This window comes from Gossypium hirsutum, chromosome D04 (genome assembly GCF_007990345.1).
Source record: "Gossypium hirsutum isolate 1008001.06 chromosome D04, Gossypium_hirsutum_v2.1, whole genome shotgun sequence".
Lineage (NCBI taxonomy): Eukaryota > Viridiplantae > Streptophyta > Magnoliopsida > Malvales > Malvaceae > Gossypium > Gossypium hirsutum.
In genome coordinates, this window is record NC_053440.1 from 42497611 (window position 1) to 42569699 (window position 72089).

A 72089-nucleotide genomic window follows, 5' to 3' on the forward strand; every position below is an offset into this window, starting at 1 on the left:
CAACTTTTACTAGTGAGGTTTAATAAATCTTCTTTCAGAAGAATGAGCACTTGATAAACGAAGAATCTTCAAGTTCTTTAATGAATATTCATGTAAATTCTTATTTTGTTGCATCATTATTGATCAAGATGGTCTAGTCGATCATGCAAACTAATTAGTATATTTGAACTAGTAAACTTCTGGTTTATTATGCACATGATTCAACAATAATAATATAAACTTCCAGTTTATGTGATTTAACCATATTAATATATAGTACCAACTAGCGAAAAATGCATCCAATTTTCTAATACAAAATTCTTACCAAAATCTAATATATAGAAATTAATCTTCTCCTCACCCATAATCTCAATATGATATTCGTTGTAACAAATATCTTTTTAAAAGATAATAATTTCTTTGAGAACGACTAGAACGTAATGTATTACTTATCACTTTGTTTGTTCGAATAACAATGTATTAACTATTCTGGAACTTTGAATTAATTTTATACTTATGAAAGGATAACATATTTCATTACGAAACAAGAAGAATATTTTTTTTATCCCTAATGATAGTATACACTGTTGTATTGTCTACGAGACATATATTTTCTTCTTTTTAAGGAATATTAATTGAATAATAAGATATTCATGTGTATGAAAATTACATAACCAACAACTTTTTTTAAGTTGTCTCTCTTCTTTGAAGGGTTATATTGTGAACTCTTATTGTTCTCTTATTTATCTCTATGTTTCCACTTCTAGTGATTAAAAGTAATTACTACTAATAAGATATCCAAGAATCAAGTAACGAGTGCCACAATTCACAAAAAAGATGCAACTCATACATTTAGAGATTTCATCTTTAACTAAATACATACAATCCTAAGGAATATGATCATAAGATTGCATATAAATATCAAAATAAAATCATATACTTACAATTTAGTAATGAATAGCAAATAATTGCAACAACAAGCTCCTCAAGATGGATTATAGAAATCCTAAAAAATGACATGCTAGCATTTAAAATGGTAGCATCATAAAGATAACATTAATATCCCTTTACTATTTAGGTTCATCATGATTACCAATATGGTATGCCAAATCTGATTTAACATCATTCTTATTGTTCATTTCCACAGTGTCTCCCTTTCGTTTAATAGAAACTTGATAGAGTTTAACCAAATGTTTAGGCGTTTGACAAGTACACAACCAAATACCTTTAATACCACGTTGATAACATAATTTATTTCTTCCCTTGAAGGGTTCTCTTCGGAATTATTGTTCTTCTCCTGCTTATCTTTATTTTTTTCACTTCTGGATTATTATAGTTCAACCTACTACAATTACATCTTTCAGATTTATTATGTATATATTCACTTCAGGAAATGGAGCAGATCCAGTAAGATAGGCTTTGTGATTTTCATTAAAAGCTCGTTATTTTGTTCAATCACAAGTAAATATGATATTAACTTAGAATTTTTTTTAAAATTTCTCAATATTGCTACTATAGGACCATATTTGAAGCATGAAAATTTGAAAACTTTTCTCTAACAAGTTCTTATCAGTAATATTCTCTCGTATAATTTTAATTGAGAACTTATCCTAATTACTTCAGAGTTATACCCACTCACAATTTTAAAATCTTGCTACTTCACATGCATTTGATGATAACGAGCTTTAGATAAGAGATCATGCAACTTCGGGTGCATAAAATTATCATAGTCTGATGGCCATATCTTTCAGAGTTAAACATTTGCATGGATAAAGTTCACATCTCAAACATAAAAATATTTTTTTCATAACCCCTATCGGAAATATGCATGAATTTCAGTTCAATTCAAAATCTATTTGTCCATGAATCTAGCATGATTAATCTCAAATTATAATAAACACATGCTATAATAAAATAAATCATAGTAAAATATACTTGAAGATTTTTAACATCATCATCTTTACCCTGGCTATTATCATGAGCACTATTACAATTACTAAAACAACTTTACTTTCATAATAACATTTAAGTACTAATAGTAAAAACATTTATAAAACAATCCATTTTTTTATGTACAATGTTTAAAGTTATTCGATACACATTGCTCCAAATTTTAATATCATATATGTTATAAAATCAATCCAATCATTCAACAATGGTAGGTTAATAAGAATCAATAGATCCTATCGAATTTTCTTTTAATCAACAACAACATGTTAATAATACTCTCCATTACAATTTTAATTAAATTTCAAGTATATTTAATAGTAATAATTTAATCTTCAATTCTTTTCTTTATTCAAATATCATGTGTAATATAATTCAAAACCTCCCTAATTTAAAAAAAAACTTGAAATAAATTTTTTTTCCTTTCATAAGAAAGATTAAAGAACAATTTTATCAAAAAAATAGTAGAAAAACATACAAAATAAAATTATATAAATTTCTTGATAAAAAGCTTAAAGATCATAAAATACCTAAATGGTTAAAGGAAATCTTAAGTACCAATGAGTGTTTGGTTCAAATCTTGTGGATGTTTTCTTGGACGGAAATTACTTTTATTATCAATGGAAATGATTTACAATACTTCTTCAAAGTTTATATTTATAGATATAATAAATATATATGATATGAAATTCTATTTCTAATGACTATTAGAGTCCTAAAATACATCAAACTTATTTCGATTTTTATGAATATCTACTTGATAGTAAAATATTAATAAAAAATAATTATCATGAATTGTTATTTTTTTAAATTAAACTTACAACTAATGATGCCTTAGCTTAATGGAAGTTAAGGTCTTGGAACTTTTAAGATCTTATGTTTGAGTCTCACTTAGCGTATACTATATATGGATTCTCAGCCCCACCATATATAAACTCTATATAGATTTATTTTAAGTTTGCATATATTCTAATTATCATTTTTTATAATGGCTAATTTTGGTTACATTTATTTGGATGTATTTTTTATAATTGCAAATGTGATTATACCTGTAATTTTAAACATATATTAATGGGTTGACGTGTAAATTTGCCACTTTACTTTTAGTGATTATTGAAATTTATTTCTATAATTTTTATGTTAATATTTGTCATTGTACTTATGAACTAAAACTTGAATTATATATTGAATCTTATCATGTTTGATTGAATTTTATAACTAAAGTTTGATTTTTTAATGATTTTTTCTATGCAATTTTAATCTAACTAAAATGATTTGAGAGAAGATTTAATAAAAATATTTTTAATATTTTATTTTAATACATAACAACAATAAGTTAATTAATGTAATATTAAAAATTAATAAAACAAGTATTTTATAAAAAGATTACTTTTTTATTTTTATATATATTTAAAATTTCAAGGCTTTATAGCATTAAATAAAAATTTTAAGTTAATTTATTAATTTTTAAAAATTTAAATTATTGTTAACTATTAAAATAAAATACTTAATCAATATTAAATAGTTAATTTTAATTATTGTTAATTTTGTTTTTAATTTGTTATCGAAATTTATTGAATGATATATATTTTTATTTTGAACATATTAATTCTTCAGCGATGATATTTTCGAGATTTTATTTTTTTTCTAGATTTTCTATATAAAATGAAGGTAAAATTGATAAAATAAATATAAAAGTTGAAAACAACGGGAAAATTACATATAAAAGCCATTTTTTTAAAATTTACCGAAATGGGTCCGATAAATCATTATTTACCGGAATGGCCCTATTTTTTCGAAAGCGCATCCACGTCAGCGCGATGTCAGGGGACATGGCAGAAAAACGCATCCCTGAGGAAGCGTTTTGCCTACGTGGATAGAAATCGCTCCCTCAAGGGTGCACTTTATGTCCAAGTAGGCAAAACGCTTCCCCAGGGACGCGTTTTGCCAATGTATCCTGCGACTAGGGTTTTGGGTTATTGGGTTAGGGTTAGGGTTAAGGTTTTGGTGTTTTTAAGTTTGGGGTTTTAGAGAAAAAATTAAATAAATAAAGGAGTAAGGTTTAGGGTTTGTCAATTAAATTAATTATAAATTTTTCAAAATTGGATTAGGTTTCGTGTTTATTATTTTTTAATAAAAAATTAATTAAATTAGGGTTTAAGGTTACTTGAGTAATTTAATTAAAAATTATTTAAAAGTCAGATAAGGGTTTAGAGTTAAGGGTTTTTAAGGAAAAATTAAATAAATTAGGGTTTAGGGTTACTTGAGTAAATTAATTGTAAATTTTTATAAAATTTGATTAGGGTTTAGTGTTTAGGGTTTTTAAGTAAAAACTCAAATAAATTAGGATTTGGGGTTTAGGGTTACTTAATTAAATTATTTGTTAATTTAAAAAAGCTCCCACGTGGACGCTCTTTTGCTACAATAGCTCCTGAAAAAATAATTTCGAGTAGACGTTTCTGAGCAAATAGTGTCAAAAACGCTTTAAGCAGGATGCTTTGTCAACAGAAGTCCTGAAAAAAGCTCCCACGTGGACGCGCTTTTGCTACAGTAGCTCTTGAAAAAATAATTTCGAGTAGACGTTTCTAAGAAAATAGTGTCAAAAATGCTTTAAGCAAGATATTTTGTCAGCAAAAGTACTGAAAGAAGCTCCCACGTGGACACGCTTTTGCTACAGTGGCGCATGTTTGGCTGAGGCTATAAATGATACAAAATTTTTTCTCAGATTGTATAACTTACAGTAAAAAAAATTTAGAGAGGCTAAAAATGATAGAAATTGAAGATGAGTGAACGTATTAGTGCTGTTATTTACTATAATGGTGAGGTTTGCCACACCGAGAACGGTGTTGTTTTTTTATCGGAGAATACAGTACGACTGATTTTTAACCAGAACATAGATTTGACAGAACTTCGTAAAAGAATTAGGCGTATAATATTTGGAACGACGCCAATGAAAGTTCTGTCTATTACGTATCGATTTTGTTCTTCTATTGATCTGGTGATATATAACTCGTTCGACATAAAATGTGCTCGTAGCTTGGAGGCAATGGTGTAGACTCATCTCACTAGTGGAGCACCCTATATTGAGTTATATGTACAATTTACATCACCAAATGATGCACTTGCGACTGGTGTTCGAGAGGTATACACGACCCTTGCCCGACACTCGGTTAGTGGGTTACAAAACACGGAACAGCCCATGTTTGGTAACGGTGTGGAATACACAACCCCTGCACGACACTCTGTCGGTGGATGAGACATGCACCTCGGTGGGTCGATGTTTGATGCTAGAAATACATACTGGGGAACGGCATCAACTTCTAGTGGTTGGCAATCTACATCCAATTGGAGACGTTATGAAACACCCAGAAGAAGGGATGATGTACTCCTTACGACGTCCACCGGTGAGGGGACCTCGTACATTGCCGATGATGGTGGGTTAGAAGATGACTCCGATGTGGATCCACCTCGAGAGCTTGGGCCCGATGGTGCAGAAGTTGTATTATTCTCTGAACCGAAGCCTATTCTAACCGAACCTGAAGATGTTGAAAGGGGTTCAGATGAAGAAGAAGATCTACGATTCAGGGCATACTCACCTCCAGCTCATATGCATAATATCGATCTGTCTGTAGATGATGCGTTGGTGTTTCCAGATCTACCATACCGGTTGCGTGATCGTACAAGTTCGGTACTGAATTTTGGTGAATTTGAAGTTGGTAATCAGTTTTCCAACAAGGATAGTTTTATTGGTACTTTGAAACAACATAGCATCAATAGCGGCGTTAACTACTACGTCGTTAAGTCCAAAGCTGATAAGTTTGAGGCGAAGAGTGCAGTGCAAGACGGTACATGTTCCTGGAAAATCTACACCTCGTTGAGGAAAAGGATAGGGTTGTGGGAGATTAAAAAGTACAAAGGTCCACATACATATGCTGCAGGTACAGTATTTAGGGTTTCTAAATAATACTATTTTTATGTAATGTTGCATTATTTAATGTACTCCGTTTATAGATATTTCACAAGATCATCCCAAGATTGATTCAGCTATGTTAGCTAGCTTGATACTACCCACGGTGAAGGCAGATCCCAAGACTTCAGTGTCGGTATTAATTGCCAATATTCGTAGCCAAATGGGGTACATGCTATCTTACCGCAATGCTTGGATAGCTAAGCAGAAGGCATTGGAGAAGATGCATAGTGGGTGGGACGCTTCATATAATGAAATATGACAATGGTGTCAAGTGCTAGAGAGATACGTCACAGGTTGCATAATATACCTTCAAATGGAACATGCGTACTACAATGACCGATTGCTACCTGGATGCCAAGTGTTCAAATGCTTGTTTTGGACCTTTAAGCAATACCGAGATGTATTTCCATACTGCAAGCCATTGGTACAAATTGACGGTACCTTTATGTTTGGTAGATATACCCATCGGCTATTGGTAGCAGTGGCACAGGATGGCAGTGGGAGAATTCTTCCACTTGCGTTTGCAATAACACCGGGGGAGTCAGCTGATGACTGAGATTTCTTTCTATCTAGGTTAAGGAGGCATGTGTGCCCCCAACCTGATATCTGTGTTATTTCAGATCGAGGCACCGGCATACTAGCTGCAATTGATCGACAGGAAAGCTTATGTCAGCGCACACACCATCGGTATTGCCTAAGGCACGTTGCTTCCAACTACTACAGGCAATATCCATCCAAGAGTGAACAACGACAAGTGACCAACATCGGTATTTAGTCTCTATTAATATAATTTCGTTTGTCATTTTAGATTTATTCTAATTAAAAAAGTGGTATGTAATATTCGCTATGAACTTATATTGGTAGGGTATGAAATAAATAAAGATCGTTTTCATGAGATGTTGGCAGTTTTGCGTTCAATTAATGGCGAAGGCGCGGACTACCTTTGTAACATACCTTTCGAACAGTGGGCACAAGCATACGACGGCGGCCTACTATATGGTCATATGACCTCAAACCTGGCTGAATGCATAAATTCTATTCTAAAAGGAACGCGCCATCTACCGATAACATCGATAGTGCGAGAGACATATTTTTGTTTGGCGGTGCTATCTCCAAAGCGAGCAACGAGTTATGCAGGTCAAATGCAGGGAGGCCATGTATGGTGCAGTAAGGTAGTACAAGAAATTAACAAGTCTAAGGCGCAGGAGAACACCATGCACACAGTGTGTCACGATCGAGACAACTTATTGTTTCGCATGACAGAGTTTGACAGATCGCACCAAGGTGTTATTGGCGGGCAATATCGTGTACACTTGCGAAATAGGACTTGCGACTGGGGGATGTTTGACGCACTTCATTATCCATGTGCTCATGTAATTGCAACTTGTCAGAATCTCCGTCTGGATCCGATGAGCTATGCCGACGAAGTGTACAAATTAGAAAACATGTACAACGTCTGGAGACACGTATTCCCACCGGTCCCAGATGAACGTAAGTGGCCATCTGTATCGCTTGCTCCCTTTAAGCTGTTACCGATAAAGAATTACATCGCAAACCAAAGGGTCGACCTTGCTCGACTAGAATACGTAACAATATGGATATCCGAGAAATAGCCAGTCAACAGAAATTGTGCGGATGGTGTAGGAACCGAGGCCATACAAGCCGATCATGCCCAAATCACAATAGTTGAACGTTATTGTAAAAAACTTTGTATTATTTATATTTTTTTAAATAAAAAATTGGTACAAATATTTAGAATATTGACTTATTTAAAAGAAAATTTATTTTACTAAAAATATTAAAGTAAATTGTAATTACTTTATTCAAAACAACGTTTTATTTTATTAAATGAAATAATATAGAAATATTCAACATATTACAATATGTAAAAGAATTTCTATTATATTAAAAATGTATAAATAAATTTCTATTTTAGTATATGAGATAATATAGAAGAATTTCTATTTTATTACATCAAATAATATCAAAATATTCAAAATGTTTGTACAATTAAAAATCAATCTCCGTGCCCGCCGGATTCAGTGCCACATGGCAGTCGTCGACAGTTACGCGCTGGATTCCTCCTTTGTCCAGCTTCTGGCAGGGGTTGTGGTTGCTCCGCCGGGGATTCTGGTTCCTCCGGTAGGGGATCTGGTTGTCAATGTTAGGACGATGAGCCACCTTGATAGAATAGTGAATGTGGAGGTGTTTGCATCACCAACGGCGAAACTGTTTGAAACCCATACGGTAATGGGGTTTGGTAAAAAAAAGAGCTCCCCAACAGCCCCTCTTGCGATCCCTCGTGCGACGCTGGCCTATACATCGGTGGTCTACTCGGCGTAATCGAAAATGGAGATGAACCGGGCCATTGACTTCAACTTGCCATAGGACTAGAAAAAGGAAACATATAAGGGTTAGGATACATAAAAGGGCTAGGATACGCACCTGGCATCATATGAAAAGGCTGTGTCGCGGGTATCGTCGGTTGAACTGCTTGGTCGGATGACTGTGTCGGTGCTATTGCTGGGCTTGGTGATTGTATGGGCGTTGATGATGGGCCGGGTAAATGTCTGGGCCTCGTTGATAGGCTTGCGTCGTCGTCCCTTCTTCTTGGATTTAAAGGTCCACGTCGTTCCCTTTGGACACGCAATTGCCGCTGCCTCTCCTCTGCCGACAGTAAATACAACTTGTCATGGATCCTAAACCATGGCATGTATTTCGGCACGCACGCTAACTCTGAAACGATAATTGGTTCCCGAGTTGGTATATAATCATACCGATCTTCCCACATTTGGATGTAGTATGACCAAAATCTCGGCCAATCCGTATGCAATTGACGTAGGTCGATTTTGTGATGGTCATCCCACACCTCAGGTGCCACGGGAATCGATTGTCAGAATCCAAATTGCCGTAATACTCTGTCCGACTGGTGCATCTCCACAGTCGCAAAGTTGACCAATCGGACTTTTACATGCCAAGCGTTTGGATTTTGGAAGTACTCATCCGGAATTACTGCCCGAATTGACAGATCCTCGTATGGTGTCCATTGAAACTATATGACCATGATGGAAATATTAGTTATATACTAAATACGAGTTATACCAATCGACTATCTCATGATGATTTGTGCTTCCGACCGTTGGTCCAATAGAAGCCGTATATATTCAAGAAAGGTAGGTAATCGAGCATTACTTGCCGGATGGTTCCACCTAATTAAATAATTTTTTAGCATTCGATTATATTTTAAATCTACGTAATAATTGTAAAATCTAATATAAAATTTACCTCATTATGAGTGGGAATGTATACGGATGGTCCACTTGAGGACGTAAAAATAGAAAGCGAAATTGTGCCCATGACTGCAGTAGTGACAAACAACCTCCGATTTTCGCTTTATTCGGTCGCGTCGCCCCGTACATCTCCCTGTACAATGTTGTCAACACAGCAGACCCCCAACTAAATTCACCAGCTGCTCGAAAATCAACGAGTTTCAGCAGCTATCTTAGATGTACGAGGTTCTGTGACAAGTCCAGCATCAGATAACCTGCAATTATCTGAAGAATATATGCCCGAGCATATCAGATTCTTTCTAGTTCGGTTGAATCATCGTCCGGATTTGGGAATGTGTCTCGTAACCAGCCCATCTCGATCTGACCTCCGTTAATATTCTCCGGAATAGCGCCCAAAAGCTCGTAGCATACCGCTCCCCAATCACCAGATTGAACAGACTCGGTGACTGCATACCCGTCCATCGGCAATCCCAATTGCAAATTGACATCTTCCAAAGTGATAGTGCACTCTCCACATGGAAGATGGAATGTGTGCGTCTCGGGTCTCCACCTCTCAACCAACACACTGATAAGTTTCGGGTCCAACTTGTATCCCCAGCCTATCGTCACCACGTGCCAAAAACCCGCCTCCCGCAGGTAATTTTCTACCAACGGTGATGGAGGACCATGCATATTACGGATATAACATTGCAATATCCGATCTACAGACTTTTATAACAAATAATAAAATAATAATTATTTAAAATTGCATAAATAAAAAAATCTTAAATAATATTTAAAAATTAAATTTAACACTTACCATTTTCTTTTGTTCGACGGATATATGCTTGTCATCAAGACGAATCAATTCTTCGGCCATTGCTAAATTGGTACAAATTTTTACGATTTAAAAAAAATTCAAAAAAATAAAATTTAAAACTTTTTTAAAAATAATTAAAAAATTAAAGCTCTTTTAAATAGAAATCTGAGAGGAATTTGAGAGGAATTTGAGAGAAAATTGAGAGAAATTTGAGAGAATATTAGAGAGAAATTGAGAAAAAGGATTTAGTTGTGAAAAAAAATGAAGGGGGTTTTTATAGTTTATTTTTTGACCATTGGAGGGTCACCAACGGTCAAAAAAGTAGCTGTTGCTACTGTTCACGCGCGGACAAACGCGTCCCCAAGGGAGCGCTTACGTGGCAGGAAAACGCACCCTTGAGGGAGCGATTTCTGTCCACGTAGGCAAAACACTTTCTCAGAGACGCGTTTTTCTGCCACATCCCCTGATATTGCGCTGACGTAGACGCGCTTTTGGAGAATTGGACCATTCCGGTAAATAATTATCTACCGGGCCCATTTCGATAAATTTTAAAAAAAATTATATGTAATTTGCCCGAAAACAACTATCTCAATTAAGTTTTAATTTTGTTTATTTATTGTTAAGAGTTACTAATGATGTATAAAAAAAACAAGAACAAAACACTGAAACCCACAACTAAAACGATATCTGTTGCAGAAGTGAAGAGTAAATATTTGTTCAAAAAAAGTGATATAAAGTTAAGCATTGTACAGCAGATAAAAGTGCTTTACTTTATAACCCCATCTGCATTGCAATTTGCAGGTCCAAAAAGAAAGCATTTATGCCCTTTGAATTTTGACCTTCTTTTTTCTAAAGAGATCAAATCAATGGTGGTTTCGTCTTGATGGTAGGTTAAGATTAGGCCCCACTCATGAAACTAAGGGCCCAGATTCAAACTTTGTAACTAAAGTGGGTGAATGAGAGCTGAGTAGCTCTGCAGACACGGGGGAAGGGAACTCAACCCCAGACTTCCCCCCCCCCCTTCACTTTGTAAGCAAAGTTAATGAAAAATTAGATCTTTTTTTTTTTTCAGTTCTATAAAAATCCCTGACTTTCCCATAAAGAGGAAGGGAAGCAATGAACGTGAGCCGTCCGGCGGTTCACCCGGTGGAGGCTCCACCGATGACGGAGGCGGCGGTCCACGGTCCTAGAGTAAGGATGAAGGACATCCAAGGCATGCCTGGGACTAAAGGTGGCCTCTTTCTTCGTCTTTCTCAGTTCATTTTCTCCATCATTTCTGTCTCTGTCATGGCCACCACCAATGACTTCCGCTCTGCCACAGCTTTTTGGTGATTACCCCCTTTTTCATTTCATTTCCTTTTCTTTTTTTATTTATGTTTCAATCTTTATACAAACACCCAATAGATTGTAAACTTTAGCTATTGAAATGACATCCAATTTGTTGGTCTCGATCATCACCATCCACCAAACTATTCTAATTTTTGTTTGAGTTTTAAAATCGACTACAAGCTTCTTTCAAGTTCTTCTTTAGAACTCGCATCTTTCAACCTGACATGTGGGGAAACGGTTTCTATGTTTATACGACATTTTATATAATAAATGCATTTGAGATATGTCAAGACTTCGATGAAGGAATGCCTCTTTTTCTTTTTTTTTTCTTTGTAATTGAATTAAACTGTTCTGAGCATATAGTGTTATATGATGAGCTCGGCTCGAGTGATCTATGTTACTGGGGAGTGACGAGTGAGTGTCAGATACGGGTACGGGTACTTTGAATATTGAAGTTTTTTCGAGGACTCTTGGAGGGTTATATATCCTCTTACCATGTCCGAATATGCGTTGGACATGGTCGAAGTTGCATAGGGAAACATACTATTTGGCCCTACAGAATTGAAAACAACATTTATCTGTTCACAAGCTACATTAAAGTGGTTCCATATTTTCTTTAATAGTGTGTTAAACTATCCTACGAATGTTTGTCTCCGGCAGAGGATAGCTTCTCTTTGGTGATAGGAACCCTGAATTTCTAGTTCCATATCAGTTATTTGCTTTCATGGGTGTATGTTTAGTTTCAGTTTATCGGTGTAAGGTTTTAAATTCACCTATGTGTAAAATTGCAACAAGCCCAAGCGAGTTTTTTGTTTTATAAGCCGAGATTATGAAACAGTTTCAACAGTGTTTGTCTTTTTAGACATATGATGATGGTGATGATGATGATGACTTCATGGGTTTCATCTTAATGGTAACATGAATGTTTCATTGTTTTCATTGCATCAGTTACCTAGTTCTTGCTGTTGGCCTGCAAAGTTTGTGGAGCCTGTCCTTGGCATTCGTTGACATGTACGCCCTTTTGGTTAAACGAAGCCTGCGAAACTACATAGCAATCCGTTTGTTCACCATTGGTGATGGGGTAAGAGACTCTTGATCAAGCGTAAAAACTATGCTGCAAGGCTTATCATAGATCACTTTTTGTTTGCCATTTATTTATTGCTTCAACTATAGGAAACTTGTACAGTTCTTGTTGTTCCATCCTTTCATAAATTTATACCTAAAGTTGAGTTCCAATTGATGGGAGATATAATTAGGTTCCCTTAGCTAATGTGTGACTGACGCATCTTTCGACAGTGAGCATGCAGGTTGATCTTATTCATATAAAAAACTTGGTTCAGTTTTTTATGTTTGAAATTATAACAACTGATGCAGATCATAGTCATTCATTCTTTTCTTCTTTTTTTCCAGTCTTCCGTCCATACGGTAGTCTTATAAAGAGAAGAAAGGATGTAATACTTTAAATCGTTAAAGAAATAGGCTCTTATTTGCTAGTCCCCTGAAAACTGTAACTTAGACCTTGCTGATGTAGTAGATTTCACTAACCGCTGGCTATTCTGATTTTGCAAATGAACTTTCCAGATAGTTTGGAAAAAAAAAAAAGAAGAAGAAAATTCTAAGCTTTGGTGAATAGAGGTGTTAAAAATGGAGTATGACATTATTTATCGCATGCCATTGCACTCTCTGTGGACTGTGGGGATGTTTCGCTGTTGCCTTGAATGGGATGTAAGATTTACTTCATTTGGTAGTTGAATTAAAATGGTGACATTTCGGTGCAGATCACTTCGACACTTACATTCGCCGCTGCATCTGCATCAGCTGGCATAACAGTCTTGATTGACAATGATCTTGATAAATGTAGTGTGAATCACTGCACTAAGTTCGAAACAGCTACAGCAATGGCCTTCATCAGCTGGTTTGCAATGTCACCATCCTTTCTGTTGAACTTCTGGTCATTGGCTTCCCACTGATAATTGTGTTGCACTTCTGCTGTAAGCCTTTTGCAGACTTTCCAATCTGCTGTATTGTTGATTACACCAACTCTGTATATATATTTTTTGCTAGGCTTCCAATACTTGTATCTTTGAGGGAACAGGTATTTAAATTATAAGTTACTTCCTTTCCCTCTATTCGCTCAATCCCTAACACTTGTTGGCTACTGATCATGGATTTTCAATGATAATGATTATTGAACTTCAAGCTTAGTCCTTTGTACCGAATTCTTCTGAAGAAATTAAGTATCTGAATTGAAATCAAAATTTCATGAACTACAGTAAGGTAACAGAGGACTGCTCCAACTCCAATGTAATATTCAAACAGTTTTATCATATCAGTTCAATGGCGGCAGGCATGGGAAGTAGTTACAGTTAGTAATAGAGCATCAATAAGCTGTAAGAAACTAATCCCAGTCTCCACCCACCATCCAAGGAAAGAGAATTCCTAGTCATCAAACACCTATTGGCTATTACATGAAAATCGAGGCCTAAATTATGCGTAGGGAGAGAACAACTTAAAAAGTTCCATCACCAGACTTGAATAACTCGAGAAGCCGCAGATGCCGAACCAATTAGTTGCAAGCACAGGAGTCAGGTGAAGTTGTGCTCAACCCAAATATGAGCGAAGTTTTGTAAGTTTGTCTACTATGTGTGACACCTCCGTTTCTCTGCCTCAAGCTCATTTTTTAACGTTTCCACTTGCTTGAGTAAAGCAGCATTTTCCTGATAATATAGCAAATATTAATAACTGAAGGCATATTTGAGGCATTCTTAATTTTGCGCAGCAAATCCATTTTTTAAGCACTGTACCAATATCGATTGCAGTTTCACAAAGTTTTCAATGATTCCTTAGTGATAAGGAAGTCTGTCTCACTTTCATTTTAGTTAACGACCGGATAGGAAAATCATGATCGAATGGCTTAGTTCTAGCATTTCCATTGAAGAAGAATACAAAGAATGACAAATAAAACATACAGGATAGTGGTCATAAGAACAAAAGAACAAGAAAGAAACAACTTTCAGTAGTATACAAGTTACCTTTTGCAGCAGCATCAGTTTTTCCTCAAAGCCAGTGGAATCTCCCTTCTTTCCAATAGACTCTTTGATCTGTGAAAAGGACACATAATTTATCCGTTATGAGAGCTGAAAAGCTCAAATAAAGGATTAACATGATAGAAATGAAAAAGGTTTCTTTCTTCCAGCATGCATGTAAAACTTGAAACTCACCTCTACAAGAAACTTGCTAAGCAGAAATGGTGTAACCTCTAACAATATGTTGGTTCAAAAAGCATATTATTTTCTTTTTTTCCTATTCAGTGTCTGATTTACTTACTGATTTTTAGTTAGTCCTTATGAACATAAAGTACTGAGAAGTACTGACCAATTTGTCGTGCAGAACAACATAAATAATACAAGAGGGTTAAAAGGCAATATACCAGGTCAGGCAAATTATTCCAGGAACAAGTCTGAAATTATTCGTAACAAGTAAATAGTACCAGTATGAATGATTATTACACAAAATTTCTATTAAAGGCAGGAATCGTGTAGGAAACAAACTCCAAATTATAGCTTTTTAATAAAATAGAATTCTGCAGAATGTCATTAAGAATTTGCTTGAAAAATCCTTATAAATACTAGGCAGATAAGGGATTCTCCAGTCTCATATATTAGTCACTGACTCATGACTGAAAGTAATAAGCTCAGAATTTCAGCTTTTTAAGGAGGAATCTGAACCCATGAAGGCAAGATAAATCCCTGCAGTTTCGTATATGAATTTAAATTGCACTACTTAATTAGCTCTAAATTTGGGCTTTTTAAGCCATCTAGTTTACAAGATCAACTACATTGTCTTATTGAAAATCTATTCCAGTAGTTTTCTATCGATCCTAAATTTTTCCCATAAAAAACTATGAAATAGAAATAAATTTTCGATCTTCCAAATTGACTAAAAACCAAGAAAAGCAATTCTATTAAAAAAGGATCCAAGAGAAGCAATGCTAAACCCTAAATCACTTACGATCCAAAAAAATAAATAAGAAAATGAAAATGGCAACAAGCAAGCGGCAAACCTCGTCTAGTTCCTTGGCACACTTGGAAGCCTTGTCTGCCTCTTCATCAAATCTCAGCCTCCACTCTGCAGATTCATCCATTGCCTCTTTGTTTGCAAGATCAAACTGTCTCCTTCTCTCAAAGACATTAACAAAATAAAATAAAATAAAAATCATTTTAATTACAAATGAAGCAGAAAATTGAAAACCCGTAATTCAAATCAAGCTAATTTTAATCAAAACCCAAAATAATAATAATAATAATAATAATAACCTTAGCAACTCGGCATCATCAGAAGAGATAGAGTAATGAATAGCCCAAAGCCTGAAATACACTGCTACTCCTAAAAACATAGCCACCGCTAATCCCACCAATATTCTCCTTCTCCCTCTTCTCACCATTTTTTTTTCCAGATTTTCTTTTTTCTTGTAGTTGGACTGTTAATTTATTGATTGAATGGATTCAGTGTTAGCAGAATTTTACGTTTCCAATCCTTTTGAATGGGTTGTTTGGTTTGTTGATGCCGGAGTTACGATGTCTGTCTATTTGGACGACTCTTTTCTTTTGACACAACGTATTACCTTTTCACTTGCCCATTGCACTTAATTTTGCGAGAAAACACACAATTGTAAAAATTAAAATATGGTATTAGTTATTGTAATTTAATAAAATTTGAGATTTAGCCTAAAAATCAAGTTTTTTTATTTTTTATTTAAAAATTTCAGTTCTTTATTGAAACCTTAAAATCATGTTTGATTGTATGTAATAACTCATGCATTCCAACTCTATTTAATGGGCCCACCATAAATAATTGTTTGGTTTGTTGTAATAGCCCATTATGGGCCGAATGGAATAAGCCTCTATTACGGTACGGCCTGTAATAGTAATTCAAAGGTTTGGACTCTGAATTGGCTATTCAATACCACCTGTAATTACAATTTTTCCTTTTTGGACCAAAATATTTTGGCCTCTCAACTACATCATTTTCACTCTTCACTTTAGACCATTTCATTCTTCCTCGACTTTTCCCCTCAAAGTGGACCCTAAAAATTAGCTTCTTAATTGACGAAAAATCAAGCATTCATTCGCCATCGTCATCTTCCTTCCAGTTAAACCTCTTTATTTATGGTAAGTGATGGTCTAATTTGGACATTTAGAAGTACAAAACTAACTTGAATAAGCATAACCAGTGTCATTCTTTTGTTTCTTTTGCTTCCCTTTTCTTATGCTCCGCCCTGAAATTTGTTTTTGCCTCAACAAAATCTCTCATTTTCTTTTTATTTCTTGTAAAGTTATATTTTATTTATTTTTTCCTTAAATTATATTTTGTTGAGATCGCATATCCTTCAGTTTATTAACAACAATGAATCTTCAATTAATCAATTACAGAAGAAGCAAAAAGAACGAAAAGGATTAAAAAAAAACCTTTGATAGGAAGAAAAGGGACGATTAGATGAGCAGAGTTAGTAGCCATGAAATGAGAAAGCGTCATTGAAAATACGTTTGGCCTATATCCAATCGTACTACAACTCTTGTGTATGAACGCCAATTCCTATTTCAAAAATTGTTTTTTTTTGATAAATTCATTTGTAATTTGACAATGAAAACGATGATTATTGAGATTGAAAATTTGGATTCTAACCTTGCATTCATCTTCTGTGAGGAAATTGTATAAAATTAAGTTAAGATGCTCTTTCTCCATCTTTATGTTTGCCATTTTTCTTTTGCTTGTTTGAAGTCCAATATTGAGATTTTTTTAGCTCTGTTTAATTATTGTTGTTTGAATTATTATTTTTTTGAGGGGGCGTGTTGCATTTATTTTGATCTGAGTTTGCTTTTATTTTGCAGGTAAGCTTGATTGTGTGCTTTGAAGATATAATTTTGCTCTGTAATTTCTACAATTTCTGTAAGTTGATCATCAGGACGTATTGAATTCTTGTGGTTTGTAATTTGTGCAAGGATTTTTTTTTATTCTTTTTAGCTTTGCATTGTGTGCTTTAAAGATATAATTTTGCTACTTATGGTCAATCTTGTTATAAAGATTGGATATTGTAATGAATTCTAGGGTAGTTAGGGGTATTTGGCTAGAGTAAGAGAGTGACTAAGACCACATTTAAGAGTTGCTTAGAAATGATGTTCAACACAATTATGGGGATTTTATTGCCCATTATGTTATGAAATTGAATAGGACAAGTTACTGCTTAAATATATGCATCACATTCTTGTGTTGCTTAATTCTCATTCTTTATTCATAATTTAAATTTATGCATCACATTATGTTTTGAGATTAATTTATACTATGATTTGAAGATATGTAACACTTTAATATCTTGCAATAATGACTCGTTTGCCTTTAATACTACAAAGCGAGAGGCAAAAAAAGAATTGGTCTTGCATTAACAGTATGGTTGCAAATGTGTACAGTTGTGAGTTGGTTCTTAGTTATGTTAGGTGTCGTCTCTAGCCTACAAACTTATAGACCTATGATTAGATCATACATTTTATATTTTTATGCTCAAAAAGATTATGTAAAGCGACTTGTACATGCTACTGATAAGACCTGTATTGAACAAGTTAAGATGAATAGATTTGCTTCTTCCTTTTCTTTTTTTAAATTATGTGAATAGATCATTTCGTAATTTATTAAACGGTGTGATACGCTTATAAGATGTGTTAGTTATTTAAAAAGCTAGAGCCAGTTCTAGCTAATTTTACATACATAAAGATGAAATGGTTTAAGGTATTGGAGTGGGTATATATATTATTTAGAAATAACTCAATTGATTTAGATTTCAATAAAGTATCCTAACTTGACCTTTTAATTTATCTATATAATTGCTTAGGTGTTTTAGATGGAACCTATATCAAGATTAGGGTTCCATCAGTTGATAAATCTAGATATCGAACTCGAAAAGGTTACATATCAACAAATATGTTAGGTATTTGTACACCTGATATGAAATTTGTTTATGTTCTTCTTGGTAGGGAAGGTTCTGTTGTTGATGGATGAGTTCTTCAAGATGTCATTACTAGGAGAATGGACTAAAAGTTCCTCTGGTAAAGTATAGATATGGAGGAAATTGATTTATTTTTTAGATCATAATAATATTGAAAACAATGGATTGATAAATAGTGTTTTCATAATATAGATTGTTAGTATCTAGTTGATGTTGGTTACACAAATTGTGAATAATTTCTTGCACCCTTTAGGGGATAAAGATATCAGTTGAATGAATAGCGCCAAGGTTACCAACCAAGTACTCCAGAAGAATTTTTTAATACGAAACATGCATCAGCGCACAAAGTTATTGAAAGATGTTTTGGTTTATTAAAACTTAAATGGGGTATTGTAACAACCCATTTTTCAGTGGTGTCGAAAATAGTAGTTTTAGGGCCACAAATTCAACGAGTAAGTTCGTAAATATTATTATTTAATATTTACGAGTCAAATATGGTTTTAAAAAGGTTTTCGATTTGATAATTTATGTTGTAAGTGATTTATTAAGTTCAAGTGGTAAGACCCTAATGTCAAATGGTTCTAAAAAATGAGGTATCGAGACCTCATTTCTATAAACCAAGCCATAAAAATATTTATGAAGTGTCATTAAAGTGGTATTATGTCATTAAAGTGGTATTAAAGTTCCGTTGGAAATTTTTAAAGTTTCAATGGTTAATTAATTAAAAAGGATTAAATTGTAAAAGATGTAAAATTTGATCACTTTTTTATTTGAGTGATTAAATGGCTTAACGAATGAAAGTATATGGACCAATATGGTAAGTTATAAATGAGTGGACGATTAAAGCATGAAATAAGTTAAAAATGCATGTATAATTGAAAGGTAAATTAGTAATTTAATAAAGAAATAATTAGAAAAAAATAAGATAAAAATTGATTGTCATCTTCCAAATTGAAACTCCACTGAATTTGAAAGTAGAAAACTCCGTAGAAGATGAGCAAGGTTCGGCAATGGCTTTTTCTATGCATGGTAAGCCATTTTTCACCAGTTTTTTTAAATTTTTATAATTTTGATATCGTTGCAACTAAGTCCAGCTAGCTCTTACTTTCAATTTTGAAACTGTTAAAGATTTTGAATGTTTTCGTTGATGAAACTTGTGATTTTAGATCTTAAAAGTATTTTATTAAGTGATTTTTTTATGAATTTACCGGTTAGGGACTAAATTGTAACACCCCAAACTCACCCTGGACATTATGGCCGAATTTGGCGATGTCACATGGTAGTGTGTTTGAAAACTGTAGCTTGTGTTGGGAAACTGTAACTTTGCTAAATACATTTTCCGTTTAGAGTTCTTGCATTATTATTTATTAATTCTAATATCGTGTTAATTAATCATTCGAAAGCTTTCAAAACGTTTAATCTATGCTGAAGCTTTTTAAAACAGATTGCATAATCGTGAGTATTTTGTTAAAACGTTTGGTTTTTTTGAAAACTCGAGATTTCCTAAAACTAGTAGTTATAAATTGAAAATCTCAAATTTAAGAAAAATCCTTAGAGGCCATATTTACAATAAAATTCCCAAATAAAATTTAAAATCATAATTCAGTACGAAACAGAGTTAAATAAGGTTGTGTGGCCACCGCTGAGTCCTCCGCCGCACCGATCCGCCCAATCCTAGGGATTACTTGTACAGATAAATCAGAAGGGTGAGTTTACAAAAACCCAGTGTGTAATTCTTTATATAGAACAAGCAGACATAACGCAGTCACAGTCTCGGTTTAAGCCCTTTCGGTACCAGATTTAGTTTCAGTTTGGGCTTTAGCCATTTCAGCACAGAAGCAGTCATGCATTAGGGCATTGGCTCATTACAGTATCAGTAATCAGTACAGTACCAGATATACAGTCACAAAATCCTACCCAACCAACCACTACACACCATCTCCGTCTAACCCTACATTCCATGTGGGGATATAATCAACCTACCCATCTCTACAGTCCAAAAAGTACCACATGCGACACTAAATAGTGGTTTTCAGCTGAGCTACCAGTAAATTAGGCTCGAGGCCTTTCAGTACACTTCCTCCGAATAATATAATTCCCAACCCAATATAATGCAATATACAAAAATGACATGCTATACATAATATCATGCATGTAAACTAGCATACAGTATCAAATCATTGGGACATCATCATGCTTAATCACATAAGTCATACAGTCATTTTAGTCAATTAGGGGTCTAGGTAAGCTTACCAACCCTACAGTAGATCCACAGTCGAATCGGGTGACCCGTGCAACCTTAGCAATTAAACAGTGAAAATGGGCCTACAAGCCCATGATGTTCGCCCGTGTAGATCACATGGCCTGGCCTAAAAATACCACACGCCCATGTGGCCCACACGGCCCAATTCGATTTGGCCCATGTATCGCACGCGGCCAACCTCGTCGATCACATGCTCATGTTCGATCACACGGCTTACCACACAGACGGCCACACGCCCGTATGGCGTCGAAAGCCTCAGTTTTTGACTTTTCACCGTTTTCTGTTTACACTGTTACGGTTACACACCTACTTCAATTTTGACGTCCAAAAACTCCCGAGCACACCTATAACTTATATCAAGTAGTAGGAATTCCCCGTCTTCAGAACGTTGGCGAGCGATAAACAGCCCTTCGATAAACCTCTGAACCAAAAGAATCCATATTAACACTTACCCAAATCCTAGTTTAAAGTTAATCAAAACTAAACTTACCGGAAACACGAAGAGAATGATGCGCAGAAATAAAAAGGATCGAAAAAGGGAAAAGTAAGAAGGCGAAGGTTCGACTAAGGAAAGAATAGGGAAACATTAAGAGACTCTTAGCAAGAAGGGAAGAAATCGAAAGTTGAGAAGAAAACCAATACCACCTTATTTCACTTACCGAACAAATGGAAACAAGGTTGCCTCAAACGAACGATTGAAGCTAGGAAAAACAAAAAGAAACACCAAGGGTGGGGGAGAGAAGCAGAATTTGGCGGCAATGGGAGGAATTGAGGAATGAAAACGGTAGAGATGGGGAAATAAATTGTCAGGAAGATGGAGAGAAAACTGACTCTCTCTTTTTTCGAAAAGAAAATGATTAGATTTTGGATATTTTCCCCATAAACCCTTAATTTCTTCCCACTTATCCCTAAATTCACTCCCACACTTCCCCACGCCCTTTAAACACTCCTTAACCGTCCACTACTTCCCTACACACCTCAAACTCTCAGTATTTTACCACACCTCAAACTCCTACACTATACAAGCAGTAAAAATAAATCTCATTTGTACAATAAGGGGTTCAAACTTCAGACCTCTTGCTCCTTAGCTCTCCACTTAACCACCAGACTAGTAGGCCCATTCTGAAATTTTTTACCAACATTTAATTATAAGCCTACTGACTAGTGATAAGGCCTTGTTTAGAAAAATACAAAAAGTTTCTTAAGACAAGGCGTGAACTTAAGACTTGACACACACACCTAGAGCACTGAACCACTGAAGCAGATACACAATTGTGTCATAAATACACGGAAACAAATATACAAACTTTGGGGTGTTACAACTCTACCCACTAAAAGAAAATTTTAGCCTCGAAATTTTACCTGATCAGAACAGATGAGGATACTGTTGACGCATCATATCCTCAGACTCCCACGTGACCTCCTCAGAACTATGATTACGCCATAGAATATTAACCAATGGGATAGATTTTCTCCTCAGAATCTTTACGTCGCAATCTAATATCTGAACCGGCTCCTTTTCAAAAGTCAGATCTGGCTTAACCTCGATCTCTTCAATAGGAACAATATACGTGGGATCAGAGTGGTAGCGCCTTAACATCGATACGTGGAAAACATCGTGAATTTGGTCCAACTCTGAAGGTAGCTCTAACTGGTAGGCAACCGATCCCACTCGTGTTAGTATGCGATAGGGTCCAATAAACCTAGGGCTCAACTTGCCCTTACGACCAAATCTCAGTACCTTTTTCTATGGCGAGACCTTAAGAAAAACGAAATCTTCTACAGAAAACTTGATCTCATGACACTTCAGGTCTGCGTAAGACTTCTGTCTATCGAACGCCACTTTCGACCGGTCTCGAATCAATCTAACTTTATCCTCGGTATCAAAAACTAGTTCAGGGCCCAGAACACGTCGCTCGCCCAACTCAGTCCAACATGAAGGTGTGTGACACCTACAACTATATAATTCCTCATAAAGTGCCATCTGAATGCTAGTGGCAGGTAATCCTCCCAACTGCCTCGGAAGTCAATGACACAGCTCTTCAACATATCCTTGAGTATCTGAATCACACTCTCAGATTGACCATCTGTTTGAGGATGGAACGTAGTACTGAAGTTCAACCTTGTACCCAAAATTTCATGTAGGTTCTTTCAGAATTGAGACGTGAAGCGAGGATCCCTAGCAGATATGATCGAAACTGGTACCCCATACAGTCTCACTATCTCAGACACATATAGTTTAGCTAGCTTCTGCAGTGAGTAGCCAGTACGAACCCGTATGAAATGGGAGGACTTGATCAATCGTTCCACGATGACCCATACAGAATCCTTCTCAGTGGGTGTTAGAGGCAACCCACTAACGAAGTCTATAGTCACCTGCTCCCACTTCTAAAGTGGAATCTTAACTGGCTACAATAACCCCGAAGGTAACTGATGCTCAGCTTTAACCTGCTGTCATGTCAGACATTTACCCACAAAATCTATAACCTTAAACTTAAGACCTGACCACCAATATAACTCACGAAGGTCTTGGTACATCTTATTTACTTCAGGATGCATAGCATAAGGGCTACTATGTGCCTCTCTTAGTATAGACTACCTCAACTCAGTGTCATCCGGTACACAGATTCTCCCACGAAAATAGAGTACCCTTCGCTATTTAGTCTAAAATCTACAGTATTCCTACTCTCAATTTGTTAGAAGCGAAGACCCAAAGACTTGTCCTCCCACTGTTTACCCTTAATTTGCTCTATCCACGTTAGTTTAACTTGTAGTTTGGCCAACAGACTACTATCATCAAATAAACTGAGACGAGCGAACATCACCCTCAGATCAGTCACAACCCTAAGGTTTAGTGCGTTGGCCACCACATTAGCCTTACCAGGGTGGTATTCAATCGTACAGTCGTAGTCCTTAAGCAACTCAATCCATCTACGCTGCCTAAGATTTAGCTCCTTCTGAATGAGGAGATACTTGAGGCTCTTGTGATCCCTGTAGATGATACACTTTTCACCATATAGGTAATGCCTCTAGATTTTCAATGCGAACACTACTGTGGCCAACTCTAGGTCATGCGTCGGATAATTCACCTCATGAGTCTTAAGCTGACGAGATGCATACGCTACCACCTTACCTTATTACATCAACACACATCCTAAACCGACATGTGATACATCACTGTAGGCAGTAAACTCTTTTCTAAACTCTGGCTGTACCAAAACAGGGGCCTCAGTCAGTACAGTTTTGAGCTTTTCAAAACTCTCTTGCTGTGCATCAGTCCAGTTAAACGGCACACCTTTACGTAGCAGTTTAGTCAAGGGTGCTGTAATCAGTGAAAAACCCTATGCAAATCATCGATAATACCCTACCAGTCCAAGAAAACTGCGAATCTCAAATACAGTCTTAGATTGTTTCCAATCCAACACCGCCTTAATCTTTCAATGATCGACCCTAATCCCCTCAGCAGAAACCACATGCCCAGAAATGTTACTTCTTGTAACCAAAAATAACATTTACTGAACTTGGTGTACAGTTGTTTCTCTCGCAAGATCTACAGAACCACTCTGAAGTGTTCATCGTGCTCATCCTCAGTCTTCGAGTACACCAGTATGTCGTCAATAAATACCACTACGAACCGATCTAGATAGGACTGGGACACTCGGTTCATCAAATCTATAAAAGCTGCTGGTGCATTTGTTAGTCCAAATGGCATCACTAGGAACTTGTAATAACTGTATCGAGTCTTAAATGTTGTCTTGTATTCATCGGTCTCCTTAACCCTCAACTGATGATATCCTAATCGGAGGTCAATCTTGGAGAAAATCGAAGCCCCTTGGAACTGGTAAAACAGATCATCGATCCTCGATAAGGGATACTTATTCTTGATTGTCAACTTGTTCAATTGTCGATAGTCAATACACATACGCATGGAGCCATCCTTCTTTTTCACGAACAGAACTGGTGCTCTCCACGGAGACACACTAGGGCTGATGAACCCACGATCTAGTAACTCTTAAATCTTACCTCTTTTGGTGCGATTCTATAAGGAGCGATAGACACCAGAGCTGTACCAGGAAGGAGCTTAATCCTGAACTCTATTTCACGATTCAGAGGTAACCCAAGTAGCTCTTCAGGAAAAATGTTCAGAAAGTCCTTAACGGTCCTGATATCTTTAACCAAAGAATCCCTAGAATCTGAAACACTGATGTAGGCCAGACACGCCTCATATCCCTTACGAACCAATTTTTTCACCCTCAAAGAAGAAATCACATTCGATAAGTAGTTCTAACGTTCCCCAATTACGACTACCTTGCTATCCTCTTTAGTTCTCAGTACAACCCTTTTTGTGGCATAATCTAAGCTCATTCGGTGTTTAACCAACCAGTCCATTCCCAGTATCAGATCAAACTCTCCAAAAGGCAGTTCCATCAGATCAGCCAAAAAAATAGCCTCTTGAACCTCTAAAGAAACGTCTCTAAACAACTTATTTACCCTTACTGATTGTCCTAGCGGACTCAGTACAATCACCTCACTCGCAGTGCTCTCAACCAAGATAACCAAGTTCTTAGACACAATACAAGCTATATAGGAGTGAGTGGATCCTATATCTATCAGTTCAGTATAAGGTATATTATAAATAAAGAACGTACCCGTGATAATGTCCAGAGTATCTCTATCCTATCGGTGACATGCAGCATAAACTAGAGTCGGCTGCCTCGCCTCAATATGACCAGCACCTCTGTCCAGTGCTCTCTGACCACGACCCAACCAATTACCACCTCTGGTCTGACCATGGCCTCTCGGTGGTTGCTGAGCTACTCTCGGTGGTGGTGTAGTACCAGTATCTGAAGCTTGCATCTGATCGGACCTCCACGGACACTCTCTAATACGGTGCTCTAATGAACCACATCTCAAACAAGCCCAGTTCTTTTCCAACACTCACCCTGATGGTGTCTACCACAGTCAGTACACGGTGGCTAACCAATAACAACAATAGGAGCCCCAACTCTGATCAGCCCATCAACTCTGACCTTTTTTTAGGCCTCTGAATGGAACTCGAGGGCTCCGAATCCCTCTTACCTCTCTCTCGGTTCTAGCGCTCAGTGCACTTTACTTCCTCGGTGATCTTTGCCTTATCCACCAGTGCCACAAAGTCTCACTCCCTCTTTGGAGCTATCAAAACCCTCAGATAATCCCTGAGGTCATCCTTGAAGTAAACACATCGCTCGTACTCAGTTGCCACCATACCTCGCGTATAGCAGCTCAACCTTAGAAATTTGACCTCATACTCGGCCACTGATCTATCTCACTGAGTCAGATTTAAGAACTCCCACCTACGACCATTCACATAACTGGCCCTCACATATTTCTCTTGGAAAGCAGTCTTAAAGAACTCCTAGGTCAGTCGATCAGGCTGAGTGCCCTCCTTAATAGTGAGCCACTACTGATATACCTTATCACGTAACAGCGATACAACACCCTTTAATTTCTGCTCGGGTGTGCAGTCCAGATCGTCCATAATCCTCTCTATGGCCTCTACCCAATACTCAGCCACATTAGGGGCAACTCCAACAATACCCTTAAAAAGCTCAGCTCCGTTAGACCGGAGTCATTCCGTAACCAACCAGTAGCCTCTAACTTCAGTATTGGTCTCAGCGACCCTCTCTAAAATCCTCAACATCACTTGGGATAGTGTGTCATCCCCAGCCGCTCGATTATGAGACCCAGCCTTAGCAACAGGTGAAGCCGATGTCTCACTAGTATCCAAATTATGCAGATTACCAGAGGACGAAGACCGAGCTCGAGCACTTCTACGGCCTCTACCACGGCCTCTTGTACCCCGTCCGCGAGTACCTCTGGTACTCATTGTCTAATTGCATTTTTTCTGTATTAACAGTTTTATGCATCAGTTTACAGTTCCAATGTTTATTAACAGATATTTTATAAAAACAATATCAGAAGTGTAAATGTCTATAAGTTTTACTACAGTCTCAGTATACACTATTTTAAGTGTTTTTAGTACAATCTATCTATAGTAGTCTCAGTATATACTACCTATAGCAGTTTCAATATATACTATCAAAAATAATTTCAGTTTCAGTTTAGACAATTCTTAGTTTCAAAAAACTTACTGGCTCGGCGCTGGAGACTCGATGTACCACACTTTTAGTAAAACCATTTAGAAAATTAGTTCTCACAAATCACGTCTTAAAAATCCATATCCATAGCCCAGTTTTGTAACCTGGCTTTGATACCACTAAATGTAACACCCCAAACCCGACCTGGATGTTATGGCCGAAACTGGCGATGTCACATGGTAGTGTGTTTGAAAACTGTAGCTTGTGTTGGGAAATTGTAACTTTGCCAAATACATTTTTCGTTTAGAGTTCTTACATTATTATTTATTAATTCTAATATCGTGTTAATTACTCATTTGAAAGCTTTCAAAACGTTTAATCTATGCGGAAGCTTTTTAAAATAGATTGCGTAATCGTGAGTATTTTGTTAGAACGTTTAGTTCTTTTGAAAACTTGAGATTTTCTAAAGGGCCAATAACCAATAAAAGCCCATTTATTTTTTAAATTACCGAAATGGGCCAGGTCCTGAATTAATTACTGAAATGGACCATTTTCCCCAAAAACGCGTCCACGTCAGCGCGTTGTTAGGGGATAAAGCAAGAAAATGCTTCCTCAAGGAAGCGCTTTGTCCACGTGGATAGAAAACGCTTCTTTGATGGCGCGCTTTGTGTCCACGTGGACAAAGCGCTTCCTTGAAGAAACACTTTCCCCTTTTTTAGGGTTTAGAGTTTTTTATAATTAAAGTTAGGGTTTTAGGATTTTTGAGTTTTTAAATTTTAGGGTTTTAAGGAAAAAATTAAATAAATAAGGGTTTAGGGTTTCTTAATTAAATTAATTATAAATTTTAAAAAATTAGATTAGGGTTTAGCGTTTATGGTTTTTAAAGAAAAAATCAAATAAATTAGGGTTTAAGGCTACTTGAGTAAATTAATTATAAATTTTAAAAAAATTAGATTAGGATTTAGTGTTTAGGGTTTTTAAGGAAAGAATAAAATAAATTAGGGATCAGGGTTACTTGAGTAAATTAATTATAAATTTAAAAAAAAAGTAGATTGAGGTTTAGTATTTAGGGTTTTTAAGGAAAAATCAAATAAAGATAGTTGTTATTCGTTATATATTTTAAACTCCTCTAAAAAATAAAATAATAAAATTAAATGTTTTTAATAAAAATTAAATTTATTAAAAGAATTTTTTTAATAATAAATTAAATATAAAATATATAATCAATTTTTGTATTTTCAAATTTTAAAATAGAAAAAGACTTTTTTTTATGAAAAACAGAAAAAGAGTTAAGAGTTTATATATATATATATTAAATCTATCTTTTGCTATAATTTTAAATTTATAATAAATTAAATATGCAAAAAAATACATGAAATTTAATATAATACAATCATATTAATAATAGAATATTTTTGGGATAATAATTCCTTAAGGTCTTAAGATCATGGGTAAAAATTTTATTGAATGTGAGTGAATGATTTATAAATAAGTGTTAATAACCTTATTTAATGGAATTTAACATAAATTTTAATATTTTAATATTTAATATATATTTTAAATTGGAGAAGTTTAAATTCAAAATTCGAGAAAAAATATAATAATTGTAATTAATATTTAACTATATTTAAATAAAGTTAGACTTGATAAATAATTTATAAATAATTTATAATTTTTAAAAAATTATAATTAATTTAATTAAGAAATCTTAAACTCTAAACCCTTATTTATTTATTTTTTTCTTAAAACCCTAAAATTTAAAAACCCCAAAACCCCCAAACCCTAACCTTAATTGGAAAACACCCTAAACACTAAAAAATGGGAAAGTGCTTCCTTAATGAAGCGCTTTGTCCACGTGGACACAAAGCGCTCCCTCAAGGAAGCTTTTCTGTCCACGTGGACAAAGCGCTTCCTTGAGGAAGATTTTTTACTTCTTTATCCCCTAACAACGTACTGACATGGACGCGTTTTTGGGGGAAATGGTCCATTTCGATAATTAATTCAGGACCTGGCCCATTTCGGTAATTTTAAAAATAAATGGGCTTTTATTAGTTATTTTCCCTTTTTCTAAAACTAGTAGTTATAAATTGAAAATCCCAAATTCAAGAAAAATCCTTAGAGGCCATATTTACAATAAAATTCTCAAATAAAATTTAAAATCATAATTAAGTACGAAACAGAGTCAAATAAGGTTGTGTGGCCACCGCTGAGTCCTTCGCCACACCGATCCGCCCAAGCCTAGGGATTACTTGTACAGATAAATCAGAAGGGTGAGTTTACGAAAACTCAGTGTGTAATTCCCCATATAGAACAAGCAGACATAACACAGTCACAGTCTAGGCTTAAGCCCTTTCGATACCAGATTCAGTTTCAGTTTGGGCTTTAGCCATTTCAGTACAGAAGCAGTCATGCATTAGGGCCTTGGCCCATTACAGTATCAGTAATCAATACAGTACCAGATATACAGTCACAAAATCCTACCCAACCAACCTTTACACACTATCTCCGTCCAACCTTACATTCCATGTGGGGATATAATTAACCCACCCATCCCTACACTCTAAAAAGTACCACATGCGGCACTAAACAGTAGTTTGCAGCTGAGCTACCAGTAAATTAGGCCCGAGGCCTTTCAGTACACTTCCTCCGAATAATATAATTCCCAGCCCAATGCAATGCAATATACAAATATGACATGCTATACATAATATCATGCATGTAAACCGGCATACAATATCAAATCATTGGGACATCATCACGCTTAATCACATCAGTCATACAGTCATTTCAGTCAATTAGGGGTCTAGGTAAGCTTATCATCCCTACTGTAGGTCCACAGTTGACTCGGGCAACCCGTGCAACCTTAGTAATTAAACAGTGAAAATAGGCCTACAAGCCCATGATGTTCGCCCGTGTAGGTCCACATGCCCGTGTGGCCCACATGGCCCAAATTGGCGTTGGCCGTGTAGATCACATGGTCTGGCCAAAAAATCCCACACGCTCGTGTGGCCAACACAGCCCAATTCAGTTTGGCCAGTGTATCGGCCAGCCTCGTCAATCACACGCTTGTGTTCGATCATACGGCCTACCACACAGACGGCCACACGTCCGTGTGGCGTCAAAAGCCTCACTTTTTGGCTTTTCACCGTTTTCTGTTTACACTATTACGGTAGACACCTACTTTAATTTTGACGTCCAAAAACTCTCGAGCACACTTTACCTTATATCGTGTAGCAGGAATTCCCCATCTTCAGAATGTTGGCGAGCGATAAACAGCCTTTCGATAAACCCCTAAACCAAAAGAATCCATATTAACACTTGCCCAAATCCTAGTTTAAAGTTAATTAAAACTAAACTTACCGGAAACACGAAGAGAACGATGCACAGAAAGAGAGTAGAAATAAAAAGGATCAAAAAAAGAAAAGGTAGCAAGGCGAAGGTTCGACTAGGGAGAGAATAGGGAAACGTTAAGAGACTCTCAGCAAGAAGGGAAGAAACCAAAAGTTGAGAAGAAAACCAATACCACTTTATTTCACTTACCGAATAGACGGGACCAAAGTTTGCATCAAACGAGCGATTGAAGCCAGGAAAAACAAAAATAAACGCCAAGGATGGGGGAGAGAAGTAGAATTTGGCAGCAAGAGGGGGAATTGAGGAATGAAAACGGTAGAGATGGGGAAAGAAATCGTCAGGAAGATAGAGAGAAAACTGACTCTCTTTTTTTCAAAAAGAAAAGAAAATGATCAGATTTTGGATATTTTCCCCACAATCCCCTAATATACTCCCACTTACCCCTAAATTCACTCCCACACTTCCCCACACCCCTTAAACACTCCTTAACCGTCCACTACTTCCCCACACACCTCAAACACTCAACATTTTACCACACCTAAAACTCCTACACTGCACAAGCAGCAAAAATAAATCTCATTCGCACAAGCAGGGGTTCAAACTTCACACCTCTTGTTCCTTAGCTCTCCACTTAACCACCAGACTAGCAGACCCATTCTGACATATTTTACCAATATTTAATTATAAGCCTACTGACTAATGATAAGGCTTTGTTCAGAAAAATACAAAAATTCTCCTAAGACAAAGCTTGAACTTAAGACCTCACACACACACCTATACCACTTAACCACTGAAGCAGATACACAGTTGTGTCATAAATACACGAAAACAAATATACAACCTTTGGGGCGTTACATAAATTGTTAAATTAATAAAAGTACAAGGAGTTAATGTGAAATTGTTGCATAAATGGGATTTTTTGGATACCATGAACATTCATATAAGCTCAATTTTGGGTAAAAATAGTTAATTTGCATGTTTTGGGCTAAGGGACTAAATTGAATAAAAGTAAAACTTTAGGGGTAATTTTATAAAATTTCAAAAATGGCCAAATTACGTGAAATGAATTGTTTTATTGTATAAATTAATATATTAAATGAAATTATTAATTTAGATCAAGATCCGGTGGAAAATAGAGGAAAATAGAAAATTACCAAAATACCCTTAAACTTTGGTATTTCTGCAATTTGGCCAGGTAAGTTCATATGAACTGTATTATGAAACGACGTAAATCCAATAACGCACGACGATTAACGAGCCCCGTTTGAACATTAGGAATTCGTAGGATAAAAATGACATGTCAATAGGTTTTACATGATTCGAGTGTTGGTCCTGAACGTCTTACCGATGGCTGAAGTCTGGCATGTGTTGCGGATACTCCATAGCTTGTGTGAGCAGCATTGTGTAGCTACGTTCTGACCCACAGCTCGTGTGAGCAGGCCCATTTTCACAGTTCGTGTGAGCATTCTGATTCATAGCTCGTGTAAACATACATGTACAGGAATTGACGGGTTACAGTTATATATGTTAACACACTATGTGTGAGCTATCTCAAGTATCCAACGGTATTCTAAAAGGTTGAACGGACATTATTCGAATAACAAATAGTAAGAGAATGATATGTTTTATGACATGTACATATATGAACATCCTTGATATGATGATACATGAAAATTATATAGGTTGAGATAAGTTATAAACTCATAAGATACATGTTATGGCTAAATGGCTATTTATGTTAATGTGCTTATGATTTATATCTTGTATGCTAACATGTTTGGTGTAAATGCTTAGGCTTTAGCCAAGTTGTGGTTGGATTATGCCATGTTAAACTTATAAGCTATCCATTGATATGGTAAGTGTCTAAATGGAAATATGCTAATGATCATGAAAGAGTGGTAAGGTTTAAATTATGTAATTTCTATTGAAACGATTATCATGTGGTTAATTCCAAAAGAACTATGTTTAAATGCACTAGCTTGTGGCTATGGTTGAATGATATGCTTATGTCTTGTGTGATATGCATATGAAACAGGTGTGGAAGGGTAATGAAATAGTAAGTTCATACTTAAAGTGTAAAATGATGAAAAAGGGAATGATGAGTTGACTTGATGTTGTTATTTAAGTTAAAGAAAGCAAATGCAATAGAAAGTAATGAAATACAAATGAAAATAAGAAAATTTGAAAGGGTTTAAAGTTTTATAAATCCTACTATGCTAGGGATGATATGTATATGTGATGCTATGAATTTACTCATTTTGTGAGTTGTTGAATATGGTTTCATGAATCTTACCGTATTGGCATAGGATTATTTTTGATGAGTATAATTTCATATTTGAAATAAATTGATATGACTAAAGTTAAGCATTCATTGCTTATGTCGTTATCTTTCTTTTACTTTACAAATAATTGAAAGCTCGATCGGGTTGGAAGCTCACCGAAGATCTATCACACTATCTAGCGATTATATTGGTAGATTTTGATGTCTTGGTTAAGGTTATAATGGCATGTATAGGTGGACTTATGATTGATGATTAGTTGAATGTTAGTTGATGAATTTGGCATGTATATGTCATTTTGGGTGATGTAGCCTTGGTACATTTGGTGCCTTGTTTATATGTGTTAATTTAATAATGTGTTATAGCATGTTTGAATGACCCAAGTGATATATAATGAGTTGACCTCAATATGGTCAAGATATGGTATGCTTTGGAAAAGTTTTGAATGGATGTGCATGATTGAAATATGGTTTATATACATGTTAGTTGTTGGAACCATCTGGGTATGGTTAGATTTGTGTCATTTAGATGACCTTGATGGTTGAAGTTGATATGATCATTTGAAGTTGTGTTTTGAATAACCAAATTGGTATGTTTGAATGTAACTTTGGCATGTGGACAATTATGGTATAACTTGGTATGAAATTAAACCATATATATATGGATGAGTTATGGTCAAATATGTATAAGTTATACATATGTATATTTGGGATGCATGATAACTATATGATGGAAGTTCAAATAGTGGATAAAAATGTATATTATCCTTTTGATATGTTTGAATGTGGTGAATTGGTATAATTGTTATAGATGACATGTATGACTATCGGTGCTAAATGTAAAATGGCATATTTGGTACTTTTGGTGTGGAATTTGATAGGTAAATAAAGTGATAAGTTATGACATAAGTTTAATTATAAGTTAGTTGAAATTTTGTCCAATTTATGTATATGGATATACATGTTTAATGGTTGTGATTGAGGTGCCTTTTGGGCACATTGGTTGCATGTTTATATACCTTAATTGGATAGCTTGTTATAGCATGGTTTGGTACACTTTGGAGTGCTTGTTTATTTATGGAAAATTGGTTGTAGGTGGATGCATGTTTGGGTGAGAAAAATGGCTTGAAAGTAGCCTATTTTTCATCCACACGGGCAAAGATACGGGCGTGTGTCTAAGCCATGTGTGACACACGGTCGTGTGTCCCTTGTAGCTTTCAAAGGGTTGCAAGTCAAAATGTTACACAGCCTAGCAAATGACCTAGCACACGGGCGTGTGAGGCCATTTCGAAGGGTATACGACCTAGCACACGGGCGTGTGGCTTGACCGTGTGACCCAAGTCAACGAGTTACACGGGCACAGACATGGGCTAGAACACGACCATGTGTCCCTATTTTGAATGCCTATGTAGCCTGAGACACGTGTGTGTGTGTCTCAGCCATGTGAATCACACGGTCGTGTGAATCACACTGCCGTGTGACCCCTGCAGTTTAAAATTTTCATCTTTTCTCGAAAAATTCTAAATATTTTTGATTTAGTCCTGATTTGTTTCTGATGTGTTTTTAGGGCCTCGAGGGCTTGTATATGAAACAATATGTATGTTATTGATGGAATTTGCTATGATTTATGTTGTGAAGTAAATGATTTATATTTTTGATAGTTTTGAAATGTAAACTTTGGTGATGCTCCATAACCCTAATCAGTGACAGATACGGGTTAGGGGTATTACAGATATACTTAAGAGTCCATTATTTTATCTTATGAGGGTGCACAGCCAAATCATTTTTTCTTTTTGATTGCTTCATAATTTATTCGAACTAAAATGAGTCTTGAACCTATTGGAGCAGAGCTGGGAGAAGGTTTAAATAGTATTGTGATATAGGACGATGAACTTAATAGTAATGTGATAGAGGTTTAAATTGGAGGATGGAACTAGTAAATAAAATGTTCAATGAATGACAAGCATCTAGAAATTAATGGAACTGAAAGTGTTGTTTGAAAGATTTTATGTTATTTATTTATCTTTGATGTTGTGTTTATGGTTTTTTCTATTGTAGTATACTTGTATATTACAATTATATAGGATAATGTTGATTCTAGTTGTTGTAATTATAAAGTGTGTCTTTAGTGTACAATCATATTTCTTTATTGAAATGTTATGATTATTTTTTATCTATTAATTAATTGTTTGCAATTTTCTTTAAAAGTATGTCAGGCTTTTCACAATCAATTGCAACTTCTTCCCAGAGTTCTAAAGGAGCCAAAAGGAAATATGTTCTAGAAGACGATGCTACTTAATTTCATGTATGGTAGACTTGCACAATCTTGGAACTTTTAATGCAGATACGAGATTCAAGGCTGGTTATTTACTTGAATTGGAAAGAATGATGGAAAAGTTTTTACCTCATGCAATGCTAAAGGCTAAACCTAATCTTGAATCAAGGATTAGGACATTGAAAAAGGATTGGGAAATCATTTTACGATATGCTCAGAGGAAAAGACAATAGTGGCTTTGGTTGGGACTAGCTTAAGTAGATGGTTGTTAGTGAAGATGCAGTATGGGACTCATATATAAGTGTAAGAATTTTGTTTTTTTATATTTCTTTTCTTGTTTTGAATTACTTATATCCATATAGTATATAATGCTTATAAAATCTTTTTTATAAAGTCATAAAGAAGTCGGGCAATTGAGAACTTGAAGTTTCCCTTATTATGAGCAACTTACTTCCATATACGCAAAAGATCGAGCCACAGGGAAAGATGCTCAAACAACTACTGATATTGTTGAAGAATTACATGTTGAGGATGTTGCTAATTGAAGGAATCCTGAAGAAAGAAGCAATGATAATGGATGCAAAGTTGATGTTTCCTTAGATGAGATGGATGTCTTGGCTACACAAGCGCAACCGTTTAATCCAAACAAAGCTGATTCTAAATTTTCAAAAAAGAAGAAAAAAAGTTCTGAGGTAAGTGAACTAATTTCTTCTACTTCACTTATCGATGTTGCCACGTTATTGGGGGATAATATTAGGACAATTAGCCTTGAATTAAGTAGGAGTATTGCCTCCGAAATGCTCATTCAAAAGAATTCAGAAATGGTGATTCAAAAAAAGGCACAAACTCTCTATGTGTCTTTAGGTGGAATAGAAGGTTTAACATATGTTGAACGAGATATTATATTGATCAAAACTCCTTATCATTCAACGCAACTGCTCGTTTTCCTAAGTCTACTACCTTCTAAACGATTAGCATGGGTTAGAAAATTTATTTCTACCCATTAAAGATGTGGTTGTGGTGGTGGATGAATATAACTTTTTGTATGCCATAGAGGGTTGTCATTTTTTCAATTTGTAAACGAGTGCGGTGGTGAACTTGTAACAACTCCTTTTTTAGTTATATCGAAAACAGTAGTTTCGGGACCACAAATCTAATAAGCGAGTTTGTAAATATTATTATTTAATATTTACCAGTCAAATATAGTGTTATAATAAAATTTGATTTAATGATTTATGTTAAATGAAAGAATAATTAGGTTCAAGTGGTATGTCCCTTAAGTCAAGTTGTTTTAGAATAATTAGGTTAGCTGACTTAAAGTTGTAATTTATAAATGTGAAATTCATGATGGTATACAGAAATGTTATAATACGATTGAAATAAATGATTTGAGATGTAAAAATCCGTTCAAACCTTTTGAATACTTAGGATACAAATGACATGTCATTAGGGTTATACGGTTTCAGGTGTTGGTCTTGAATGTCATACCGATAGCTGAGGCCCTACATTTGTTGCGGACACTCCATAGCTCATGTGAGCGGCACCGTGTAGCTAACATTCTGACCCACAACTCGTGTGAGCAGACCCATTTCACAGCTCGTGTGAGCACTAATGGAAAGGAAAGGTTACGGTTACATGAAAATGCACACTATGTGTGAGCATTCCCGAGTATCTAATGCTATTCTATACGGTTCAACAGGTAAGTAAAGGTTAATGGAAAGACATGTATAAAAATTTAATGTTACTAATATTCATATGACAAGGAAAGATGAACATGCTTATACAATATGAAAATGGATGATAATTTATTGAGTGATGGATGAAATATGCATGAAATCTATTTCTTAATATATGTCATGTTTTATAGATGTATTATTTACTTACCATCTATTAACCATATGATTTCAATGGAAAGTATGTGTAAAGGATTTATGTATAGGTGATGGATTATGGATGAAGCCTAAATGTTTATCATGTACATGCCATGAGATACTTGGGATTTATATGTAATGATATATTTACTAACCTTACGAGGTGATATGTATAGGAAAGGAAGTTTGGCATATGACTTGATGAGAGTAGGTTTGGTTGTTTAATTTAATTGGCAAGTTAAGTTTCTCTTATACGAATTTAATTAGCATTAAATGCTTACAAAATCGTTTCCTCTGTCTTGTAGATTATCGAGAAGCTTAGTCAGTTGGAGTCTCGTCGGAGTATCGTCACACTATCTATTCGACCTATTGGTATTTATGGTTATTTTGGATAATGGTTATGAATGGCATGTAATAGGGCTGAAAGGTTATTCAAGTGAAATTACTTGTCTTGAGTTGTGTCAAGCTTGTTGTGGTTAATAAGGTAAATGTTGGCATGAATAATAGTTGCAAATATGGGTGAATAAGCCCTCATGCATACTCCATAGGTTCTAGATAGTATATGATATGATGACATGTTTTGGAATGGTTAATTTGGCCGTGTGTCATTTGAGAATTTCTTAATGTTTCAAGTCAATGAGTTACACGGCCTGACACATGGGCGTGTGAGGCAACTCAGTGAGTTACACGGGCTGGGACATGGCAGTGTGTCCCTTGTTCGAATGTTACACGACCTAGGGTAATTTCACATGGCTTGGCCACTCAGTCGTGTGACACCTGCTTTCCAATTTTTGCATCTTTTTCTTAAAACTTCTATTTTATTTCAAATTAGTTTCGAATTGCCTCAAAACTATTTTAAGGGATGTTTGGTTGAAGGTGATGACTATGCCATTACCTGCCTATTACAAGCCTATTCTACAGGCTCACTTAAACAAATGTTTGGTTCAAGGGAATATCCTATTACGGGTGTATTCTATTTCAGGCTTAAGCAGAGATATTTGGGGATTTCTATTCCCTTCCCTCTTCACCGTTTACCCATTCGTTGCCATATGAACCCTATTTTACCCTCACAAATTCTCACCTCAAAAACATTCAAACGGTAGCCATTTCTTGCTGGAATCAAGTTGTCCTTCAACCCCTCGCTGGAACCTTGACAGACCTTTCCTCACCGACCGATTTCACCAGGTTCTTCGGTTTCCTTCTCACTTTCTTGAGAATCAATCGGAAAGAGAAACTTCATTTCCAAAGTTTCGTGCATTTTTCAAAACTTGGGTGTTCTACTTTCCCTTTCGCATTTCACAATAGAGATTAGAATAAAAAAAACACATTTCCAAAATCTAACAATTCTTTTGGTTCTCGTCTCGTATATTTTATATTAATTAAATTCTTATTGCTTGTTAATGGTAGATAAATGCTTCTTCTAGGAAATAAAGGGGACATCTCGTTTTGCATCGATGCTAAGGGTTGTCCTTTAGATTCGTTCAAGTATTTAATTTTTTCTTTTCATTTTTATGACTTTCCTTAGCTTAGTTTTATGTCTAAGTTTAATCTTTTTTCTTTTGTCTCTAATCAGCTCTGGATTGGAAAATCCAATTGGTTGTTATGATGCCGCGGTTCATGTATTCTTCCCTTGAAGTTAAATAATGTAGTTCCTGCTCAATTATTGTTTTAAAAGAAAAAGTATTATGTTAAAAATATTGGATCCTTTGTTTATTTGTTATATTTTTAATTGGTTAATAATTAAACTGAACTTGCAATTTTAATTGCAAAAAATAATTTTTTTTTTCTGATGTACAATTATTCTCATTATTATTAGACTAAGCTATGCTTTTGTTGTACTAATTTAATACAGTACTGAGTTTGCAATGAAAGATGTACAATGTATTCTTTGAATTTTTGTGATGAACTCCGCTCTACTGAGAAAATAAAAGGTTTTTGTGCAGTTAATGCTGGTATGTTTGACTTTTATTAGAACTCAAAGTTGTAGTTTCATTTCTGAAAATTTAGACAACTTAAACAACGGAAGTATCCAATTTTCTGTTACTTTATCTTATATTTCTAGCTGTTGGATTTTAATTTTTGGTACTTACCGGTAATGTGTTGAACTGTAGTCTTTAATTTAGTGCCTCTCTCTTGTTCTGCCACTTTCATACAAGTTGATCATTTACCTAAACTTTTTTTATTTCTAGTTTGCATGGGGTTGGGTGAAAATTATTAACTCTAAGAGATTTTGGGGAAAAAATGCAACATGTCTACTGATTTTCCTTTTGATTTATGCATAAAATAGTTATAAGAACAGGCACGTATCTACGTACCGAGGCATTTTCTTCTGTTTAATTGGTTGTAACCTGTGAATATCTCACAAATAGTGTTGGTTTTAATTGGTTAATTTTTTTTGTAGGAACTTATTTTCATTGATGATCTTCTGTTCTCTTGGTTGGAATTGAAGGACGATACATTTCAATCAAAAGAGTGCATGGAAAGGCTGATGTTGCTAGTTTCCAAGTTGATGCATCTATGGATTTAGTACTTCAGGTTAGAAATTTTCTTCTATTGGCACAAACAAGTGTTCAGCTATCCTTTGTGGTTGAATTGCTTTTACTCTAGAATTTTACTGTTATGGTGATTGAAAAAACTTGATGCACTTCCGTGTTACTATAAATACCTTTTTGGTATTCTACATTAACCATTAAAGGGACATGCAGTTTAACTTTGGATTCAATTCCTTAAAGTAAAGGACTTCTACTAGCAGACTGCTTGAGCATGGTTTCTTTTGGGACTCTTGAAGCACACATGCTTTCGTGTGTTCAACTATCCTTTTGGGACTTTGAGTCTGTCATAGCATTTCAATGTTGTATTCATAGGATGCCACTGTTTGTACCACTTTTATAATTATGACTTGGGATTTAATTTATTAGCGTTATTCCAGGTTATCTCAATGTCTAAAAGTGTTGAAATAAAATAAAAGTTTACATCTATGCTTTCGTGTGTTCATGACAGACGGCAAGATTAATCATCCTATTCAATTTTAGTATATGGTTCATATTGTGTTCCCATATTCAATAAAATGGTGCTTCTAGTATAGACCAGCCTCTGTAGTAACATTCCATGCATTGAAGATGATATATAGATTACTTTGTTATGGTATATCTTATAAATATTAAGCATCCTCTTTCTTAAAAACTTTCTAAAAACTTGCTATGGTATATCTTATAAATATTCTATGCATTGAAGATGATATATAGATTACTTTGTAGGCGGTAACATTGATCTCATGGTCCACTGTAGTAACATTTGTAGTTTAGAAGTTTGATAAAAAGAAAGAATGCTACATGAAAACCTTCTTTCTGCTCCCCAGAATGTGATGATGACTTGTTTATATGTCTGTAACTAACAGTACTTACTTGGTGTTTACAATATCCTACTTCATTTGTCAATGCTTGTTTTATGTATTTCATTAATGCTTCTTCTGGACAAGTTCCAAGTGTGAATCTTTTACAGGAAGAGGAGCAGCAGTTCTTATTTTTCTTATTTTTGCAAATAAGCAGATTGGTAACTTTCATGTCTCACATGTAATTCATGTTATCCTTGAATATACTTGGCAAAATTGCCTTGTAGCCTATGCTATGATGAGATTCATTGCACGTATTTATAAGTAAGAACTTCAAAGTGATTTATGCCCATGTTCTATGCATCTTTCAACAATAGAAACTAATTTTAAAGTAAATCTATCCACTCCTTGAACAAATCATCTTTTAAGTGGTAGAATGTTGAGTCATTTGTTTATGCACATCGATTCGTTCATCATCAAAGTAAGGGATCTGTGAACCTATTTGATCATCCTCTGTAACTCCTAAAGGAAATTAATTTAGTGGTCATCATTGTAGGTTGAAGGTAGCAACAAGAAGGGGAAAAATATCACTCAAGGGTGTGTTAAGGTAACAATACCCTCCTAATGTCTTTGTTGTAAGTTGGTTGTGTTCAACTGTGGAAAGATGGAATTTGCTAATGGAAAAGGAGGCTGCCAAGGTAAAGAGCAGCACACCCTCGTAGGCTGACAAATGCCAAGAGTCAACAATAACAAAAAAAAACAAGGAAAAGAGACAAACAAATATCTCCACTGAAATGATGATACCATTACTCTTTTCTAGTAATACGAGAAAGACAATATATATCTGTTAAACTACATTGACAATTCAGATTTGATCTTTTTACTTTAAACAAGAACATTTTGGTTATATTTGATTTTCGATATATTTTTATTTTTGATATGTTTCATTTAAAACTATTTTAATCTTTTAATATATTATTAAACTATTTTTATTTTCGATATCTTTAATTTATGTTATATTTAATTTTGGTCTTCAAACAATGTTTTATATTACTTATATTGTTTCATTAAAAATTATAATTAAACAATGTTTTATATTACTTATATTATTTGATTAGAAATTATAATTAACACTACAAAAATTATCTCAACAAATGAAACAAAAAAAAAGAAGTAAAATGCTACAAACAAATCATGTTATGGTAAGAATGTAATGTATATGGAGTTTTAGATTTTATTTAAATAAAAATAATAATTGAATATTTTAAAATACATAATAAGATATTTAACACACTATATACCTATAATCGAATTGAGTTAATACAAAATAAGATAAATTAAGACCTTATTTCCTTTTCACATAAAAATTATTAAATTCATATTAATCAAATGGGTATTTTTTTAAATAATTATTAAACGTCAGTCATCAATTAATCAAATTCACAAAAACACATTCTTTTCTTTTCTTTCTTTGTTTTTCTTTTTTGGGTGATTGATAAAGAAATGAATTTCAAGTTTTTTACTTGCAAAGATAGTTGTAATTTCTATTTTGTGCTTTGTAAAGATTCTTAATATGTATTGTTCATTTTTCTTTGATGGTGTGTTATTGCTTCCTCTTCTTCTTTGGCTTGTTTGATTGCTTCCTCCACCCACAGTTGAGCGTCTTATATTCACTAAATCACTGTAAGTTCTTTGGTAATTAAATTCTTTGATTTTATTTTACTGTTATTGGAATTAGTAGTGGAGAAATGTGACCCTTTTACTATGATTTGAAGATATGTAACACTTTAATATCTTGCAGTAATGGTTCATCTACCTTTAGTAGTACAAAGTGTGAGGCGTAAAAGAATTGGTCTTGCATTGACAATATGGTTGCAAATGTGTACAGTTGCGATTTGGTTCTTAGTTACATTAGGTGCCATCCATAGCCTACATACTTATAGACCATGGATTAGATCTTATATTTTAGATTTTTATGCAAAACGAGATTATGTGAAAAGACTTGTATATGCTAGTGACGAGACCTGTATTGAAAAATTTAGGATGAATAGAATTACCTTTTTTAAAATATGTGAGATGTTACAAACTTTAGGGGGATTGAAGTCGTCAAGGAACATGCTTGTTGATGAGCAAGTGGCAATGTTTTTACATATCATTTCTCATCACCTTAGAAATCGAGTTATCAAGCATCACTTTAATAGGTCTGAGGAAACCGTTAGCAGATCATTTCACAATGTTTTAAATGGTGTCATACGCTTACAAGATGTGTTATTTAAAAAGGCAGAGCCAATTACAACTAATTTTACAGACCCAAGGTGGAAATGGTTCAAGGTATTGGAGTGAGTTCTATATATAGCTTGTACATAATTTAGTTGATTTAGATTTAAATATAGTATTCTAACTCAAGGTTTTATACATGTGATGTAGAATTGCTTAGGTGCTTTAGATGGAACCCGCATCAAGATTTGTAACACCCTTTACCCGTGTCCAACGCCGAGACAGGATACGGGACATTAACGGTCTTAAACACAAGCAACCATACAAAATTGGGCCATAAAATTTCATTCAATTTAAAATTATTTATACACATGCATACCGTCCCTTATAAGGGCCTACGAGGCCCAAAACATATGTTGGAAGTGGTTCGGAACTAAACCGGAAACTTTGGAACACTTAGAAAATTTTCATGTTTTGGAGGGTCACACGCCCATGTGGTTCGGGACATGCCCGTGTCCTTAGCCCGTGTAACTCTCTGCTTATGATGTCATCAACAAATGAGGATCCCACAACTCATCATGTATCATGCAAACACAACTCACATCACAAGACTTTGACATATAATTAATATATATATATAGGCTTACAACCAATTAGCCAATATAAGCCAAGTTACGTGGCTACACATAAATCAAACCTTTAACCATTACAAGCCAAAACATTTGGCCAAAACATAATAAATCATACACAAAATTACTGAGTCCCTATACATGTCATAGACTTAAAATGCTTAAATACGTTGATACCGATCAATAGCTTGATAGTGTGATAGAATCTTCGACGATCTCCAACCCGAGCTAGTATTTGTGACACTATAGCAAAAAGAAAGAAAGGGCGTAAGCTATATAGCTTAGTAAGTTGGTATGTAAATAATAAGCAATTTGTTAACATGCTTTTCCCAATCCTCACAATATGTTCTCAAGATAATACAATCATAATTGCACATAGTTCCACTATTTACTCATGTTCACATCAAGCTATCTACTAGAGTTATAATCACTAAATTATTTATATCTTGTGCTACAGAACTCCAAATTAAGATCTGCTTGATTTTATCTAAACTAGACTCACATATCTTCTTACCATAAAATTTTCAGAATTTTTGGTTTAGCCAATAAGTACAGTTAATTCTTCAAAGTCGTCCCTCTTCTGATGTATAACAGTTCTGACCTTTCTTCTCTAAAAATTAATTATCTCTTAGTACGAAATTCAGATGATGTTTTTCTTTATTTCTCTTGAAAAAAGACTCATTAAGAATTTTAATCATATAAATTATAGCCCAAAATTATTTTTATAAAATTTTTAATGATTTTCCAAAGTCAGAATAGGGGATTCCAAAATCATTTTGACATTATCTCACAAAAATTAAAATATCTCATAATATGAGATTCTTTTGCTTACATCATTTCTTCTATGTGAAACTAGACTCAATAAGATTTATCTTTATGTCTTATTCAACCTCTAATGTGATTTTTACAATTTTTTGTGATTTTTCAAAGTTATACAACTGCTACTGTCCAAAACTGTTTTATTGCAAATTTTACTCTTTCATGATTTCTTTGCATTAACATTCATTTCAACACACATAACACCAAAGCATATCCATAACTAGCCATACCAATAGCTAATCATTATCATATATTCACATGACATTCATTAGCCAATTTCACCTATACATCAACAACAAAGACTTAAACATATCATGTCTCAATTTAATTTGGCCTAAAAGCCTCACACATTCATCAATCAAATTTACCACATATTTATACCTCATAAGTATAGACCTATAATCACAAGGTCATCATAAGATTATTCTCATAAGTATGATTTACTCATTTACATTCTTGCCAAAATGTCCAATATACATCGAGTTCATTACTCATGAATTTTTCGAATATACCTGTATCCTTTCAACATGATCATACCTTGTCTTTTCTTTGACATAATCTTTGGATTACTCGTTGAACCACTTGGAACACTAAGGGTACTTGGGAAAACCTGTACATCATGTATCGTACCAATGCCATGTCCTAGACATGGTCTTACATGGAAATCTCGTATCGATGCCAATAGCACAACTATGGTCTTACACAAAATCTCAAATCGATGCCAATAGCCCATCTATGGTCTTACATGAAATCTCACCTCAGAAGTCCTAATATCATGACATCAATATCCAATACATTTACCAAGGTTCATTCGGAGCTTTCGACTTCGTAATTAAATCAATTCATGCACGAAACCATTCATTCAATGCTCAAATCAATTCGACAATATATATACATATACGAATCAAATTTAGCAATGTATATCTACATACAAATCAATTCGGCAATGTATAAAACATATACATTTAAATTCAAAAACATTTATTTACTTATGAACTTACCTCGTACGGAAAGGAACGGATCGGATCAACTACTCGTCAACTTTCGATTTCCCCCGATCTAAATCTGATTTCTTTCTATCTTGATCTATATGAATTCAAATTTAACTCATTTAATCACATATTCATTCAATTTCATCCAAAAAAACCTATTTGGACATTTTTGCACTTTAGCCCCTAAAGTTTCACATTTATTCAATTTAGTCCATATTTCACAAATACACAAAATTCACACAAGTCAATATAACCCAAGCTTAGCCGAATTACTATAGTGCCATTATCAGCCCAAAAATTTCATTATTTCACATTTCAACCACTCAATTTGCATATTTCACAATTTAATCCCTATTTGACATTTTCATCAAAAAAATCACTTTATAAAATATGAAAAATCTAATATCAAATATTCATATTTCACCATTAAACATCAAATAACACATAAGCTCATCAAATACAACTATCAAAATCTTTAACAGTTTTGAAATCGAAGATATGAGCTAGCTAGTACTAGTTGCAACGATCACAAAAACATATAAATTATTAAAAACCGAGCAAAATTGCACTTACATGCAAGGGAGAGAGATGACCGAATGTTCAAGCTCCTTCCATGGAGTTTCCTAGGTCTAATTTCTGTGGTGGATGAGGGAAAAAGATGACAACCATCTTTTATTTTACTTAATTTATCATTATTTACCTATTTACTAATTTAACCTTTAAAAACATTAAAATTTACACAAATGCCAAGCCATTATCATCCACTAACATATTAATGGTTTAAGTGTCATATAAGGACCTCTACTTTAAAATTCTATTGCTATTTAATACCTTTAGCTATTAGAACTCAACTTTTACGCTTTACGTGATTTAGCCCTTTTTACCGAATTAAACATCCAAACAGTAAAATTTTTTTACGTAACTTTCACACATATATAATCACATGTTTTAAATACCAAAAATAATATTAAAATAATTTTCCTCATCATATTTGTGGACTCAAAACCACTGTTTTGACTAGACCCAAAATCAGGCTGTTACAAGATTAGGGTTCCAACAGTTGATAAACCTAGATATCGAACGCGAAAAGGTGACATAGCAACAAATATGTTAGGTGTTTGTACACCTGATATGTATTTTGTTTATGTTCTTCCTAGTTGGAAAGGTTTTGTTGCTGATGGACGGGTTCTTCGAGATGCTATTAGTAGGAGACATGGACTAAAAGTTCCTCATGGTAAAGTGCAAAATTAGAGGACTTTGAATTAATCTTTAAGATCATACTTTTTTGGAAAATTAACCATGACAAATAGTTTTTTTATAGGTTGTTATTATCAAGTTGATGCTGGATACACAAATTGTGAGGGATTTCTTACACCTTTTAGAGGACAAAGATATCATTTGAATGAGTGGCGTTAGTGTTACCAACCCAGTAATCCAAAAAAATTTTTCAATATGAAACCTGCTTCAGTACGTAATGTTATTGAAAGATGCTTTGGGTTATTAAAACTTATATGGGGAATACTTAGGAGTGCATCATTCTATCCTGTGAGGGTGCACAATAGAATCATTATTGCATGTTGTTTGCTCTATAATTTTATTCGAACCTATATGAGTCTTGATCCTATTGAAGCGGAGTTGGGAGAAGGATTACGTAGTACTGTGATAGATGACGATGAACTGAATATCGTAAATATTCATCCATCGGATGCATGGGCTACTTGGAGGATGGAACTAGCCAACCAAATGTTCGATGAATGACAAGCATCTAGAAATTAGTTAGGTTTAGGGTAAAAATAGTAAACATTAATTTTTTTATGTTATTTCATGTATCTAGTTTATGAAACTTTGGTGGTGTTTGAATTATTTTTTGTATCGTACTAGACTTGTTGAATTATAATTTATTTTCCTTTGATTCATCATGTGTTATAATTTTATAAAGTGTTGACCTTTTGATTCATATATGAACTTAATTTTAATTTGTTTTTTTTTCTTAAGATAGTTATGTTAGGTTTTTCACAATCAAGTGTTTCTTCCCAAAATTCTCGAGGAACCAAAAGGAAATGGGTTCCAGAAGAAGATGCTGCGTTGGTTGCCTGTATGGTCAACTTGCACAATGTTGAGGCCTTCAATGCTGATACGGGATTCAAAGCTGGTTATTTAAATGAGTTGGAAAAAATGTTAGAAAAAGTTTTACCTAATGCCATGTTGAAGGCTAAACTTAATCTTGAACTCGTTCAGGACATTGAAAAGGGATTGGTCAATCGTTTATGACATGCTTCGTGGAAAAAAACAATAGCGGTTTTGGTTGGGATGAGCATAGGCAGCTTGTTGTTGTTGAAGATGTTGTGTGGAACTCATATATAAATGTAAGAATTATTTCAAGTCTTTATTATCTTATTTGACCAAACTTATATCTAAGATGAATTCCTCATTTTTATAGAGTCATAAAGAAACTGGTCAATTCAAACATCGTAGTTTCCCTTATTATGACCAACTTACTGAGAGCATAGGCAGCTTGTTGTTGTTGAAGGTGCTGTGTAGAAATCATATATAAATGTAAGAATTATTTCAACTCTTTATTATTTTATTTGACCAAACTTATATCTAAGATGAATTCATCATTTTTATAGAGTCATAAAGAAACTGGTCAATTCAAACATCGTAGTTTCCCTTATTATGACCAACTTACTGCCATCTACGCAAAAGATCGAGCCATTGGGAAAGATGTTCAAACAGCCGCTGATATTATTGAAGAAATAGATGTTGAGGATGTAGCTACTACAAATACTCATAAAGAAAGAAACGATTTCTATGGATGCGAAGCTGATGTTTCTTTGGATTACATGGATCTTTCAGCTACACAACCGCAACCAGCTAGGAACCAATGTGATTCCACATTTTCAAAAAAAGAAAAAAAAGATTTCTGATGCAAGTGATCATATTTCTTTTACTTCATTTCATGATGCTGCCACTTTATTGGCGAAAAACATAGGGACCGTTGGCGTTGAAATCAGTATGAGTATTGCCTCTGAAGTGCTAATTCAACAAAAGTAAAAAATGGCCATTCAAGAAAGAGCTCCAACATTATATCCAACATTATGTGAAGTAGAAGGTTTAACTGAGGATGAGCGCTATCGCGCATTGAGCAAATTTCCAGATCATCCAACGCAAATGCTCATTTTCTTTAGTTTACCTTCTTCTATGCGATTGGAATGGGTCAAAAGATTTCTTGCTGACCATTAAAAATCATGGTTGTGTTGATGATATTTTGGTAACTTTTTGTGTTTGTAATATTTGGATGGTATAATGACATGATAGAATGTCATTACAATGTTGTAACTTTTTGATGTTGTAAAATTTTATAACATATGGATTATGACATATAAACTAATGAAATCATGTAACTTTTTGTTAATATATGAATATTATGTTTGGATGTGAAATATAATTCTTAAGTTATTTATTACTTCTAATATTTTGTTTTTTATTGTAGAATAATTAAATTATTTGTTTCACTAATGATATTTTAGCACATTAAATATGCATTGCAATTTAAAAATAATAAAGTAGATTATATATTATTTTATAGTATTATATATTATGATTTTTTAATTCATATAATAATTATATTAAGAATTTTATTAAATTATATTAAGAATTTTATTAAATCATATTTAATAATAATTATGTTAAAATATGGTTAAATTATTTATTATTTTTATTAAATTATTTTTAATAATAATCGTATTAAAATTTAATAACAATAACAATAATCATCAACCTAAAAAAATTCTACTAAGGGTATTCTAGTTATTTTAGTTTTTTTCCTTATGCTATTACAACATCATTCCATTCAACCAAATACAAGAATACTATTACAGTTCTATTCCATTCCATTCAACCAAACAATTAAATTACTGATTACAACTTTATTCCATTACAGCTCTATTCAATTACAATTCTATTCCATTATAGTGAACCAAATGTACCCTTATGTTTGATATGTTTTGAATGTGGTTTATTTATTTAATGTTATATTGATAAATGTTTCCTGATTGTACGGTAATTCTTCATAACCCTAATCTAGTGATGGAGACGGGTTAAGGGTATTACAGAACTAATATAACTTTTTGTATGTAATTGTAGGTTGTCATTTTTTTTGTATGTGTAAAGGATGTAATGGTGGACTAATATAACTTTTTGTATCTAATTATAGGTTCACTTTTTGTATGATATAATGACATGGAAGTTTGTCATTCTCACATCCCAAAATTGGGCTTAGAAGAAATAGGAAAAAAAATTAGTTTTTACCTTTTTCTTAGCATAGGGTAAGGGAATTAGAATGCCTTAAAATTATTATTTTTGCTAGAAAGCCAAGAAGAATGAGCCTGTTGGTTCAATGGTAAGGCATTAGCCTACCCATAGGTCCCAATTTTGAACCATTTTGTGTCTGTTTAACCAAAATATTTTTATTTCCTTGCTTTTCCCTAGAAAACATGACGAATTTTAAGATAGCACAGTCAAAAAACTATTATTTTTAAATTTAGTCCTTCATTTAAAATAGTCCTAATTCTATATGAATTTCTAAAACCTATTTCAATTAGGGAAAGCAAGTGTTATAAATAGCCAATTTTAATCAAACCCTAGAAGTTTTACCTAGCAAATTTTCAAGAAAAACATCCTTAAATACTTTCTTTTCCAACTCAACTTTTAAGCTAAGGGAGTTAAAATTTTCAAAACCATCTCTCTCCCTCTAGTGGATCTAAACTGAAATCTTTGTGTATAATTAATAGATACTAGGGATTAGAGAACTAGTATAGGCCAACCCAGGAGAAACCCGATATGTGCAAACCCATATGTTGGACCATGAGTGAGCTTATGTACGTGAGCCCTTGTGCGAACCCTTAGTGCTAACCCTTGGGAGAACCCCTGACATGCAAACCCCCTTGTATGTTAATCCCCCTAATATACGAACCCCTTTGCATGCAAACCCCCTACTACAACCCCACATGCATAAACATATAGGATTACTTATGCGAACTCTCAACAAATCCATTCGAACCTTACATAAAAAATCATGCTAACCCTTAGGATATTATGTGCGAACCCTAAATTGTTTGTATATATGCGACTCAATACATGCAAGTCTATACATGCGAGCCAATACTTGTGAGTCAATATATGTGAGACAACACCTACGATTCAATACATGCGAGTCAATATATGCAAGTCATAAATCACATGCGAACCCCTAGATGCGACCCCTGCTTGTGCGAACCTATGTGCAACCCCCTTAGGTGTGAACCTATGTGCGACCCCCCTTAGGTGTAAACCCCTAACTATGCGAGCTTATATGTTATACGAACTCTAGGAATGTGCGACCCTATATGTTATGCGAACCCTAGGAATATGTGAGCCTATATGTATGTGAACCCTAGGAATGTGCGAGCCTACATGCGAACCTTAGGTACATGTGAGCCTATATGTTACATGAAATTGTGTATGTGCTAAATAACCGAGCCTATTAATTCATATAAAAATCCTATAAATTAAATGCTAGTATGAAATTTTTAATGTAGCAATCAATTAATGATAAAAAAGAATTACATGCTAAGTATATGTACATAATTATATGAAAAACAAATATGGAAGATAGAGGAGTTCCATAGGAATCAGTGGCAAATTAAGTCCACACCAAAATTCAATACTACATGAAGTAGGCGACAAATTCATCAAAACTGGATAAACCGAGGTGATAGTTAAAAAGCCATAAAAAGTCGAGCAATTGATATGGTAAGTTATTGTAGTAAAAGTTATACCACAGATGACAAGTGAACAGTCGTCATTACTGGAAATCAAATCTGGGATGGTCAGTATTTGTTATGTGTTTTGGAGTGTCAAGCAATGCTCAAGGGCAGATAAGATGGATGGGTGGGAACTTAATTCATAAATTTGCATTGCATCATATATAAATTAATTATATATTGATTTGTCATATGTACTATGAAGAATGCTTAGTTCATTACTATGCTATGAATCATATGCTTTACCTTTTTTTACAAATATATACAATGATTTATAATTTAGACTCACACTAAGCTGTTGTAAGTCCACTCCCCCTTTCTTTACCTCTCAGGTAATGTAAAAAACTAAGACGCTGGATGGCATCGGAAGACTCTCAGATCAGCAAGTTGTTTCCATTATTTCTATTTTAAAGTTTATTTGAAGTTTTCCTTAAAACAAGTTCATTTTTAGGTTGTAATTATTAGTTCCGCATTTTTATTTTAGGATTAAAAGTAGTTTAGCTTAGCTTGATATACTCGGATAGATTGCATTCTAATTCGGTTTAGGAAAACTAAAAATTTTTAAACAAATGACTTTTCGTTGTTTCTTTAAATACTTAAAGATTTTGTTAAGTCTCTTTTCACATGTTTAAAAAGAGGCTTTCAGGATCCCTTCGGTGATCGAATGTAACGCTTTCAACTTGGCCAAAACTCCTAGGCCGAGTCGGAGGTGTTATAGTCATACCAATATTGTTAGTTTTTGTATATGTGTAAATGAGTTTTGTATTGTAATTGGACTCTTAAAAGCTGGCCATGGTTTGTTAAGTTATTTAGATGTTGAGATGATGGTTGGATTATGTTGGTGCTACTTCTTTAACAATACTAGTGATGTTACTAAAATGAAATATAATGTTACTATAATGGAATATAATGTTGGATATTTTTGGTAAACGTATTTCAGTGGTATAATTCGATCTTAAATTTAGAAAACATAAGGTTATGTGCAAATAAAAAAATAATAGTATAAAATAAAGTATATTGGTTTCACATTTATTTTTGTATTTTTAAAAAAAATTATTAAACGGTATATTAGTCATTTGAACTTTTTTTATGATTTTTACATTTCTATAAAAAATAAAGGGTATATTTTTTTTATTTCAACATTTAACGCTTTTTGGTTTTTTAATATTTTTACAAAAAAAAACATAATTTAATATTTTAAAGGGCATATTCGCCATTCGAGTATTTTTCTTTTTTTTTTTGCTATTACATATCTATTCCTCTCAACCAAACGCATGATTACTATTACAATACTTATTCCATTCCATCCAAGCAAACCACTGTTATGTCTATTCAATTCCAATACAGCCCTATCCATTCCCACAGAATGATTGTTCCATTACAACCTTATTCCATTCCAGTGAAACAAATTTGTCTTAAGCAAGGGTGACTATTCGATCGAGTCGAGTCAAATCGAGTCAAAAATTTTAAGTTAGTTGAGTTGACGAATCCAATTTTAACAACCGAACTCAATTTGATTTTTTAATTGAATCGGATCGAGTCAAGTCGAGTCGAGTTAACAAGTTCTATTATTTATACTCAATGTTGCATTTACATGTACCAATTATTTAACTAGTAGACGAAGTACAAGATTATTTAACTATATAAACAATATAATAGTTTTGCCTATTAACTTAATGGGTAAAGATTTACAAAAGCGACGTAGTTTTGCCTTTTAACTTAATCGTTTTGACTTTTAACCTTAGAAAAGGTAAACATTTATCAAAATGAAGTAGTTTTTCTTTTCTTGTTCGGATTTTCTAATAACTTGAATTATGTAATACATTTTCGAGTTAAACCGAAAATTTTGATTTTTTTATTCGGGTTGATCTAAATAACTTGAACTATTTAATTCAAAATTTGAATTTTTTATCAAGTTTTTTGAATCGAATCGAATTTTACTCACCCCTAGCCTTAAGTATTGTTTATCAAAATTTGTCAACTTAGAATTTTGATTAGGTTATCCTCATATAATTAAAAGGAAATAACATGTTCAATTGATAAATTTTGATAAAAACTACTAATGCCATTGAATTAGGATTTTAAATTTGAAAAAAAGATAGGAAGATTGAATTTTTAACTTTTAAAGTACATTCTATAGGATTGATGGTTGTCGAATCCACCAAAAATAAATTACTACACCTGAACAATATATAAATAGCAATATAGGGGGTAGGGTTGATCCCACATGGATTAGGATATCTAAAATTGTTGTTCAATTTAACCAGATTACAGTTAGGTAGTTGTCGTGCCCATAACGTGTGCCAATCTGTATGAAAATAAAAGAGAAAACTAAATCCAATTAAAAATAAAAATAAAAAATTAAATAAAAATCAAAATCGAGGTAAAATAAACTAATACAAAATCAAAACTAAATAAATCGATGTGACGACACTCTAGCTTCAGGCTCAATTTAGGCTCTAATTTTGAACTGATCTCGAACAATGAATTTTCTCCTCAAATCGATAAGTCAGTTATTTTAACATCCCAAAAACATCCTTAGTCGTAAACAATATGTGATAGATTCTTAGTGGGATAAGGTCTAAGTAAATGTCATGGGATACCAAAGGAAGTTGAATCAAGAAGTAAAGCCTGACGTATTAATTTAAAGTATGAACTAAATTGTAAAAATGTGAAAGTGTTGTGGTCTTAGTGTAAATATTCAAAATTCATAGGGTTAAAATATAAATATGGACAAGTTGAATGACCAAAAGTGAAAATACCCTAAAAGAGGAAAGGACTAAAAGGTAAAATAAATTGATAAATGGTAACCATATTGAAAAAGTGGAAAAAATAAGAGGGGCTACATTATGATTTTACCGAAAGTAAGTAATGACACAAAAGTGAATATTAAGAGATTATAAGAGAAAAATGATCATTTCTCAATCAAGATAACTATCATTGTAACAACCCTAACCCGTATTCGTCGCCAGAATAGGGTTACGAAGCATTACTATAAAAACATAACTCAAATCATTCATTTCCAACGTTTCATAATCATTGCAAAATCCAATCAAACACATGCATAATGTCCCTAATTGGAGCCATCGAGGCCTTAGAAACACTTTAGAAACGATTCGGGACTAAATCAGAAATATCTAAAACTTTATAGAAAAATATAAAAAAATTCACACTGCAGGGGTCACACAGCTGAGACACACGCCTATGTATCAAGCCGTGTGGCCATTTGAAGTAGGGACACACGGCCGTGTCCCAACCCGTGTAACTCTCTAACTTGGTTCACACAACCAAGTCACATGCCTGTGTGTCAGGCCGTGTAACTCTCGAAATGCAACCTTTAAAAACCTACAAGGGACATACGCCCGTGTCGCATGGTCGTGTGACTCACACGGCTGAGACACACGCCCGTGTCTCAGGCCATGTGGACAAGAAATAGGCCATTTTCAAGCCATTTCTCTCATCGAAAACATGTTCATACATACAAGCCATTTCCATCTATTTCAAGCATTCAAAAATGTACCTAAAACATGCATAATAAAACTAGATCAATATGGCATTTTTGCATACAACCAATATGCCCAAAAGGCACCTTAAACATAAATCTTAAAATCAACCTAAACACATACAAATTTTTGCATGAATAAATATACACAACCACAAATCATCATGCCAAGACATAGCACAATTGACCATACGTCAAACCTCAACAAAATATACCAAATTGATCATTAAAAACATACATCTACTTGACCATTTCAACATTAACCATTTAAGCACCAAAATTTCAAAATGTCATCACTCATAAAACCACATATATATACATGCCACCACATACCATTTTGGCCATAAAACTATGCATCAATTTGATCATATTAACCACAACCAACAAGACATCAATAGTACCTTAAGTACCTCAAATCCAAGGAAACATTTCATGCTAATATCATCAAGCAAAATGACATATACATGCCAAACTCCTCAATTAAACATTAGACATAGTCCACCTATACATGTCATTATAACCACGACTAAAACATCAAAATCTACCGATAAATTCGATGGATAGTGTGATGGATCTTCGACTAGCTTCCAACCCGATCAAGTTTCCGATAATCTTTCAAGTAAAGGAAAATAACTATGTAAGCAATGTATGCTTAGTAAGTTCGTATAAACTTTAAGCACAATATTTCATTTCAATAATAGACTTTATAGAATAAACATAATTCTATGTTAATGCCATAAGATTCATAAATCGATATGATCATCAACCCATAAATGAGTAAGTCATTAATGTCACATATATTTATCATTCATTTTAACTACGAATTTACCATTTCATTACCTTTCTTCACTCGTTTCATATGCATAACACACAAGATATACGCATAATATCAACCATGACTATAAACTAGTGCATTTAAACATAGCTCGTTTGGAATCAACTACATAATCAACCATTGCACAAGAAATTACATACTTTGATTTATTTTACCTTTTCATGGATATAAGCATGTTACCAATTGAGAAATTACCGTTTCAATGTATTTTATTAAGATTAACCATGATATAATTCAATCATAAACTTGGCACAAGCCCAAGCACCAGCAACAACACATGATAGCATAATTGAATATAATTCCTGTGAACTTAACATAGATAACCATTATACTTGAGCATGATCCAATTGGATCTATTATCCTTCATAACATATCATGTTTTCCATGTATCATCATTTAAATAAGTTTTATACACACATGTCTTGATTCATATTGAACACTTACTATTGTCACAGGCTAGTGATTAAAACATAACTTAGCAATATCATCACATAGTAAGATATGGTATATAAACATAGCATCACTTAAATCATACCATTCAAATCATGAATATTTATACTTTGATCATTGATACATCATACCTTTCCATATTTTTCATAGTGAAGTCAATCGGAACCCTTATCGGAGCTCACACAATTGTGTTAAACGAAGGTCAAAACCATCTATTTTCTTTAATCGATGGTTGAAACCATCTATTTTCATATTCGATGAACAATGTAAGGATGATTGAAACCCCGATACACGTTTCATAGTGTGCCATAGTCCAACTATGGTCTTACATGTGCACTGTCATGACCTTGTCATGGTTTTACTCTCATAGTGCCATAACCCGGTTATGGTCTTATCATTAGAATGTCATTAGCTATAGTCTTACATATATATATACACTGCCATGGTCCAACCATAGTATTACGTCTAAAAAACTATCATAGCCTCGCTATGGTCTTACATAAACATTTTCATGGTCCAGCCATGGTCTTGCGTCTGAAAAACTGCCATAGCCTCGCTATGGTCTTACATAAACATTGCCGTAGTCCAACCATGGTTTTGTACATTTTTATGTTGTGTTGTTATAGTGTCTTATTCATTTCCTTTGAGCTGAAAAATTTGATTCACATATATACACAAATAGATAATAATTTATCGAAACAGTAATTAAATAAACTAACCAATTTACGAACTTACCTGGCTAAATTGCAAAAATGATAAAGTTTAAGGGCATCTAGGTAATTTTCCATTCTCCTTGATTTTTCAGTCGATCTTGATCTAAATTAATAATTTATTCAATCTATTAATTTAGACAATAAAACAATGTATTTAAGCAATTTAGTCATTTTGAAATTTTTATAAAATTGCCCCTAATATTTTACTTTTATTCAATTTAGTCCCTCAGCCTAAAACATGCAAATTAACCATTTTTTCTTGAAATTTCATGATAGCTGAATATTTTTAGCTTCCAATGCAGCCCATATTTGCAACAATTTCACATCCAATCCCTGTACTTTTACTATTTCCACAATTTAGTCCCTAATCAAAAAATTCATTAAAATTACTTAACAAAAATACTTTTAAATCCCAACCAACATTTCATATTCATCATTTAACATCTAAAATCACAAGGTTCATCAATGGCAACATTCAAAATCTTTACTAGTTTCAAAATCGAAGGTACAAGCTAGCTGGACCTAGTTGCAACGATCTCAAAAACATAAAAATTATTAAAAACGGGGCTAAAACAGACTTACATGCATCATCCAAAGCATGGTCGAATATTAAGCTCTAGCTATGGCTTCCTTCTTCAACAAATTTGGTGGAACCAAAGTTAAAGAAGATGATGCCATTTTTTTTATTTGTTTTAATTTTCTTTTAATAAATAAATCACTAAATTAACATTTGTTATAATATCAAAATTTGCCTATTTAATGTCCACCTTTGTCCATTATTATAATAATGGTCTAATTACCATCTAGGTCCCTTTTCCTTTATTCAATAAGTCATTTAATCACTCTAATCACATTGTGATCACATTTTTACACTTTTTACGATTTAGTTCTTTTTGCTTAATTAACTATCGAAATGTTAAAATTTTTCAACGAAACTTTAGTAAAACCTTAATGACACTCCGTAAATATTTTCATAAATATTTACGGCTCGGTTTATAGAAATGAGGTCTCGATACCTCATTTTCTAAAACCATTTAACTTTAGAGTCTTACCACTTAAATTTAATTAATCATTCATATCACATAAATTACCATAACAAAAACCTTTTTAAAACCATATTCGACTCGTAAATATTAAATAATAATATTTATAAACTTACTCGTTGGATTTGGTGGCCCCGAAATCATTATTTCTGACACCATTGAAAAATGGGTTGTTACAATCATGAATTATCATGACAACAATTGATTAATTTTAGGTGTTTAAATATAAATGGAGGAATATTTTTTTATTATCTCATTATTATTTTATTATAAGATATTTTAATATTTTAATTAATTAAATTAAAAGAGATATTTGTATGGAAGTATTAAGAAATTTCTTCATACTCTCCATGCTCCAATGCCACCACCATTATAAAATGGGAGGTGTTCTCATTTTTCTACAATTTGGTCCTTTGCCATAAAATCTCCTTATTCCACTTAAATTCTTGAAATTTTCCAAAGGCATCTAAGAGGAAAAATGAAGTAGATTTCCTAGATGGCTTATCATTTAGAAGCAATAAATTAAAAATTAGAAATTAGAAGTGATGAAAGTTGAAAAGAAAGGAATGAAAATGATGGAAGTGAGAAACGAATAAAAATGGAAGCAAGGAAAAAGAAGTTCTTCTTAAAAAGAGATAAGTGTTCATTTTAATTTCATTAATATTTCAAGGTATGTGAATTTAATTAATTAGTAGTGATGGAAAGTATTTATTAAATTGTGATTCATAGATAGTGATATAATTTATGTTATGAGAAGCTATGATAAAACTATATATTAATGATATGTGAGCTTTAAGGACTAAATTGAATAATAATCGAAAGTGTGATTATATACATAATCAAGTGATTTTGTATAACAATTTAATAATTGATAAGTAAAATAAGTGTTAAATGTTAGCATGAGTGATATTGTAACCTCTCTAACCCAACCTAGATATTACGGCCGAATTTTGAAGGCTACATTATACACTTAAATGGCCTAGTAAAATTATTGAAGTTTTTAAAACATTCTTTCTAAAACATTTATTTACCTTTGGAGTAAAATTTAATGTGTTATCTTTTTTTAATTAAAAATAAAAATTTTCTAAGAACCGATTGATTTTAACGTTTCCTTTATAATGGTGACTATTTTTGAAAACTTAGTTGGTTTCCAATTTAGTTACTTTTCAAAATATCATTTACATAATATTGCAACGAAAAAGTGATATTCAAGAAAAACCAGAATTTCATGCATAATTAAATCCAAAATCTATGTTTTAATAGCCTAAATTCCATTAAAGTGTCATGCATGCCAAATAAACCCCAAAATAAAATCTCATGCCATTGTTTATATAAAACATTACAGTCCCAAAAAAATTAAGTAATTATAATAGTAAAGTCTAAATACTTTTAATGAAAAATAATGTGAGACAAGCCCTCTAAATGTCGAGTTTGTCCTTGTAACATCCCAAACACAGCCTAGACGTTATGGCCTAATCTGGAGATGTTATATAAAACGGTTGAAAATCTTGATTCGTATATTTTGGAAATTGTTACAACTTCTTTGTTACTTAAAAACCCGGTTTATTTGAAAACATATCTTACTTGGTTGTTTAAGTGAAAGCATTGTTTGTTTACTTTTTCTAAATTCATATAATTCGTAGTGGAAGTTCTTAGATCATTATATTTTTGGAAAACCTTGTTTGTTGTTTCAAAAATCTATTATTTTGCAGGGAAATCGACATTTTTGAAAAAAAGTTTTAAACGTTATCATACAGAAAATGGAAATAAATTTCAAAAACCAAAACGGCCCAAATTGTCCAAAATTACAAAACTCTCAAACCCAGATTTAAAAAAAATTAAATTTATGTAAAAAATTTTAAAATCAAGCTTCCGTCGCACTGACCCACCTAAGTCTGAGGGTTACCTGAAAGTGGCAGACAAACAGAAAAGTGAGTTTTCGAAACTCAGTGTGTAACATACATTTTAAACAAGCTGATTTAAAATACCAAAAACAGAACATTTCAGAGCAATACAGATACAAACATATAATCCTACCCCCATCTGCTACACACCAACTCCGACTATCCCAACACACCATATGGGGTATGAAACACTCATCCAACCGTACACACCACTTACTGTCGTATGAAACCTTATAGAATATTTGCAGTTGAGCTGCCAGTTTAGTAGGCGATTTATCGTCATTTACACAAACACTTCCTCCATATAGCAAACCCACCCCAGATAGAAATGCAGAACATAACAAAAATCAGACATGTTTATACTATACATGCATAACATAACAGATTCAAAACATACATAGCATTTTTTGGGTTACTCACAATCTATTACGGAGTTTACTTATCACATGATGTCTCAAATATAGAAGCAGATATCAGAATTTATACTAGTAGATAATCAGATTTCTTATTTTACAGTATATTTGATCACATACTGACCCCACAGAAGGCCTACGATCGATCAGAACAATGTTTACGACCTTAGGAAAAAATTTAGAATTTTGAGCCCACACGACCTAGCACACAGTCTCACACACGCCTGTTTGGTCCACACGACCCAAATAGCCCAAACCATGTGTCTTACAAGGTCTAGCACACGGCCTATCACAAGGTCGTGTGCCACACATGGCCTAGCACATGGCTGTGTGGCATCGACGGTGCATATTTTTTACTTTCACCGTTCGTTGATTTTCAGGTTTCTCGTTACACGCCTGGTTCGATTTTGATGCAAAATCACTCACGAGAATCTAGAACCTAAACGCATCAAATAAACACTATTAAAACGATTTATCAAATTCAATTCGTAAGAATTAAACACAAATTGAATCTATTTCCAGCAACCAATAGCTCCCAAACCATAATATTAACTTACCCTTGAACGCAACAACAATCACCCAATACTTAAATCGCTGGAAGGTCGCCTACTGCTTTTTGTACTACTCTTAAAAAGATGCATCAGAATCATTAACAATACCCACTATACCGATTTAATGCAAACCCAACGCCCAACTCAATTATAAGTAACGCATAAAACATTGAACATAAGCACCTTACCCTTAGTTTTACAGTCAACGGAATATGAACTAATGACTCAAGAAATAATAGCAGCCCAAAATGGAGAACGAAAAAGAATAGCCAAACGAACTAACCCCACTAGGAATGAAGGAGAAAAAAATTTGAAAAGAACCAAACAAGAAAGAAAGGAACATATTTACAATTAAAGGAGACGAGAAATGACGTGAAAAATAAAAAAAAAAGAAAATGAGAAAGATGGAACAACTAACATGATAAAATGGAAACAGACTTTAGGGAAAGAAAATAATAAAATCAATTATTAAAAACAAATAACCTTTTACTATTATTAAACCACTACACTTCTAAAATAAACCGACTTTTAACTAACCATATCCTGCTAACTTGTCATCTTTTCCCAAGAGTTTAAAACCCAATTCAACACCACCAACCTGTAAAGCTTAATTTTAATTTTCCTTCACGCAGGGACTCGAACTCAAGACTTCAACACACACTCAAGACCCCCAAACCACTGAAACAAACAGTAATTTTATTGACACAATTTAACAAATCAATACTCATATTTTTGGGGTGTTACAGTCCTAATCTTGAGGGTTATCTGAAAAGATTGAAATAAGAGGGGTGACCTTAAAGGGCTCAGTGTGAGTCTAAATACAAGAAAATAACTGCAAAATAGTAGACATAGCATACAGAATATCATTTTTTTAGATCAACACATCACTATAGCATTTCAAAATTTTCAATTTGCATGAACATACTCATGAATGGCAATGCAATTTCAGTTTATCAAGAAAGATCCTACCCAACTCCGCTACACATCACAGTAAGAGTTCCCCAGAACTCATCCATCCCTACAAACTGTATTGTAGATAAACCACCAGTAATTTGCAGATAAACTGCCAGTAAAAATTGTGGGTAAACCACCATTATTTTCAGATAACAAGTTTACAGATAGACTATCAGTAAGTTGTGGTTAAACCACCAGTGTTTGCAGATTATTAAACTGTCAATACTTCCTCTGTTCATATCGTCTCACCCCATCCTATGCAATATAATATGCTTGTAACAAAACTGTGCAGAAACAGTAGACATGCTTTAACATGTATCCGATTCAACAGTAGCAGTAGACATTCTTATCATGCAATCAATAAGACAGAAGCAGTAACAAAAAAATAGTTTAACGAAATTACAGTGACAGTAGACATGTATCATTCACATATCATGCATACAATAGTAGTAATTCGGTCAATTATATCATAGATTCCAAAAACTCAATTGAATTTACGAAAGCTCGGGAAACAGGTTGGGGTTGATTCAAGGACTAAATTGAGCATATCAAAAAAATTCTAGGTAAAAATGTAAAATAGGGGCTACACGGTCGTGTGGAAGGCTAATGCCATGTGGGAAGGGGTACACTGCAGTTTGTTTAGGCCGTGTAACAACCTGATGCTGTGTGAAAAACACTAAAATACCCTATAGTAAGGACACGATCGTGTGGCAGGCCGTGTAACAGGCTGAAGCCATGTGGTTCACGAAGTACCTTAAAATTTACAGATGCACATGGCCATGTGGTCCACCTATGTGAGAGACTGTGTGGCCCTAAAACTACACACGATCACTACTGATTCACTTGGAAAAGACACACGCGTTTCACCACGGGTCTAATTGGCGCTCCTCACGATCGTTTCTAATTCGATTCACCTAGATCCGGTCCTTCAACAGTAAATACACATGAATTAATGGTTGGTATCAAGATTTGGGCAAGATTTATAAAAGATTAATTAATCGAACGAAATATTTACTTCAGATATTCATATAACAGAATTACGAAATCTAATTAGTGAAATGAAGTGTATTTACCAATTCTTGGCAAAGGTAACAGATGTTATTAATGAAAACTCTAAATACCAATAGAAATTGAATGAACAGGGGATGATTCAGTAGGGAAAAGAAGAACAAATAGCTCAAAGGTGAAAATATGGTGCAAGAATGGGAGAAAAAAAAAAGAGGAAGAAGGAAGAAGAATGTGGAGAGCAATTTTACTAGAATTTTGAAAAGAGGCAATCCCAATCAAAATAGAAAAAAATGAATAAATAGCTAGGGTTCGTAAACCCTAGTGGCGACACAAGTAAATTTACCAGACTTGCCCAAGATTGAAAAGAAATAAAGGGGAAAGAGAGGGCTTAAACCTGGCATCTCTAGTAAAAGGCTCTAACACTTAACCATCAAGCCTATAATTCATTTCTTGTTTAACTTAGACATTTAATCTCGTATATTTCGGGGTGTGACATCAATGATAATAAGTAAAATTGTCACTAAATGAGTGGTCTTGTATTTTTCATAGTGTCCAATAGTTTAATATTTACCTCGTTTTTGTGGAAAATCTCAAGGAACTCTGTATTTTTTTCTTGCTCATTTCCCACTAGTCTCCCAAGAAAAGAAGGTAGAATCATGACCAGCTTAGGCGGTGTTGGATCTACTTTTTCTTGTGGCTCATGATCTTAGTTTTCCTTGTACAAGTCTTGCCTACAATTGTTACACGAACGGGGATTTGGAACTATTTCGCTTCTATGTGTCATCGAATTCACGTTTTGGCTTGAGTTAAGCCCTTTTTGGGTTGAAAACTTCTCTTGGGAGTCCCATTCACCCATTGAGATGGAAAGTTAACACATTAAGCTCTGCAGTTGCGCAATACTTGCCTTTGTTTCTTGATGGAATTCAAGAATGTTAGCGGGTAAAGCATTGACCAGTTCTTCTAAAAACATAACTTAAGATTGTGTTGTTACAACGGTGGATTAGGCTGATAATATAGATCGAATTGAGGTCTCATTCCATAGCCTAAATCAGAGTGATCTCTCCACCAATAATTGTATGTCTCAAAGAATGAGTCGTATCACTTGAGGTGGTCCATGGAAACTTCCAACAGTGCTAAATTGTCCGAGATAATTGTCCTCCCAAACAGGACACGCCTCTGTCACATGGCTAGGTGCAGTGCATATACCACACATTGTGGCCAATGTCGTATTTTCTGTGCCAATACGATAAATAATATTAGCAATATCATTAAACTTATTTTTCAAGGAACATATATTTACCTCTTGTGCTCTCATTGGGTAATCCAGTATAAACCCAAATGATTGATAATTAATTAGCTATATGAGAATACATTCGATCGTTTATTATTTCTTTTCACGATTAGTCTTCTCTACTTTTAGATCATGCTAAAGCTACTAATAAGTCCGAACCTAGTAAGAAAAGAAAATGCAAAATTAATTAACACCAATTCTCGACAATGACACCAAAATTTGATGATTGTACGCCTCCGATGCCCCTCTTTCTTATTCTAAACATCTAAACATATATAATAAATTAATAAACCCTAAGATTAAAAGGAGGGTGGCTGTTACTGCCTCCTTTTTCTAACTATTGCACGCATATAATAATAATAATTAATAAACCCTAAAATAAAAATAGACAAATAAAAAAATTAATAAAACTAATAATAAAATAATCTTGAAATTTTCGTCTTCTATGCCAACTAGAGTTTTGATGCCAAATCTTTCATGTAATTTACATATTCGCTCGTTTTTCAAAGCATTGGATAACAATTCTACATACATAGAAACTAATTGATTAGGTACTAAATTAACTAAAATTCATATTCCAAATTAATTAAAATAAATGATAAAAATATATCGATTAAATGTATTATCAAGAACTAACAACAAATTTAACCAAAATCACAAATATATTTTGGAAATTGATCCTTTTACCAATTTAATTTATGTCGTTTTCCTTCTTTTTTTTCTTTTTTCTTTTACTTTAGCTTGTATTTTTTTTATTTTTTATTTTTGAACAAAGCTTGTAAAATTTTAAATTATTTGCCTAAGTTCTCGAAAACCAAAAATCATTTTTAAGAATATGATTTTTTATAATAAATTATTTTTAAATAACAAAACTTGACATTAGTTGACATTAGTTGATTTTGAAAAATAAAATTCTTTAAATTTATTTTAATAAATAATAAAAATGTTTATAATATTGAAATAAAAAAAACAATTTTTACCTATTTAAATATGTATCAAAATAAAAATGACACAATATGGTTTCATGGTGGTATAGATCTGCTGAGTATACCATTTTTTTATCTTGGTACATATTTATACCATATAATGGGTCTAAACTCATGTATTATCTTAGATTTATTGATATTTCTTTATATAATTATAATTTAATTATTAATTTTTTAATAATATTTATATACATGTAAATATATTTTAATTACAAACAAATATTTATATGCAAATATGAATTTTAAAATAATTAATTATGCTCAATAATTTAATTTAATAATTATATTTTAATTTTAAATATAATTATAAAAATTAAAAATTGGTTTAAAATATTAAAATCTCATACAACCAATATCAGCCAATACACTCAACTACAATTATTGATGGAAATAGGCCAAAACACATAAACCAAATGCTCAAAACACACTAAATTTTTTACAAGAATGAAATTTAATCGACTTGATATCAATTTAAGATCGAAACATAATATAACTAATTATACAATGTTGCATACAGTAGCTCTTGTTGAGGGGGAATCTACTTTTTTATTGGGAGAAGCCCTTGAAGTGTCGTCCTTTAAGTAGTCGATTCGGACCTCAAATAGTGGAGGTATTGTACTTGGGGTGTCTATACTCGATTTTAGCCCTAGGGTTTTCTCTCTTAACTCAGAGGAGAGCCCAAAAGGGTTCATGGTAAGGGATAGTATTCTTACCCTTTAAGACCCTTTAATGGCTTGGGTTCGAACCCCACCAAGACCAAAATGATAAAACCTTTCCTTAATGCACCCTAAGCACTCACGATAAACTCCATGAACCCCTTTGGACTTTCCTCAGAGTCGAGAGACAAAACCCTGAGCTAAAACCGAGCATAGACATCCCAAGTACAGTACCTTCATTGTTCAAAGTTTAGGTTGGCTACTCAAAGGACAATACTTCAAAAACTTCTCCTAATAAAAGAGTTGATTCCCCTCAACAGCTCCAAAGCTTGATGTCCACTAGTTTGGTAGTATAGCCCCTTTTATTAAAAAAAAACTACATTCAAATTTTCATGACCATGGTTAGAGGTGTTTATGAGTCAGTTCGAGCTTTAACATGATAATAACTAGGAGTGAGCAAAACTTGATTAGATTCGAAAAAATTGAAAAAAAAATTCAAATTTCAAGTTAATCGAATCGAGTTATTCGAATTATTCAAGTTAGCTCAAATAAGTAATTCATGTTTCGAGTTGAATTTTACAATTCGAATAACATATTGGTGTAAATACCCTTTTGGTCCCTATCAAGTTTGAAAACAAGCAAGTTGGTCTCTCTTTTAACAAAAATTACAAAATATTCAAAATAATTTTTAAAATTCAAAATATTTATGATAATTTCAAATTTTATATATTTTTTAAAATTATTAAAATTTCAAAAAAAATCTAAAAAATATATAAAGAAAGTTAAAAAATTAAAAAAAATTAGAATAATAATTTGGGGACCTAAATAAGTTAATTAATTATTCAAGTGTATCATACTAAAGTATTTTTTATTATTTTGCTTTGAAAATGATTTCAAATATATATGGTTTCAAATTTATGTACTCTAACATGAAATTAGTTATAATGTAACAAGATTTTAATTTGACATGTTTAATTGTTTTAGTTTAACTCGAACAATTTCACTCGATTCAACTCAACGCGAATTTCATTTCACTCGACTCGATTCAAAAAATTTCAAATTGAGTTAGGATGATAAAATAGGATTCTTCAACTCAATTAACTCAAAAAAATTTCACTCGAATCGACTCGGTTCAATCAAACGCTCACCCCTGCCCTTATTTGTAAATGTTTAGCCCAAACCCATTTTAAGTCTACCCATTTTATTTTTTCATTTTTTTGAAAAATATTTATATTTTTTTTAATTTAATGTTTACTAAACTTATATATTTTCCCTTTATCAAAATTGCAAACCTATTTTAAGTCTACCCATTTTATTTTTTTATTTTTTTGAAAAATATTTATATTTTTTTAATTTAATGTTGACTAAATTTATATATTTTCCCTTTATCAAAATTGCATATATGCAACTTAACATTTTTTAAAATATGTTTACATAATAGTATTACATATTGCGATAGATTTAATTTTTATGTGTTATAAAATACTTAACATGTAAAAAAACATAATATAATATGCCACAAACTTAGAAAATGGGTCGGGTCAGGTTGGCTAGAGCCTTTAATGCTTGAGCCCAAACTCGATCCATATTTTAAACATGCATTTTTTTCTTTTTCTGCTTAAGCCATTTTTCATATATAATATTTTTACTTAAACTGTTCTAAATTTTGTACAAAACTTCAAGCTTAAGCAAAAAACTCAACCCTTAAATAGGTCTAACCATATCCCAAAGTTGTGAAAATAAAATAATAGCAATAATAAAAAAATCATTTAAATATATATGTATAAAACCTACGCATTTTAAAACTTGGAATCTTATGTTAGAGAAAAAAACACTTGGAAGCCTGAAGTTATTTGTGAGTGCTACTAGTTGCGTCATCAGTTATATAATTTACCTGGTTTGTTGGCTTTTCTTACATGTTTTTCTTGCTTATTTTCTTATATTTTTTAAGAATATTGAGCAATAATTATTGAAATTATGATTGATGATGATATTTAGTGAAATTTGTTGCAAAATATGGCTATCACATATATAATAAGAGTAGTTAAATGTTATTATTTACTATCATAAAAGGTTATCCCAAATTAAAAGTGATCTAATTTGGTTAAGGTTTATTGAGCTTTAGTTATTAAATAAAGTATTGATCAAATATGTGTAGATACTCTAGTAACTAATTTCTAATTGATGATGGGCTGATTAGAAATTAGGGTTAATGTGCAAAAGTTATATATTAGGGTTATGGTCCCCAAATTACACATATATAACTTTTCTAATATCTCATCTTTAGAAAAAACAGAGTTACCTTCTCAAAATTACTTGTGTGCTAATTTTGAAGATCAAAATCATAAGATCAGAAGATTTTAAGAAATCCATGGTGTAACACCCCAAACCCGGCCTGGACATTATGGCCGAATTTGGCGATGTCACATGGAAGTGCGTTTGAAAAATGTATCATTTTTAAAATCGTTTTCCGTTCAGAACTTATCATTACCTTTCATTAATTCTCGAATCGTGATTCATTTCTAAAACGCTATACTTTGCGGAAGCTTTTTTTTTTAAAATAGTTTACATGTGCGTGGTATTTTGATAAATCATTCATCTCTTTTGAAAACCCGAGTTTTATCTACTTCTAGCAGATATAAACAGAAATCAGTATAAAATCCAAATTTTAGGAAAAATCCATAGAGGCCATTATTACAGAAAAATACCCCAGAATAAAATTAAAAACGAAAAATTATAATTAAATACTAAATCAAACAATTTAGGTCGTATGGCCACTTCTGAGTCCTCCACCACATCGATCCGTCTATTTCTAGGGATTACCTGTACAGTCAAATTAGAAGGGTGAATTTTCAAAAACTCAGTGTGTAATCCCAAAAAAAAAACAAACAAATAGAAAACAATCATAGCCTGGGCCTAAGCCCTTTTCCATATCAGTGACAATACCAGTTTGGGCTTTAGCCCATCTCAGTACAGAAGCAGTCATGTGTTTGGGCCTTGGCCCATTACAGTAACAATAATCAGTACAGTAACAAATTATATAGTATACAAATTACACTCCAGTTAGTACCGAATGCGGCACTAGACAGTAGTTGCAGCTGAGCTTCCAGTAAGTTAGGCTCGAGGCCTTTTAGTACACTTTCTCCAATCAATATCAATCTCCAACCCAATGCAATGCATCATACAGACATGTCATGGTATCATGTATTATCAGTATAGTGTAAATAACATGCTCAATATACAGACATACATATCTATTTCATATAGGCATATAACAGTCATTTCAGTCAATAAGGGGTCCAGGTAAGCTTACCGACCCTATAGTAGGTCCATAGTCAGCTCGGGTGACCCGTGCAACCTTAGCAGTCAAATTGTAAAAATGGGCCCATAGGCCCATATTGTATGCCCATGTGGGCCCACACTCTAGTGTGGCCCACACGTCCCAAAATGGCATTGGTCGTACGGATCACACGGTGTGGCCCAATAATCCCACACGCCCGTGTGATTCACTCGTGTGGGGCCCACACCCTCGTGGGGTCCACACGGCTCAATACAGCCCGGTCCACAATTCGTAAATGGCCAGCCTCGTCTATCACACGCCCGTGTTCGATCACAAGCCCATGTTCGGTCATATGGCCTACTACATGGGCGGCTGCAAGCTCGCGTGGCATCGACATTCGTATTTTTTGACTTTTCGCCATTTTCCATTTTCAAAGTCGTGTTCACACACACACACACACACGCACATACCTAGTTCTGCTTCTTTGCAAAAGTGCTCACGAGCACTCTAAGACCTAACAGTTGAACGAGAAACACGAATTAATTACTTATACGATAATCAATTTAAACGAACCCTATTCAAGATACCTATCCAATTTATCGTCAAATCTACCTTTGTTTGAACAATCGAAGCCCTACACTTAATTCGTTGAGAAACGATCATCAACCCCTCAATTAGTATCTACAAACTAGTCAAAACCCCTCTTTAACAAATATTCACAAGAACAGTCTAAACCAAACGATTACCTAAACTTACCGAATGTACGGAAATAAAGAACGGGAATGGGGAACAACAACAGAAAGAACCCAAGAGAAACAAAATTTGACAGAGTGTAATATTCTACAGGACCGTAACAAAGAGAAAAGAATAAGATGGCACAGTAAGGGAAGAAGAAGAAGAAATCGGCAAGAAAAGAGGCAACTCTTCGCAACCGAAATGAGAAAGGGGATAAATCAATGGCCAAAAATCGGTAAGAATGGAAAAGAAAAAGAAAATTTCGGCAGAGGTTCGATAGAACTGGGGAAGGAGAATGGCAGAAGAAAAGAGAACTTTTGGAATTTGAAAGAAAAAAGAAAAGAAAAACAAACCAAAATAACAAAAATGAAGATTTCTGCACCACATTTTCCCAAAATCCCTCAAATCTCTCCTAAAATCGTCCAACCACTCCCATCCAAATTCCTTAATTTTCTCTCCACACTTCCCACTACACCTCTACCACTTCGGCATTTCAATTCAGCTCAAACACTACACGGCACCACTAGCAAAAATAATACTCAAGCACCACTCGAACCCAAAACCTCTAGCATTTTAACACACCACTTATCCACCAGACTAGCAAGCCCATTCAGATTAAAATAAAAAAATTTTAACTATAAGCCTATTGAACAAAAGCAAGGCTTTATTTAATTAAAATAAAAAAAATTTGCCCAAGTCAAGGCTTGAACTTGGGACCTCTTAGACACTTCCCAAAACACTAAACCACTGAAGCAGACAAATATTTGTGTCATAAATACATAGAAACAAAAGTACAAATTTTGGGGCATTACACATGGATTTAGGTACACTTACGCATCTAGTTTTATTCTTTACGATTTGACATGACAGATCTTGATTTATGGTTTTAAGTTTATATCAAATCTTGTTTTTACGGTTTTAACAAGTGGTACCAGAGCCTCATCATGTTAAATCATTGAGAAAGAATTAATTTTTATTATTTTTGGATTGATTCAGATTTTAAAATTTTATGGATTTAATATTTTGGTTATATACTAATTTGAATCTTTGAGAATCTTGATAATTTTTTTGGATTTTGATTTTTTAAATTAAAGTTTTAGGGTTTTATAAAATATAAATAGGGATATATAGTTTTGATTAATATTTTAAGTTTTTTTCTTTTGGGTATTAAAGTGGCTATGAGGTGTTTAGTTAAAGCATTGTAGCATTTGGTGTTTAACGTCAAACATGTTAACTATAAAGCATTGTAGCATTTGGTGTTTAACGTCAAACATGTTAACTATCCTTATTTTATTTTGCATTTATTCACATTGATTTTAGCAATTTTATCCTTACGGTTATCAACTTTGCCAAATTAGTTTTACGGATTAGTTGTTAATAAAGTTTTCTATTTCATGTAGTTTACCATATTAAAGCTCTTCAGGAAATAAATGGTATTTGGATTTTATGGTTTAATTAAGCTGAAGTTAGGCTTTGCGTGATTTAATACTAGTGTGTATTATGTTTTTAGGTCAATAATACTAAATTGTCATGATACAAATTTAGTTTTTGAATGTATATTGTTATGGAATATATATAATATTTGTGGGTGCTTTGATATAAGAGCATGTGAAGTAAGATATATGTATAAAGTTTTTGGTTTTAATTTTGGTTCTATAATATATGGTTGTGATATTTTATGGTTTCAAATATTTGGTTAGATTATGATGATATGATTTATAGTTTAAATTATTGGATATATCAATTATTATGATGTTGATTTTTTAATATTTCACTTTGATAAATATACTACTGTTGGGACTCTGGGTGGTCTACCTTATTTGGTCATTTATTTTCATACCCTATTTTGCTTTTCTCTATGATTATGGTAAGTGAGTAATTCATAACAAACATATTGCACAAACTTTGGGAATTTTAATTTTTGCTAGAATTTTTCTTTGGTTTCTTTGTTCCATTGACTTTTTATTACCAGTTATGGATTTGTTTTTCCCTTAGAGCATGCTCTATTGCTATTTGTTTATTTGCATATTTCATGTTTTTCTTTTCTGAGAATTTTTATGTTAGATGCGTTAGTGTAAATCTAAATGAATTACATTTTTTAAGTATCAGTCATGGCATCATAATGATGGAATTGTCTAGTCGGTAAAAGGAAATGTTTCCGTTCTATGACTAATTTATCATTATTATTATTTAATTAAATCAGTCAAAATTAAGGTTTTCAGTTTTAATGGTGGCATTAAGACAACTTTATTTTGGGTTATTTCAGAAATAATAGCCCGATCAGAAATTTTAGTTTTGATCTTTGACTGTTATGGAAATATTAAATTTGAATATTGGCATGTTTATATATATATTTAAAATAACTTAGTTGAAACAATAAGTTGTCAAAGTGACTTTTGTTGTAAAAATTATTTTATTTTAAATCTAAAAGATTGTGTGTATGTAACTTAAGTTATGTTAATATTGATCGGCCCAAATATTTAACAAAATTACATATGCAACTATGGTAATAAACATGTGACGATTATTTGATTTTACATGTGAGTAATAGATCGGCCCAAAGAAAGATTTATTATTCGATATGTTTTTATTGTCAATGTTTTATTACTATAATAAGATATCACTTACAAGTTAATATTTTTGTCCAAAGATGAAATATTAATGGAGTGTCCAATATCTTGATATGATATTTACCTTTATTCAAATTATTTTGGCTTAATTTTGAAATATTTTGAAAGAAATAAATTCAGATTTTGGCTTTGGAATTTAATTAAGGACATCTAATATTTTAAATAGATTAGTTGAAATAAAAAGACACCAAAGTGACTTCTTTTGCAAAGATTAGTTTATTTAAAATTCCAAGGTGATTATATGTTTTTGTGATTTATGTGTTTATTAATTGACCCAAAGGTAAGTTAATATTTGGCAGAATCACAACGACATTTTTGGTGATAAATGTGTGATAATTGTAAGGTACTTTATGTGAGTAATAAGTTAGTCCAAAAATTGATTCATTGTTTGACATAATTTATTGTCAATGTTTCATTGTTATAACAAGAGTATCGCTTTACTATTAATATTATTGTCCAATGACTTGATATTCATGTTGTGTTTGGTATCTTGAGATGCGATTAACCACTATTTTGAATTTATTGTTTACTTATGAATATTCATGTGAACTTATTTTTATCTATTTTGTTCTATATTCAGCTAGTTCATCTTCTGCTGCCACGGAATTTGCTAATATAAATTATTTACCCATGCTTAATGGGACTAATTTCAATGGATGGAAAATGCACTTACTTATAGTACTTGGTTGTATGGACAGAGACCTTACACTAAGGGAAGAACAACTTATACCCCTGATGCTAAAAGGGATTTTGAGACGTGGGATTGTTCAAATCGTATGAGTCTTATAATCATGAGCACATCATTCCAAAAGCCTTTAGGGGCACAGAATCTAAATAGATTACTGAAATCAAGAGTTCCCTAGACGAAATTGAGAAACATTTTGCCAAAAATGATAAGGTTGAATGACATCACTTAT

General features: G+C 33.4%; 2 protein-coding genes and 1 long non-coding RNA gene across 3 annotated transcripts; 2 read left to right on the forward strand and 1 right to left on the reverse strand.

Annotated features, from left to right (window-relative positions):
- Positions 1–10751: 10751 nt before the first annotated feature.
- On the forward strand, positions 10752–13518 carry LOC107899642 (CASP-like protein 5A1). Its single transcript, XM_016825408.2, has 3 exons — positions 10752–11313; positions 12263–12395; positions 13093–13518. The coding sequence occupies exons 1-3, from the start codon at positions 11102–11104 to the stop codon at positions 13282–13284; spliced, it is 537 nt and encodes a 178-aa protein (XP_016680897.1). The 5' UTR covers positions 10752–11101; the 3' UTR covers positions 13285–13518.
- Positions 13519–13622: 104 nt separating this feature from the next.
- On the reverse strand, positions 13623–15982 carry LOC107899643 (uncharacterized). Its single transcript, XM_016825409.2, has 4 exons — positions 15631–15982; positions 15378–15489; positions 14347–14415; positions 13623–14031 (listed from the first exon to the last, which is right to left on the reverse strand). Exons 1-4 carry the CDS (start codon positions 15756–15758, stop codon positions 13954–13956), a joined length of 387 nt encoding a protein of 128 aa, XP_016680898.1. The 5' UTR covers positions 15759–15982; the 3' UTR covers positions 13623–13953.
- A 21435-nt stretch (positions 15983–37417) lies between these two features.
- Positions 37418–40690, forward strand: LOC121216034 (uncharacterized). The gene is made up of 3 exons (XR_005912025.1): positions 37418–37614; positions 38831–38964; positions 40317–40690. It is a non-coding gene; the product is annotated as an uncharacterized lncRNA (long non-coding RNA).
- The last annotated feature ends 31399 nt before the right edge of the window (positions 40691–72089 follow it).

Excerpts from the sequence above, each read along its gene's own strand:
- LOC107899642 (XM_016825408.2), top strand. The coding sequence starts at position 11,102 with ATGAACGTGAGCCGTCCGGCGGTTCACCCGGTGGAGGCTCCACCGATG. Across the intron at positions 11,314-12,262 it reads CGCTCTGCCACAGCTTTTTG|TTACCTAGTTCTTGCTGTTG; the intron begins GTGATTACCCCC and ends TCATTGCATCAG. Across the intron at positions 12,396-13,092 it reads TGTTCACCATTGGTGATGGG|ATCACTTCGACACTTACATT; the intron begins GTAAGAGACTCT and ends ATTTCGGTGCAG.
- LOC107899643 (XM_016825409.2), bottom strand. The coding sequence starts at position 15,758 with ATGGTGAGAAGAGGGAGAAGGAGAATATTGGTGGGATTAGCGGTGGCT. Across the intron at positions 15,490-15,630 it reads GATGATGCCGAGTTGCTAAG|GAGACAGTTTGATCTTGCAA; the intron begins GTTATTATTATT and ends CTTTGAGAGAAG. Across the intron at positions 14,416-15,377 it reads GTGCCAAGGAACTAGACGAG|ATCAAAGAGTCTATTGGAAA; the intron begins GTTTGCCGCTTG and ends TCCTTTTCACAG.